Source organism: Cibotium barometz, chromosome 43 (assembly GCF_041138505.1).
Source record: "Cibotium barometz isolate CiBa-2024 chromosome 43, ASM4113850v1, whole genome shotgun sequence".
Lineage (NCBI taxonomy): Eukaryota > Viridiplantae > Streptophyta > Polypodiopsida > Cyatheales > Cibotiaceae > Cibotium > Cibotium barometz.
Window position 1 is genome coordinate 32,499,352 of NC_141088.1, and position 72,089 is coordinate 32,571,440.

General features: G+C 41.8%; 1 protein-coding gene across 1 annotated transcript; it reads right to left on the reverse strand.

The window, feature by feature from the left end:
- Positions 1-21,892: 21,892 nt before the first annotated feature.
- Positions 21,893-50,978, reverse strand: LOC147613831 (uncharacterized). Its single transcript, XM_086781800.1, has 3 exons — positions 50,673-50,978; positions 50,278-50,426; positions 21,893-22,462 (listed from the first exon to the last, which is right to left on the reverse strand). Exons 1-3 carry the CDS (start codon positions 50,880-50,882, stop codon positions 22,318-22,320), a joined length of 504 nt encoding a protein of 167 aa, XP_086637926.1. The 5' UTR covers positions 50,883-50,978; the 3' UTR covers positions 21,893-22,317.
- Between the last annotated feature and the right edge of the window lie 21,111 nt (positions 50,979-72,089).

Consider the following 72,089-nt stretch of genomic DNA (forward strand, 5'->3'; position numbering starts at 1 on the left):
CTCACTGTCAACCCGCCCCTCTTCTATCCCACCGACCCCCTTCTCTCACTCAACCAGCAGCTCACCCCTCCCTCTCTCTCTCCCCGCCACCCCCCCTTTCTCTCTCCCCGCCACCCTCCCCTCTCTCTCTCCCCGCCACCCCCCCTTTCTCTTACTCCCCGCCACCCCCCCTTTCTCTTACTCCCCACCACCGACTTCCCCCCCCCCCCCCCTATCTCTTACTCCCCACCGCCGACTTCCCCCCCCCTCTCTCTCACTCCTGCTCTCTCCCCGCCCTCTCGTCGCCAACCCCCCCTCTCTTTCTCCCACCGCTCCCCCTTTTTCTCTATCTCACCACCACCTTTCCTCTTTTTTTCTCTGTCACCGTCACACCCCCCCTTTCTCTCTCTCTCTCTCTCCCACCGCTCCCCTTGCTCTCTCTCATCGACAACCCCCTTTTTTTTCTCTATCTCACCAACCCCACCCCCCTTTTACCCCTCTCTCTCACTTTCTCACCCCACCCCCCTTTTACCCCTCTCTCTCACTTTCTCACCCCACCCCTACACAATAGCTGCCCGTCTGCCATCTATCCCTGCCGGCCAACCATCACCATGGAGGAGCACCCTATTCCAACCATCACCCCCCCACGACCTTGGCAACAACCAGCAGAGCAATAGTCAGGCCCGCACCCATGGGTTGACTTCCACCCTAGGAGTATTGCTCCTCGGTCGGCCCACCACCAACGGCCCACCACCAACTGTCACCTTGACTTCTCAGATCCCGCTCATGCCCACCTCTCTTGTGGCCTCCATCGTCATGTCTTGCACCACTTCCTCAACACAGTCACCACTACCACCACCGCATCATTGGCCTTGCCACTAGCTGAGTTATCATTTCCTTGCCACCCTCTGGGTCCTTCTTTATCTCGTGTTTTATTACCCGACAAGCTTGCTCTAGTAGGGTTGCCTCATTTCGATTCATTCAACTTCACCACCACCTCCGATGACTTATGTCGGTCCTTCCTGGTTAACCACGCCACCAAGCGCATCCCCACCCTCACCACCACACCTAAATAGCTGAGATCTTTCGTTTTCCCACCATTCTCAAGCCTATAGATGGGATGGGGTATTCTGGTATTCCAGAGGCTGACTGGCTCCTTAACCTCTAGGGGTCAGTCCTTGGCATGATTCCTCGATGGAAATCCCCTCATGACCCTACATCCCCCATCATCTCCCTAGACGCTAGCACCATGGTGTCTGCCAACTTGCTGCACCCCCCACATGCTTTCATTTCCTAGCACCTCACCCGACTCGACCCTTATTCCCAACCACGAGTACTCCACCTTCCCCTGTTTGATGCATTCCTCTCACTACTACACATCCATCCCTTTTATTGGGCTGCACTCATCTCCACTATTCTCCACTCTGCTTAGTCATTCACCTCACTTCTACATGCACACCAACCTTATGTTTTGCAGGTCCATTCTTCAAACACATTGCACAGTATTTTTACACACATTCGATGGCCCATCCTAATAAGCGCCATCGCTCGCCAGACCTTGGTTCCGCCTCTCCCAACCTCGCAACCAAGCCCGCGTCCTTAGGGAGTTTCCATCTTCACCCTCATTCATTTCCACCCCTCCCATCGATGACCATGCCACCTGTACCCTCGTCATCGACCATCTAGCACCCACCTGCCATTGCAACCGCTTCGTCAGGGGCACAACCTCCATCACTAGCAGCCTCTCCATCGCCATTGGCTTTGTATTCTGTTACCTCTCTAGTGAGACGGTCATTTCTAGGCCATCCCCTAAATCGACGTCCGTGCCACCACCACTCTCATCATCGAAACAGCTTCACCATCGACTACCTCCATGGCATCTTTGCCTCTGATTCTCCTTCCTTGGATCCCTTCTTCCCAGGTACCAACATCACACCATATTTCCTTATGCACCCCCATCCTCACCACCACAGTTATCCTTGTCACCCCCGCCTCCCTCACCTTTTGCAGCTATCCTGGAATCTCTTTCGATATAGATTCCTCCCACCATCGTCCACCCCTTAGTTTTTCCCACATCACCACCTCATCTTTGACTCCCCCCCACTCTCCCACAGATGTGAGTTACTTACTCCAGTCTCTACCACCCTCGTCATCCCCTCTGCCACACCCTCTCTCTGGACAACAGTGCCTGTTTGAGTAGCATCACCTCTACCATCTTCTCCACCCCCCATGTTGGTCTCTTTCCTAGCCTCCCACAGATAGTTCTGACCACTCCCTTCGACCTAGCGAGGCTCCCTTCTGACTGCTATCTCATGGCCGCCGACACGTTGATGGAGGCCTCCCATCGGATCACTATCATCAATTTCATCCACCAGCGCATCTTGGGTGCATTTATGCGATGCCAATTGGCACTTGCATCGGTCTATTTATCTAGCAGAGAGGGCCACTCAAGAGGCTACAGCTTGAGCAGAGGATGGCGAGGAGGCCCACTAGTAGTTGCAGTAGTAGTTGCAGGAGACCATCACATAGCAAGACAGAGAGCTCCAAGAGCTTCGCGAGGAGCTGTTTGAGATTTATTTATCTCCCATCCTCGATGAGGATGCCATGGTAGCCATTCGGGAACATGAGCACACCCTTTTGGCGGAGACCCAGCAGCAGCATGAGTTCAAGATGTAGGCGGTCTTGAGACAAAGCTCGCCACCTTGCAGGACGCGTATGCACGCACTCTGACAAAGCTCCGTCAGCAGCATGAGCTTCAGTTAGCCGATCTTTGCCAGTAGAGCAAGCTTCATCCGCTGTCACACAGAGGATGACCTTGTAGAGTTCCAACATCTCATCGAGCGGCATCATTCTTTTGGCCGCCCACACCCCACATCCACCACCGGTTCTGCAAGGCTTGGGGCAGAGACCTCGTCCCACACCACTCAAATTTGGTCTTTTAGTATTTTATATTTTTTCTTTTTGCCTACAGGCATGGACTGGCCATGGCCATATTCCTCTTTGTATATGCCTGGACTTCATGCCGAAAGTTTTGCCCAGAGGAAGAATGATTCTTGTTTAGTTGATTTTGTGCTTCTATTGGCGTATGAGTAACCTTCGTGCCAGATGCTTTGCTCAGGTGACGGCAAGTGTAATACAGACAAAGATAGCTTGTTGAATGCAGGTGATGGCAGTGGTACTACATATAGGTAATATAAACAGAGATAGCTTGCTGGAAGAAGTTGCCGAGGAGCTCAGTTCAATCATTTTTCTTATTCCAGCAATAGCTTGCTGGATGAAGTTGCCCAGGAGCTCAGTTGAATCATTTTTCTGATTTGCGTATCTCTTCAAAAGGTTTGGATAGGAAGATAGTTGTATGAGGTATGCGTGGGAGCCCACCCTACCCGATGTTTTGCCCAGGGTTTATCTTGCCAGAGAACCCCCTTTTTTCTATGGCATTCATTGGGATGGTGAATTGAGTACTAGTGGGTGACCTGTGGGGACAAGAAGCCAGTTCCTCCACACTCCACCAAGTGCAACTCCTCCCTTTATCACCTCCATGACCCACACTCCGACTACCATCACCATCGATGCCCCTCTGACATCCCCTCCGACCCATCGAGTCCTCCGACTACCAGATGCACTTACGACGTGCATGGCCAACTCCAAAGGTACTCATGTGAGTAGTGCACCCCTCCGAGAGATCTTCATCGAGTACTATCCACCTTTCCCGAGGGATGTACATGGCCATATCTTTGGCCAAGTATGCTCATGGAGGCAACACCCCAAGGCGGCAGGGCGAGATCCTCTTTGAGAACCATCTATCTTTTCCCGAGACGGAAGATCTTCACTCTACACAACATTGAAGGGTTGGGATTTCAAGGAGGAGGACACCCAAGGAGGAGATAAGGGGAGCACTCCCCCCGCAATGTATTAATCTCTCTTGTATCATTCTTTTCCCACATTTTGATATGCAGTGTTACTCTCTTGTGGTGTTTTGTCTATCTCTATGTGTGTGTGATGTGAGTGAGTGGTCAGTGGGTGTGGTGTGGTGTGAGTGAGTGGTCAGTGGTGGGTGTGGTGTGATGTGAGTGAGTGGTCAGTGTGGTGGGTGTGGTGTGAGTGTGGTCAGTGGGTGTGGTGTGTGATGTGAGTGAGTGGTCAGTGGGTTGTGGTGTGAGTGAGTGGTGCCGACCAATCCTTGGCAAGTATACTTCCTTGAGAGGATCCACACTCGCTTTCCCCCAACCATAGTGTTTGTGTAGGTAGTCCGCGAGTTTCCTCTACGAGGACCGATGGAGTCATCTACACAGATCTATGGCATTAACTATGAGGAGAACTTCAGCCCGGATGGAAACCATGAGTGATTTATAGGAGGAGGTTGGTGGGGCCCACCAAGATATGAGGACCATGCACACCCAGATTTTGTATTTAGGTAATGTAAAGCCTTGTACAGTTGAAGAAATAGGAACCTAGAGCATGGTCAGACAAGATAGGAGAGTATCTTATCACTATTGGATTTCAAAAATCTATGTGAAATAGACTGATAGGGGCCTTGTGCTAGTTGTCATCTATGTTGATGACTTGATTGTCGATGACATTAAAATTCATCATGAGGTGAAGATGCTCTTTAATTGGAAGTTTAAAATGGAAGATTTAGATGAGCTAGGATACTACTTCTGGGTATAGAGATGATTCGATCGTGTAGCAGGATCTAGCTTTTATAGAGGAAGTATGCCTTGGACATGTTGTCCAAAGTATGGAATAATAGGTTGTAAGCCAATATCAATGCCATTGGAGTAGCATAACACAAATTAGCTTTAGAAATAGGTGATCTTTTGGAGGACCGTACTATGTATATACATATTGTCGGGAGTTTGATATACATGACTATCACACCAGGCTAGATTTGAGCTATGTTGTTAGATCAGTGTGAGATAATTTATACAAGCCCCAAGGAAGCTACGAGTTGCCACCTCTTCAATGCCTAGTTGCAACCTATGACTCATCTAAAGAGCTAAGCGTCATATAATTCATTCCTAGAGCAAACTACCTTGAGTGCCATCTTGCTCCATTACAGATGCAATGCTGCTTAGAGAGTCCGTCACCTAGAAGAGTGGTTAGGGAAGGAGGAACCACCACCAAAAAGGGAGAGCCTCACTGGGAAGTCATCACATCATCAGGTATCATCACTTGCAAAACTTTGAGGTATTGGTTTCTTGTTTTGGGGGTTTTTTGGCAAAGATATCTTTTTGGATACTTTAGTGATTGCACCTCACATCCTGTCATATCCTGTGGCCTTGTGTGCACACTCCCATAGCTCTCTCCTTTCCTTACTATCCCAAGAGCTCACATGTATATCAAAAGATTGAACATGGGCCATCAAGCACGCATGGCTATGGTGTGCTTAATCCTAATTACTATGATTAAAGAACACTAATCTTAAAGTTAATCAAGCTTACCTCAAGCATAATTAGATTACAAGATGGAAACTTGTCCTCATAGAGAGGATTGAGAGCTGCTTGTCTTCAGTGATGATGAAAATGGCCCTTTTTATATGCGGAGGATACACTTCTTACAAATGTGGTCATGTGGGATAATTTCCAAGTGTGATGTGGTAGCATTCTCCTAATCTTGTTTCTTTACTCATACCTTGCCCTCAATGGCACCACAAATCTCAACACCCCCCCTTGGTGCCATGATGTATAGGCTACTGCAAGGTGGTTGGATGTTAGTTACAAAAGATCCATCACTTCCCCTTAGTGCAACATGCTACTCAAGGTGGTCAAATGTGGTATTACAAGATTTCATCACTCCCCTAGGTGCATAAATTGCCACTCTTAGGTGGTCAGATGTGATAAGAAAACACAATACAAAGGACTAGGTCTACTCATCAGTGACCTTTTACAATCATGGGATAAGGTGGTGAGAGGCTTGTCGATGTAGCTTTGGTTTAGAAGAGATGCTTCTCGTGAATTTCCTTTTTCTTGATAAAGCCTCCACGTAGTTGGCCTCCTGGTTCTTCAGCTTGCATTCTTCTTCCTTGTATATAAGTTTGTTGCAATGTCCACATTTGGGATTGTGTTTGAGCCTGCATTTGCTTTTGAAGTACCCTTCCTTCTGCAGTGATAGAATTCTTTTATGCCCTTGTCGGTGTAGAATGCTTGTTCCCTTGATGTACTTTGTGTTGCATTCTTTAGTAACTTCTCTTATTTAAGTAAGGATGAAATATAAATCTCAAATGTTGGTTCAAGTAAATTCTTTAGAGTGGTCACTAGTGCACCATATTCCTCTGGTATACTTTTTATAAGTATGACAAGTGCATCATTTTCACCTATATTTGCATCAATGTCATCCAACTGGGTCATGATACTTTTCATTTTGCTTATGAATTGTGCTAGTGACTCATGAAATTCCATCTTTAAGCTATAAATTTCTATTTTCAAATGGATTTCTTGATTTTTGGCCTTGGAACCAAATATTAAATTTAACTCATCCCATGCTTGTTTTACTGTGGTTTTGGAATCAAAGTGATGAATAAGGTTAGTGCCCAAGTGCAATCCAATTAATGACAGTGCATGTTCATCTTTTTCAGTACAATCCTCAGTTGGATTAAGGGTGCATTTTCCTTCATTAATTTCCATAGCTTCTTATGAATGAGAGGGTACTTCATTTGTGTGGCCCAGGTATGAAATCCTTCCCCAGAGAACTTCTCAACATTTGTGATGTTTGTTGTCATTTTTGCAAAGGTCTTACCAAACTGAGCTCACTATGCTTCAATTTGACAGTGTCTAATTGCATATAGTTTGGCAATGCAATAAGCTTTTTAAGTGCAAACACATGTGATGATGTGACTTGAATGGACGTGAGTGTTTGCATATGCCAGATGATAAGCCCACTTGTGATTTGTAACACCAATTTCTAATTAATCTTTAATCCTTCATTAGAGCCAGCTGAAATTGGTGTGTTCAATTAAGCTTGGAGAAGACCACATTGATGGGGCTTTTTGCATGAGGATGTTGCCCTCAATCTATGCAGAAATGCACTAAATCGATAGTAATTTGGTGATTGGTTTTTCCTTGCTAGCGACACTACCCGTGGATGGAATCGCTTAAAATTCAAGCTCTAGACTTTATTTGTCTTGGGCAACAAGCTCCTAATAAAAGGACGTGCCCCAATTTGAAGCATAGACCGTGTATGGTTTAGAAAACTAGTCGGTAGGGCGACGACCAATTCGTGCTACAAACATCGTTTTTCGCTAATTCCCTTGAGTGAGTGGGTGTCTATAGATGAAGATTGTTCTCCTAAATGCTCAATGCAAATGGTTGCTTGTGTGAGGATAGCAAGCTCTTGCAAAACTTGGCCACAAAGGGGGAAGAGTGGATAAGATATGATTAGTACACCTAATTGACTAATTAGTGAGGAGATCAAGCTAAATTGAGCTGAGAGAATGATTTGGAGAATCTTAAAGAGGAGAGAGAGGCTCTGATACCATGTCAAAATATTGAACATAGACCCTCAAGCATGCATGGCTATGGTGTGCTTAACCCTAATTACAAAGAACACTAATCCTAATGACTTAATCAAGCTTGACTTAAGCATAATTAGGTTACAAGATGGAAACTTGTACTCATAGAGGCTTGAGAGCTGCTTGTCTTCATTGCTTGAAAATGAACCTTTTTATATGAGGAGGGTACCTCTCTTACAAATGTGCTCATGTGGGATAATGTCCAAGTGTGATGTGGTTGCATTCTCCTGATCCTAGTCCTCTACTCATACCTTGCCCTTAAATAGCACCACAAATTTCAATAATCTAGGGGGAGATTTTCTATTCGTTGCATGCTATCCAACTTTGGGAAATCCCATACTATGAGGATGTTATAATAAAGAGTACCTGCTAAACTAATCTTTCTGGGTTTGGTGGATTCATGATAATTTAAGATCGGCTTGATTGTCCAAACTACTCACTATGGAGCTTCTTAATGAAGAGTTTTCTGATAGCCAAGAGGCTATGGGATAATATCATGGGGAAAGAGCCTCGCCCCACACACCACCAACTCCTAGCACCTCCACGGTAAGGGGGACTCAAAGCACAAGTGGTGTTATGCATTTCAGCACTATTACTTGGACCCACTAAAGATCAAAGACGGTGGGATGCTTGTGATACTCAAGAAATGGCCATGACTACTTTTTCAATCAAGCGATCCATTATTCCTCACATATGATCATGCAACTTTGCAACAAGGGCTGCCTCTAGGTGGTTGGTCCTTGAGACCATATTTTAGTCCCATAAGGCATGGGTTATGTACCTAATGTAGGAGGTCGAAAACTTGACCAAGAGTTTTAGATCACCTTACTAAGGTATCACACCTAAAATAATACGTGTTGAATATAGATAAGGTGGTTGATAATATGAAACTGGTCACCACCATTCTTAAATCCTTACTTGAGTCCTATCATAGTTTTCATAGTTCCATGAATCTCTCTATCAGAGGAGGAGACAATCCTATATCCTTTGATGAGCTAGTTGGGTTACTTCTCGATGAGGAGAAAACAACAAAGAACAGATCCACAAGTGATGCAAGCAGAGGAGAACAAGTGTTCTTCTATAGGGAAAAAGGCAAAGTGGGCTTGTCACATGGTGTCACCGAGAAGAATAAATGAAAGTGTCATTTACTGCCTCAAGATAGGGCCTTACATCAAGAGACTTACTACTAAAAGCCGATGAAGGCTCTGCAAACTTTGCTACTTCCTCTGATGATTAGAAGAAACAACCATATGCAAAAGAAAACCTAATCGAGGGATGATTAGGCTTTCTAGAAACATTATCATTGCGGGGGTGAACATTAAATATTAATAATGGTTATTGTGGGAATAAACAAGTGCTAGGTGGTTGTGTAAATTATCACTTTAGTGTGTGTAAGATTAGGCTTTAAATAAAGCGGTTCTAATGTGTGAATAGCCACTAATGTGGGGGGTATTTTTTGTGTAGGAACCACCTCTTAAGAGGATCTTATGTAAGCAATGATGCATGTAGGTGACACCGCCACTTTAAGTAAAGTGGTTCTAATGTGTGTGAATAGCCGCTAGTTTGTGGGGTCTTTTGTGTGTGGCAACAACCTCTTAAGAGGATCTTATGTAAGCAATGATGTATGTTGGTGTGACACCGCTTAGGGACAAATATGATCAGGGACACTTGGTATCATAGTTTAGCATATGTCTCATGTGGTGGCAGCATATGTATGCACCTTATAAAGGGGGGTATTTTAGAGACACTTGGTATCATAGTCTAGCATGTGGCATATGTGGTGGCAACATATGTAACATATGTATGCACCTTGTAATCTCTCCTATAAAAGAACCATATTCATAATGTTAAATTATGTCTAATCTCTTTACATTTATCTCACTCTCTCTTAATCACTCTTGTTAACCCTTGTGATTAAGCACTAGATCAACAATTGGTATTAGAGTTGTCACCTCTGCCAGCGCACAATCAAGCTGTTGCCAGAACCCAGAGCCAAGCATCACCTGTCTAAAGCCATCGCCCACCCAGAGCCAAGCATCACCCGTTCACCACCACTACTTCGTGGCGGAGCTACTAGACATTGTAGCACCATTTCTGCCCATAGCTAGTCGAAAAAATATTATAGCTACCCTGCCTTATGAGCTATATCATCTGCAAAGCACCAATTGATTTAGTCCCAAAGCAACTTGTCTTGAGTGCCATCTTGATCCATTAGGGTTGCAATGCCGCTTGAGAGAGAGGAACCACCACCGGAAAGAGAGGAGCCACTCATCACATCATCAACTATCATCACTTACAAAACTTTGGGGTCTTGGTTTCTTGTTTTGGAGCGTTCTATCATAAATATATTTTGGATTAGGAACATAGGTACTCCACTTCTTATGCACATATCTCAAAGCTTTTGTCCTGCTTACTCAAGTATACATCTTGTTTTTGGTATACTTTGGTGATCGCACATCATATCTCGGTGCCTTGTGCGCACTCTCTCATAGCTCTCTCCTTCCCTTACTTTCCCAAGAGCTCACATTTAGAGGGGGCTTTCCTATTCTTTACATCCTATCGAGATTTGGGAAATCATGTACTGTGAGGATGTCGTAAATGGTGGTGAGACCAATTTCCTCTTAGCAACTACCTCATTTATATTCACAACACCAATTCTTTTAGGTATGTTAAGTTGTTCACATATCCTTTGATGAGGTGGTTGGACTTCTCCTTGAGGGGCATACAAGGAAGAATAGATCCACGAGTGATGCAAGTAGAGGACACCAAGCCTTCTTCTCTATGGACAAAGGAAAAGTGGACTCATCAGAAGGTGACATCAAGAAGAAGAAAGGAAAGTTTCATTACTGCCACAAGCCATGGTGCACTACATCGAGAGTGTTAGAAGAGACTTGCAAACTTGAAAGATGATGAAGACTCTGCAAAATTTGCTACTTCTACCTCCAATGAGACAAGAAGTAGTACAGCCGTATGAAAAAGAAAACCTAGTCAAGAATGAGTCGTCTTTCTAGCCACATTATCACTGTGGCGGGATGTTAAATATTAATGGTGGTTAATGTGGGAATAAAAAAGTTCTAGGTGGTTTTGTAAACTAGCACTTTAGTGTGTGTGTGAGCTTAATAAATAGTTATAATGTGTGTGAACATTCACTAGTGTGTGGGGTCTTTTGTGTGTGTGGAAGCACCCTATTAAAAGGATCTTATGTAAGCAATGATGTATCTAGGTGACACCTCTTAGGGAAACTTGGCATATGCAGTGGCAGCATATGTATGCACCTTGTAAAGGGGGGTCTCTCCTATAAAAGGACCATTTTCATAATGTTAAAGTATGCCTAATCGCTTTAAGTTTATCTCGTGCCCTTTCTTAATCATGTTTGTTAACCGTTGTGATTAAACCCTAGGACCAACATGTATACATACAAATATACATTCATGTATGTATATACACACACACAAATGCATATATACACATGTGTGTATGTTTGTGTGTGTGTCACACATGATATATATACCTATGTGTGTTTGTGTGTGTGGCACATGTATATATACACATACATTTATATATATACATGTGTGTCTGTGTGTGTGTATACACACACACACACACACACACATGCACAAACATACAAACATATATATGTATATACATACACACACACACACACACAAACACACACACATATACACAATTATATATATTCATTTATATTTATATTTTTATATAGAGGTTTTTTCATATATGTGTGTGTGTGTGTGTGTATGGATGTACACACACACACATACACATACACACATATATATGTACATGTATGTATGCACACACAAGCACGCACGTGGATACATAGATATATATATATACACATGTATACATAGATATATATACATACACATATACATAGATATATATACATACACATATATATACACACACATACACACATATATATACATTCATGTATTTATGTATACACACACACATACATATACATATGTATATATAAACATACGTACATATATATTTATATATAGAGTTGTTTCTATGTGTGTGTGTGTGTGTGTGTGTGTGTGTGTGTGTGTGCACATAAACATATAAACACAGGCACATATTTATATACATGTATGTTTACATAGATATATATATACACACACACACACATATTTACATTAATGTATGTGTGTATGTATCATTAAATATTAATAGTGATTAATAAACAAGTGCTAGGTAGTTGTGTAAACCAGCACAGAGGAATGTGAGAATCTCCCACTGTAGTATCCTTAGAAAATCCAATTTTCTTCTCACAGTTTGTCACTAGAGAAATGACATTGCTAAGATAATGAGGATGGAACATGTTCACTTCTACTCTAATGAGACTGACTTTGAACTTCTACTTTTGGTCCTTCGATCGCACTCTCTTGATGGCCTGAAGTTGAATAAGTGTTTGCCAAAAGTTATCCACATATGAGCCGTTTGCTCAGCATCTCCTCATCCTCCTGAAGACGTTGTATCTATGCAGCCTTGTCAGTTGTACTCTGCTAATCTTGCTTTTCTTCTTCATTTCCTGTGAAGAGAGTACCTTATATTGTCTTGCGTATGCGATAACCCTCAAAATCTGAAGAATCAAATCCGAGAGATAACCTTCTTCTTTTCTTGTGTGAAATGCTTCTCTCAAGTTCTGGTCTTTGATTACACTCACTGGCTAGTTAAGCTTGAAGTGCATTTAATTGATCTTGGATAGTTGGTGGCAGAGGATAGGTTACCATTGTAGTACAACCAAGCAAAATAATATGGAAGTGCAGAAATAAAATAGAAAAAGTAACAAGGTTATCTGACTCCCGTGTATTCAAAAGAAGGCATGTTGAAGCACTCAAAGTCAATGGCATCCAGCAAACAATAAGAATAATATCCAATATAACGCCTTGATGTCGACAATAAACCCAAATAATAACTCGTTGATGAAGCCTTCGAATGAGTAGAAAACTTATCGAAGAAGAAATCCCCTTGTCCACTTACTGAAATTGTTTTTTCTTTTGTAAAACTCCCTTTCTTTCTTTTCTCTGTGAAGGTAGAGGACTTTAAGCTTGCGTAAATATAAGCTTTTTAAAGCTTATGGAATGAGTAAAACATAGACTTCTAAAGCTTATAGTATTTATAAGTTTTTAAAGCTTAGATTATTAAGCTACTTCTTCTTCTTCTTCTTTTAACCATAGAAAAGCTTAAAGGCTTTGGCTTTTAGCTAAGAAGGTAAATGATCATCAATTTTTTTTTAAAGCTTATATAATAATAAGCTTATAATGTTATAAAGCTCAAGAGCTTTATGACTTTAAAAGCTAAGCTTATAGCAAGCTTCTCAAAGTCAGGCAGCCAAAAGCGTGCAACGCACAAGTGATGGAAAAAAGAATGAACAAGAAGACCACCACCGTCGCTCGCTCTGCCACCAAGAAGAGGAGAAATCCGCCTGCGCTAAATGACCGCCATCGCTTGAATTGGAGGGAGAGGATTAAAAATTTTAACCTTTAACTCTTCTTTTAAAAGCTTGAAGATTTAGCTTGGATAATCAAAAGATTAATTGCCTGCAAGGAAATAAGAAAAATGCGATTTCACGAAATTGATTTTTGGGTAAATCTCCACCTTCCAATATGGATTTTGTGTAGAGACCAAGCTTAGCAATTTTAGCAATTGTGAAATTAGACCAATGATCTCCTAATGAGCTGATTTCATCCACACGCATGGATTATGAAGAGGATTAGAATAATGAAGATGGTGTTATTGAGAAGACGTGTGGTTTCACTTGAAGAAAAGTGGTTTTATGTATAAAGGTGGCTTAAAACCTCAACCTTTGATCCAAATCTTGATCTAAGAATCCAAAAAGTTTCCATAAACTATTGATCTTTTGCCCAAAGCTCTCTTTGCTTTTGCTTCCTTTGCCCTTTGGATTTTTGAATGAACCCATGTCTTTGTCCAAATCCCTTATATCTTTGTTGTAGGCTTTTTGCAGATTGTCCACTTTCCTTACAAGTATTTTGAATTTGTAAAAAAGCCTTCAAATTTTCTCCAAGCCAATAACCTTTGAGGAAAAATCAATTTCTTGATTTTTCTTCTTCAAGTCTCCACCATGACCCAAATTAAATACTTGAATTTGTCATGCTCTAATGCCACTGTTATTGGAGATTTGAATATTCTACAAATTAATTAATTAAAAAATAAACCATAGATACCATAGCATGACTCAAGAGCATAAAAATCAAAGAACACAAGATTGGGTGCAATCCTCTCTCCCGACGTGTGTGGCTCCTCTCCCACACACGATATTTGTACTTTCTTCTTTGTACTCGTCGCAGAGAGCTTCATCTCTCTCTCCTTTGAGCTAGCCACTCTCACACTTTACACCATTGTGTTATTGTCATTGAGCATTATGTATGAGTTTAGCTCCATTGTGAGGCTGTGAGCTAATAGTGGTATTAGAGCTATCATCAAGCTTTGGTGTTTTGCAAGCTTCCATTGAAGCTTTTCTTTATGGGCATCAAGCTTTTGGAGCTTCACTTTATAGACAGCTTCTTGTCCTACCATGAAGAAGGTAACTGTTGTGTGGCACCTTCTTGATTTTGCTTTTAATAGGAGGCGGCTTCTTGGTGTTGACCAACAATCAACATCTTCAAAAGCCTGACTCTGTTCAACTAATTAGAGTACTTCCCAAACTTAGGCAAACAGGTAGCTCAACGTGCCAACGTTGGCTTATCGCATTGGGCACATTTGCATTAGCCACTGTTCTTTAAGAGCCGACTAGGTCCTGAATATGAAAGTCTCTCTTATAAACATTATGGTCAAATGCTAGAGTGTATAGGGACTTGTCTAGCAATTATATACTATATCCCTAGTGACCATTTCTCAACTACAAGATGTGCTATTCATTTAGTTTTTCATGAGCACCCTTACAAAGAGGGTTCATCTAGGCAAAAAAAAAAGTATGGAGAAGAAGTTGCAATGCATGCACAATTCAATCCTTTCGCTACTCCAAAACAATAAGGGGTTACTGCCATTGTTATGGAAATGTTGTTGGGTGATGGGGTTATAAATATTACAGAGTTTGGAGACAGAGACCTTAAAGAGCTTCTGGATGTAGTGACTCCACTTTCTAATAAAACGAGGATTCAAAAGTGTGTAGAGAATGTAAAGAGGGCAAGTTCGGTTAGTGCAAAGGGATTGGATGCAGTGTTGGATCTAAAAAATAGATGAAGATATCAATTCCATAGCATTCTATTTCCTAATCAACAAGAGACCACACACCAATTGCATGTATTTAAAATGTCCACTATTGGACCAGGGAGTGGCTTGGACCTTGTGAATAGAATGTGTCCTAGTGGCAATCTGTGTAAGAGATATGGATTCACTTTAATCATGTGCATTAAGTTCAAGGCTGGTCTACAATGGGCACCCATGTGTATGACCCTTTCATCCATGAGTTGTTGTTGATAATAGCCACATGTGAGTTCAAGGTGGAGGATAGATATGTGCAGATTGAGTTTTGGAAAATGCTAAATGTTGTGGTTAAGAAGTGTGGCTTTGAAACTAGGTTCATGGCCAACGAGGCTAGTGCTAATTGGTTTCTTGGAAACTTGGCTAGCATGGTGGGATGTTAGGGCCTTCCATTTTGGGTCATGGGTTCTAACGCAAAATGAGGACGGCTTGTTTGTGCCGACAACAAATTTGGTCGAGGCAAAGCACTCTAGCATCATGAGAGCAAGTGTGGGATTCAAAAATCACATTTTCTTGTTTGAAGTTCATAGTGCAGACTTGTCCTCGACAGTTTTACAAAGCTTTAACTATAATGCATTTCTTACAAGAGAGAACTTGGGAACTAGTCCACAACTTGAGGGCATACGAGATACATTCTAGAGTGGGGAGGTTGCCACAACCTCCGGTAAAAAGATTATTGATTTGGCTAATTCAACAATGGAAGAGGTGGGCATTAACTCTCCTGAGATGCAACGTGTTCATAGGAAACAATGTAGTGTATGACATAAGCGCCCAGTGTTAAATACTCCCAGTGTTGTTCTTGAGAATGATAGTCACAGCAGGAGGCCAGAGTCCGGGACCATAACAATTTGGCAAACAAGAGTGGATCCACATGTGCCACAAAGACAATTTAGTATGGATGTTGTGGAGGCAGATGTCAACAAGAGCATGTGGGCTATTTGAAGAACTGAACCGCATAGCCTGGTCATGTATTTTGGATTATTGCCGAAGAGCAAGATGAGATGTGAAAAATTGATCAATCCTTATGGGAAGTCGGTAGATGAGGGTGTTCCTGCACCTTGTTTTTGGGGATGTTCGTTACCTCGGTGGTGCAGTGGAGACTTTTATATGGTTCTACAACTCCACCAACACACACTCATGGGCTATGGATATGCCCAAGATCTTGGAGCCACCTGGTTCAGCTCCTAGCATTTGGCCAGTTGTTGCCATTGAGACAAGTCTCACCATCATTGAGATTGACGATCTTCGTGCAAGTGGTTTTGTTTTACAAAGAGAGGAAGCTCAATCTCCAATCAACAGCAAAAGGAGATCACCACACGACTACAAGGTCATTCCAGCGATGTACGTCCTAAATATAGAGACGGCAAGGTAGTTCGATGGAGCGAGAAGTTGACTAAAGAGTTCAATGAAAAATTTGAAAAGGAAAAAATTCTCTTGACTAAAGTGGTTCGGGAAGTAATTGTCTTATACAATGAATCACACATATTTTATGTTAGCATGGAGGGATCACGCACCAAGGGTGTGAACTATTCAGTCACAATTTTGGAGCTCTCTCGTTGCACTTGTGAGGAATTTCAAAAGAGGGAGAGTAAACACATGTACTTTGTATTCTTGCAAGTGCTCAACTTAGAAGCACAGACTCATTCCTTCATGCATCAAGCTGCTCTATCTAAGGTGGAACTATTCCAAGCCCTATCAAAATGTAGGTCTCACATTGCACCTTGACAATATGTCTTGATGCTGGATGGGACATCATAATCCTTGTGAAAAAAGATAATTAGGATGAATGAGTCCAACTTTGTGGTATTGAACAAAAGCAAGTTTTGGGTTTGGGCTATTTCTTCATTTTTTGGTCATTTGAAACTATCGTAGACTACTTATGTGAAGAGTGTATTGAGGTAGAATGTACCTTGTTTTAAGGTGTTTTCACAGCAGTGAATTTTTAATTTTTGCAATGAATCTCTAGCTAATATGGAGCTATAAAAAATTTCTTCTATGAGGACTCGGGAGGAATATGAAGGCAAATGAGAGTTCCATTGTAGTGTTGGATATAGGTTTGTTTGTTTGATAGTGTAGTGTTCCATTGTTGACATGCTTCACATCTCTGTCTTTGCGACTGAGATATATTTCTAGCTTGCATAGGTTGAGTGACAATGAAACCAAAAAGATAATATTTTTAGATGCTTTCTTGATGAGAAAGTTGAACTCTATTGGCTTATTGTATTTAACACGAAAAATGTATGTTTTGATATCATCATTGGTGGCAAATTCATTTGCTAGATTTTTTGCACTCGCTCGAAAATGCTTCCTGCTCAGTTTCAGTAGCTCAAAGTGTGTTAATCCTCATGGAAAATATGCACATTTTAGAAGTTGCACATGCCTTGATGTCTAAAAAGAATATGCCATATTATTTTTGGACAAAAACAGCAACTGTTGTTTACATTATGAATAGGATCCCCATTGGCTATTCGTTGGTATGACACCTACACAACTTTACAGATATGAAACTAGATTTGTCTCACTTCAAATTGTTTAATTGTATTACATATGTGGATGCTCTCGATAAAGTGAGAACAAAGTTGGATCCAAAGGCAGAGAAATGCATCTTCATTAGTTATGTTTGAAGTAGAAAGATTATAGATGTTATAACCCTACCACTCGTAGAGATGTTATCTTTGTGATAAGATGAGTAGCTAGTATGCACTAGTGAAGGCAATAGAAGATGTAGAGAAGTAATCCACATGTAAAGCAACTAATTACAGGTGCTTTGTGGACTTGGAGAGTCCTCTAGCGATGGATCCAATGTTAGTCCATGGTCAGACCACATTGAGGATAGATGTAGGTACACATATGTTATACAAAGGAAAGAAAAAAGTACATCAACGTTTTATGCATGATCTGTCAGCAGATCACTCATATGTGGATGTTTACTAGTGGCTTTAAGCAGAGCCTTGATGATGATCTTGGCATCCATCAGTGGTTACTCCTGATACAAGGAGAACCAGGACTGTTTTGAGAATACCTGGCAGAGATCCAGATGTACGTAGATCTATGAAGATTAGATACCCTATTGACAAGCTGAGATATGATGAATATACAATCCATTATTATGCTTACATGGTGAAAGCAAGTATAAGGCAAGCTGAGATATGATGAATATACAACCCATTATTATGCTTACATGGATAAAGCAAGTATAAGGCAAGATTGGTTGATGCGCAGAACCTATGGCATTATAAGAAGATATTCAACTCAATTGTGAGAATGGAAAACCCTGAGAGCTGTCATCGCTATGATTGTTGAGAAGGGTTAATCTTTACATCAAATGAATATAAAGAATGTTATTTTGCATGGTGATTTGCAAGAAGAAGTATACACGATGTAGCCACTAAGTTATGAGTAATACATACCCAAATTTTGTGTAAAGATTATGCAAAGCCTTATATGGCTTGACGCACACCCAAAGCATGGTCAAAACAAGATCGAGGAGTATCTTATTACCATTGGATTTCAGACATCCCAATGTAGATTTTTCACTTTATGTTAAAAAAGACATAGAGAGATCATGTTGTTCGTCATTTATGTGGAGGACTTGATTATCATTGGTGATAGTGATGCTTACATACATAATGTCAAGATGTTTTTGAAGAAAAAGTTTGAGATAAAGGATTTGGATGAACTATGATATTTCTTAGGCATAAAGGTTACGAGATCATCTCATGAAATTTTGTTGTTATAGAGAGTATGGCTTGAACATATTATTCAAGTATGGTATAATAGGTTGTAAGCCTATTTCATTGCCATTAGAACAAAACACAAAGTTTTTTGTAAATACAAGTCAGCGTTTAGAGGAGCCCACTGTACATGTACATAGTGGATAGCTTGATCTACATGACCAGTACTATGCTAAATTTGAGCTATATTATTGAACTTGTAAGTCAGTTTAAGCAAGCTCCCAAGAAGTCACTTGGATGTGACTAGACAAATTCTCAGGTACATGAAGTCCACACTTACTCATGGAGTTTTCTATGAGGTTGACACATAGATACAGTTACATGGATACACAGATGTTGATTGAATTAATGGTGACATAAACGAGATCTACCAGCAACTTTGTCTTCTTTTAGAAGAAGTGTTGTGAGTTGGAGCAACAAGAAACAGTAGAACAATTATCTCGTCAAGTACAAAGGCAAAGTACAAGTACACTACTATGACATTTTATGAGATAGCAAAAACTACTTGGTGATATGGGTAAGCTTGTGCGGTGAATAAAACCATTATCATTTATTGTGACAACATGAGTAGTATACAGTTGACCAATAACCCAGAACAAAGCACATAAAGGTGCATTATCACTTTGTCAGATAGAAGGTTCTAGTAAGTAAGATAGATGTGGTATACATCAACAAAGAGCATCAAGTGGTTAACACCTTCACGAAAGTACTTGGTACAGATAAGCTCCACAAGTTTATGAGCTTGCTTGGAGTATAATATGTGGAGTTGGAGCTCGAGGAGTTATAACCCAATATACCATGCTAGAACAAAGCACATAAAGGTGCATTATCACTTTGTCAGATAGAAGATTCTAGTAAGTAAGATAGATGTGGTATACATCAACAAAGAGCATCAAGTGGTTAACACCTTCACGAAAGCACTTGGTACAAATAAGCTCCACAAGTTTATGAGCTTGCTTGGAGTACAATATGTGGAGTTGAAGCTCGAGGAGGAGTTATTGAGCTCAACTAGTGCTACGAACATTGATGACCCATCTAGATGATAGATTTCGCACTTATGCCATTGATATGATTAGTGAGATTATGATTGATATACCGCCAATGTACAACAAACTATGTAATTTACATTACTCCAATATAGCATAGTTATAAAACCTTTCCATATAGTCGAAATCACACTATGCATCAACCATTGTAAGTTACAACTAGAGAGTACTTTCCCTTATAGTATATATTCTTATCTCTTTATGTTAATGATTATAAAGATAAGAAAAAGATTTAAAAAAATTAAGCCATCCATCTCTCGTGTGTGTGTGTGTGTTTAAAGAACTCAAGCTCTCTCTCTGCCCCGCATTCTCTTTAGTTACATACATACACATACATATACATACATATATGTATGCATGTATGTATATATGTATATATATGTTTATTTATTTATTTGTGTATATATGTATGTAATTGTGTGTATACAATTACACATACAATTATATATATCTGTGTAGATGGATGTGTGTGTGTGTACATATATATATGTATATATATATATATATATATATATATATATATATATATATATATACATGCATTTATGTGTGTGTGTATATATATATGTACACATGTATAAATAAATATACATATATATTATACATTACATTTACGTATTTATATATATGTACATATGTATACAATGTGCATATATATACCTATGTATATATATATTTATACATACATACATACACACACACACATACGTATATATATATATATATTTTTATACATACATACATACATACATACACACACACACACACACACACACATATATATACTTCTGTACATATATATATATATACATATACACATCTATATATATATATACTTCTATACATGTGCATGGATGCATGTATACATGTATACATACATAAACATATATACGTGTGTGTGTGTGTGTGTGTGTGTGTGTGAATATGTATTTGTATATATATATATATATATGTATGTATTTGTATGTATATATCAACGTGTGCATATGTATGCACTCGTGTGTACACATTTGCATATAAATCAACACATCCAATCTGTCGAGCAATTTATATGCATTTAAGTTGTGAGTCATTTGCTTAAGAATTACAGTGGATAAATAAGCATACCCATTCGTATGCCATTATAAAGCTTTCCTTGATAAATCCTTTCCAAACTGGGACTTTAGATATTATGAACCGTATTTAGGTATGGCTTGGCAATAATGTGTGCGCGCGCGCGTGCGTGTGAGAGAGAGAGAGAGAGAGAGGAGGGGGGGAGCAAATCTACAAATAGCTTAAATGACCTATTTATGACCATGAACACGTACTCAAAAAAACACAGGAGGACAAGGTAAAGAGGAAAAAACCCTTCTAGCTAACTGGTGAGGCTAGGATGTCGAAGGTACAACATCAACGAAGGGAGAATCTATACACTTAGATTTGCCAAAATCATCAATGAAAGCTCTTCCATGACGAGACATTTGCCCTCTTTTCAACAGCCCATTCTACACCCTTCTACTTCATGTGCGCTCACAGCCCTGCTGTACCATCAATAGATCGCTTCACATCATATTGACTCTTGTATTGAGAGTGAGAACTTTTCACTAGCGTTAGTAAAGCTTGCATTCCACTAGTCTGTTGGTGTAGATCTGCTATTTCCTCATGTTTCAAAGACACATCATCCATGTACCATCCTTCACACAATTGACCCATGCAAACTTTGAAGGGCCAATGACTCAATTGGTTTTCTTCAACTTCAACATCTGACTTCACACACACACACACACACACAAAGAAGAGGGAGAGAGCATTCACAAATGCAGAAGGCTAGAATGGCCTATAATACTACAATCCATGACAAAAAAGAAGCAGCCTAATGCATATGCCTAAGAGCTGTCCTCAGACAAGATGCAGGGGAAACGTAGGGTGAGGAGCACATGCGAATCACATTATGGATCCCACCCTGGGAGAGTTGTGCTAATCCCTCGGTAGGCCTAAGCAGCAAGGTTTTAACCTATCTTTGGATCCATTGTGATTTCCTCTAGATGGTTATGGTTGCAAAATCCTTAATTTGGATGCTTTGGTCCAAGGGCCTTGAAAAGCAGCTAGCCGCTTATGGTGGAGCTCTCTTTTCAAATCTGTGTGGGTGGGGGAGAGAGCTTCCATTGTGCACTTGGAAAAGAAAGGGATAAGGAAGCTGTGCTTGAGAAAATCATAGTAATATTTCCATCTGTGGAAGAGGAAGTCTGACTAGGTAGGGATCTACCACTTACAGAGCACCAGGATGGACATAACAAGCCAAGAGAATGCCAAAAGAGGTTAACTACAGTAGAGTAAAACAAGAGGGAACCGACACTAGTAGGAGAGGGCCAGTTCCATGAGATAGCCAGCAATTTATCATAATGATGCCACATATATCAAGAGGCAATTACATAAAAGGAGCTCAAAATCACACCTTTAATACATACCACAATGGTTCCTTTGGTGCATCAAAACCAGATTGGTGCTAGTTTGAATCCTGAGCATTCATGTCTGGCCTGAACGTTTGCCACCTGGCTCCCGACTTTCCTCTCTACCACGTTACCAAAATCAAATTGTCATGGGCTCTCAACACATCTAAACTAAATCAATCTTGCCCGGCTTGCTGTATTGATAGAGTGCGTTTGGGAGAGTACAAAAAACCATGTAGGGAAGGATGCCACCTGCTTAATATTCTCATGCATCCTGCATCCCTCTATGAAGCAAAAAATATAGTGGAATACACTATCCAGCTACACAAACATGTGCGGAAATAGAAATAGTTGCTACAATAATCCACTTAAGTTGGATAATCAGCATTGATGCCAAAGATTCTGACTCTATGCATGATTGGAAACTTGGCAATCACCAGTACAACCACTGCCATTGTGTTAAGGATGAGCCAAGGGTTGCTATAATTTGTAGTATGGCAAGCAATCAAGTATCTGCACAAAAATTCAAAACGATTTTATTCAACTATGTAACTACTGGGCTAAAATTTGTGAGCCTTAAGTAGACCCCGAATTCCAATCAGACAGACACACATGAGAAGCAGTTCTGCTTGGACAAAACCCCAACCAGGCAAGTCTGATACCATTCACTTAGCAAAGCTGGAAAGATTTTACACCCCACCCCCCCACATGCCAAAAAATGCAAGTTTGGATTCCCCTCATGTCCGTTTCTGGATGAGGCCTTGAGACAGATCGGCAAACCTATCAGGCTTTGACATATCATGCCTTCATTGTCCATGGTGTACTCTTGCATACCTCAATAGTTTCCACCTATTTCTCAATTTCAATATACTTTGTTTAGCTTCCTATGCATTTCCCACCACATTACCCACATAATTTTTCATCATTGGTCTCACGGGCTGTTTTGGCCCCTGAAGTCACTAATAAACCCCTCTCTCTCTCTCTCTCTTGTGGTACACACACCTACATCAGGGTCCACCATACTTAAGAAAGCATTGACCCGTGCACCAGTTCTTACATTACCAGATTTTCAACGACCATTATTTGTTGTAGTTACTGATGCTAGTTGACCTTAAGTACTGGGAATAAAATTACTAATCTTCTCAAACAAATTTATAAATAGTAATCAATCAATGATCAATTAAAAAGATGCCAGCAGCGATCAAAGGATGTGCACAACTCCATGGGCTCCACTATCCATTTTTCCTCGGCAACTTTGTGTTTAGCGTATGTGTTGTTTTATTTTTTTGGAGGTGAAGGGGGGGGGGGGTGCTAGGAGAGATGCAAGATTGTTTTGTTTTATGAAGTCATAAGGGGAAAACTCTCTTTACAAATTAGACTTCAAATTAAATCTTGATCTAGATAATAATCTTGATAATGACGACCTAGCAAGGCGATGATATCAAGACTCAAAATTTGAAGTATTAGGGTCGTCCTAATCATAGTAGTTAATGCCATCCATACCCGCACTCCAGCTCCGCGCCCTCGAGGAGTTCTTAGCGAGAGCTCAATCTGTCACGACCCTGTGTTTTTCTCTGGACAAGATGCAGGTGTGCACGGGGACATGGTGGACAGTGTGAATGGCATCAGGTGGGAGTGAAGATGGAGGCCCATGTGTGGATAACCCCATGTGTGAAAGGGGGCAAAGGAATTTTAACTTAAAAGGTTTTAAAAACCTTTAAAGTAATTTTTAATGCCATTTATGAAGAAAACGTGGCCCATAAGCTATTTTGGGGCCACGTGTGCTTTTTGGGAAAGAGGAGGGGCTGGCAGGCAAGTAGGCGCCTAACTCTTGAGGAAACGTGTGCTTTTTGGAAGAGGTGGGCTGCAAGGAAGCATGGGGATGAACAGCACGTTGGCTTTTCTCTCTCTCTTGCTAAGAGTCGACTGCAGCATGCACATGTGTTTTTCTCTTGGAAAGGGTGGGCGGCTGGACTGCAGCTTCACGCAGGAGATTTAGTTCATGGGAAAGCTGGCGACTGGTTGGGCTGCACGCTGAAGCTTTTCCCTCTTTGCCACCACAGGCTTGTGTACTGGTCGGGCAGCACTCAGTTTCTCTCTCTCTTGATTTAGGAAGGCTGGCGGGCTGGGCTATTAAGGCACAGAAGCTACAGGCGCAGACTGAACCTCTCTTTCTCTCGTGGCTTTTGGAAGGAGGTTGTCTGGCTGCTGCGCAACAGTACACACAGGCGCCTATTGAATCCCTCTTTCTCCTTTGCTTTTGGCATGAAGTTGGCTGGCTGCGCTGCTGTCCAAACAGGCAGAGTTGGACACAAAGGCGTGGACTGCAGGACAAGAAGGCAGGACACAACGAGGCTTTTCCTCGTGTCTTTCCCTCTCTTGTGGAAAGCGACATAAAGACTGTAAGTCTCTCTTTCTTTGTGAGCAAGTGGGACTGCAGGTGATGTCTTTCGGAGTCTCTCTTTCCACTGGCTCAAGACTGTTCCAGAGTGGTTCTCTCTAGCCCTTTGTGAGAGGAAGGGTTTGACAGTTCAGAGGGTGGAAACAGGACAATTTATGGGCTGTTTTTGTTTGGCTGCAAATTCAGCTATGTGCTTGGGTTTTTGACTGCAAGTACAGGTCTTGTGGTTATGTTTCTTGGCATGGGAGTGATGCAAGCTCGCATGGCTGCGTGCTCATGGAGCAGATTGTTTTCTTCCTGCTAGAAAGGAACAGTGGGACCTACAGTATGGGAATCTCTATGTTGCAACTTGCCAGATGTTTCATGTGGGAACAGGTAACTAGATGTATGGAAACAGGACATAAGTTTCAAAGGGAAACAGGCCTAAGGGTTTCATGTGGAAACAGGTCGTAGGTTTCTCGATGAGGAAACATGTTTTTGGGTTTCTCCAGGAGACAGGTCACATGCAGGCAGAAGGTACAGGAGTGGACACATGTATGGTACAGCCTTGCTACTGATAGGACAGGGGACAGGAAGTCCATGACAGAGATGGATAGTACCCTTGGAAGGTAGAGAGGGTTTGTACATGTGTGTCGACTGTATGGTATGCTGTGCTGTGATACTCTTTTGAGAGACAGTTTGGGAGTCTGTGTTGTGATACAGGAGCACTGGTTGGTCGGGGTGTGATGCTGTTCATAGTGTGAGAGGCTATGGATGGTTGTGGCAGCCTTGATCATGGGAGAAAGCTTCTGTATGCAGACTCAATGTGTGAGAGTCTTTCGATGCGAACAATGGCTGGACTTGTTTGTGGATGCCGTGTGGATTAGAAGCCAGATGATGCAGGTTCTTTGCAGGCTTCAGGAGTTCTACTTGGTCGGCTGAATTACCAGCTTTATATTGTAATCAAAGCTCTTATAATCAATTAAAGAAATACCGCAAGGGGCGCCACTGCGATTTGGGGCCAATCGGTGTCCGTGTACTATTTGCAGGAGCACTCTAGCTTCCCCTGTTTGTTTTCCTTTTCTAGGTCCTCAATGGTGTTGAAGTGTTTTATGTGCAAATGTTTGTTCCACCGCCCTTTGGTTTATCAGAGGCCGGTTTACACAATCCATACCACAAGCCAGAGCATCAGGACCCTCCACCACACACAAACATACGCTTTTGGTGCGTTGTTGACCTGCTGCTGCTGATCACCGTTAAAAAACTGCAGCCCTTATGCTGCTGGAAACCCTCTGGACAGCCCTTCAAAGCTGTTTCCGCCACTCTTCTCTCCCGTTGTACAGAAACTGGTGCACCATTTGAAGCTGCCGTACAGCTTCTTGCCCATGCTGTTCCATCAGCAACTGTTGTACAGTACCTGGCCATACCTGAAATCCCAAAGGGGCATCAGCCCTTTCCCGCCCCGTGTGGTGTCGACTCGAGAGCATTTTGCGATTCTTGTTTTGTGGTATTGTGCTTGTGCCCTTTTAATCATTGCTTTAATTGCATTGATAATATTTTAGAAGTTATCCAGAGACCCCATGGGTTACAGTGGTACTTCTCCAGCATCACCAAGCTATGTACATGATCCGTTGTTAATTCCCTTGCAGAGCTGCTCCATCGTCAAGGGAAACTCGCTGGTTACATAGTATGTTGGCTCTGTGTGTGTGTGTGTGTGTGTGTGTGAGAGAGAGAGAGAGAGAGAGAGAGAGAGAGAGGTTAATTTCTACAAAAGACCTTAAAGATATATGAGACTAAAAGTTGCTACATACGATCCATGAGTAAACTCGATGTCAGGATATCATGTAAAGAAAACCAAGCCATGTCGAGGACCAGTAAGGATAGAGCTTCTAGGGCTCTCTCTCTCTCTCTCTCTCTGCACCTTCTTGTCATGTGCAAGACATGCGCTGTCACATGCACTCTGCACTGTAGTGCATGGTGACAAGATGGCTCATCATCAGTGCAACACTGTCCAACAGTAAAACCCTTTAGGATTTGATATTTGTCATACACCATGACCCCATTGTAAGGATATGTCAAGCACAAGCTACGTAAGCCATTCCTCAGCCTTAGAGAGACAGTCGGTCAGCCGAAGTCCCTTAACCCACTTGGAGAGAATCATTCATGCATATAGATGTCATAGAAGCCTTAGAGTTTGCATCAAGAAATGTTTGCATTTCTGCATAGTATTCATCCCGTATGCATTTAGGCCACCTAGACCATTGCAAAAGCCTCGGAATATTATCTTATATTTTTCCCATATTTTATGGTATTTATTTAGCATTTTTCCACATTATTATCATCACTATGCATTTATTGGCAGGACATGAAGCAGTTGGCCAGTGTCAGCCAACCGACTTGCTCATGTAGTGCATATAAATAGCACAGCCCTTCATTCATTCTGTTACGAGACTGTGTTTTTCCCTCTGGACAACAAGCAGGTGGGCACCGGCACCGGCACGGGACACACAATGTGGAAAGGCATCAGTTGATGTAAAAAGGAAACCCATGTCGGTGGCCAGCCCAAGTGTGAAAGGGGACAAAAAGATTATTGAAGTTATAAGGTTTTTAAACCTTTGATGACAAAAATCATATTATTATTATTTAAGCATGCCTTTTGTCTAAACCTTTGCTTTTGGAGTTTTGAAAAAAAAAAAGCACATCGCTTCTATTTAATTCGAAGGGTGGCGAGTTGAGGAGATCGCCGTGTGCTGGTCGCCGGACGGCTTACGCTGAGCGCATGAGGTGCTGCCACTCTACTGTTGCTGCCGCCACTGCTAAGGTGCTGTTGCAGGCGGGTACTGCTGCCACCGCAACCGCAACCGCAACCGCAACCGCCAGGAACTGCCGCCACCAGGAATGCTGCTGACCGCCAGGTGCTACTGCTACGCATGGTGGTGGTGCTGCTACTGTACATGGGCGCTGCTACAAGTGCTGCTGTTGCTGCTGCCGCTGCTGCCAGGTGATGCTGCCGTTGCTGCTGCTGCCAGGTGATGCTACTACCGATGCTGCTGTTGCTGATGCTGCCGGCTGATGCTGCTACTGCTACGATGGTTACTGCTGGGCGTTCTCAGGTGGGCTGTGTAGAGCTCTAGACGCCAGATGAGTTGCTGCCAGCACATGGATACCAAGAGTGCTATTTGCAAGGGCTGCCAGCAACCAACAACCAGACAGATGGGCAACTAGGCAAGAGTCAGTTTAGGCAGATAGCCAATTAAGCAGTCAGATGGACGCCAGGTGTGGGAAAGAGGTGCAGAGCATGGGCACACAGCAATGAATTTGACCAGGTACTGGTGGTCGAGGAGCAGGTTACTTGCATGTGTGGAAGCAACCAGGCAAGCGAACTTTGGTATCGTGGATTGCAGGCTTTGTTTACGAGATTAGGATACAGAGGATCAAGCTACATATGCACAGGATGATGTTCTTGGAAGAGATGTGTGTTGCTCTTCATCTTGGAATTATGTGTATTCAGGGATTGCTTTACGCATCCTCTATCTTTCTCTCTCTGAGTTTTTGGCATCGTAATTGGATGATGCATATGAGGATTTATCTGTTATGGAAACAAGACATTGGTCTTTCGTGAGGAGACAGGACTTTGGTATCAAGGATACAAGCCTATGGTTTATGGATACAGGTCTATGGTTTATCAGATACAGGTCTTTGGTTTCGTGTGGAAAGCATGCCTCTGGATTCATGTGAACAGGTTCTAGTTTTTCTGGAGATTACATGCAAGCTGTGACTATAGGAAGGACATATGGTTTGGTATAGCCCTACTGCTGTTTGGGAAAGGGTTGTGAGATCCATGGTTGAAATGGAGAAGACCTTTTCAAGCAGGGTGGTGTCGTACAGGTGTGCCTTCTCTATGGAATGCTTTGCTGTAATAGCGAGAGTTCTTATTTGGAAAATCCTGGGTGAAAAGCTAAAAGGTATCCTATCGGTAAAGAATTCGACAAGTTGTACTATGTACTCATTTTTTATCAAGTAAAGAAATACCGCAAGGGGCGCCACTGTGTTTTGGGGCCAATCGGTGTCCTTGTACTATTTGCAGGAGCATTCTAGCTCCCCTGTTTGTTTTCCTTTTCCAGGTTCTCATGGGTGATGAAGTGTTTTGTGTGCGAGTGTTTGTTCCACCGCCCGTCAAGTTTCTGAAGGCCGGTTTCATGGCTCCATTGCCGGGATATCGTCGACATTCTCAAGGAGGCGAGCCCGTGGTTGTCACATCAAAAGCTTCAACATGTGGAAAGTGAAGAGGAAGTGCAGGAGACAGTGTAAGATTGTGTGTCTTTGCCTATATGAGGTGAAGAGCAAAAGCTAAAGATGAAGCTAAGGAGAAAAGACACCAAGGACAGGAATAGTCAGCCAGGAACAAGGCAGCTGAAGAGTTATGGTGCAAGAGAGGGGTTGAAGGCTATGGCTTTCGACACTTTGTCACCAGTGGAATCTTCACGGAGACTTCATGGGGTTCAGAAGGCAGCTTCTTTCTATGTTTAGCAATGGTGGTCTACTATGCTTCATTAGGGACTTGTGCTTACCACTTGGGTGGAGTGCAAGCAGGTTTTGGGTGCCTGTGGATGTATCAAATGAGGCTCAGATGGAAGCGGAGGAACTTGATGAGGTTCTTATTCCCGAGCAGATACTCGCACATAAGAAAAGAAAGGTACAAGGTAAAGTTTCCCGTCGCTATCTTGTGAAGTTTAAAGAACTATTCACTGATGGATGTGAAGTGGATGGAGGAGGGTGACTTAGCAGATTCACCTCAGGTATTGCAGCTTTATCTTGATGCCTTTGAGTTGGAGCCAACTCTTGCTACGGTCCATTCAGGTTCAGCAGAGCATGGGTATGGAGCATTGCCTAATGCTCAAGAGGGGGGTAGCACCTCCACTCCCTTGTTACAGATAGGCTTAGTTTTTCATCTAGGAGTCGCTTGGTGACATCTTTGTATTCACCCGAGGTACTGAGGCTAACAGTACATCTGCTTATGGGACTTCTATGATATTGTGTACTAGTCACATGAGATGGTAAAGTTAGGTATGGTTCACAGTCGGCCGCACCATGAACTATAACTGCAACTATGGATAACTCTGCCTACATCTATGGATAACAGAGATGGTTCTTGCCTTTGGAATGGCATGGTTTGGTTTAGCTCAAAGTCTGCAGCAACCTGAGTTAACACTTCAAGACTCTATGAGGAGCATAAGTGTTGCGAGCAGTCCTAGAGTTGGTTTGGTTCATTGATATATGGATTGAACTCTATCTGTGCATATATTTATACACTTTCCGAGGTATTATGGTATTCTGGTGCCATTGGATCCTGGTACCCTTGGGAATACATGGGTAATACTCTAGATGTGTCAGGATGAGATGCATGTATATTGGTATGATACATCAGGTACTTTACCATGTTCATGGTGTATCACTGAGTGTGGCCCCTGCGGGATGGCCATGTACAGAGTGGGTAAAGCATCAAGAGGGACATATTAGGAAGTACTTCGTGGATGTACTGTTTGGATGCATTGAGTGCTTTCATATGCTCATGTTGTACCATCAGTCGTGGGTCCTACGGGATATACATGGGTGTAAGGCTTGCGAGCAACCTTGAGACGGTTAATCTGGAGTAGGTAGAGCACCTTGAGGAGCATATTGTTTGCCAATGCATATATGTGTCATGCATATGTGTGTCATATGTAGAATGATGCATGGTTTTGTTTTTGGCTAACACTAGTTACATGTTTCCACTTGGTTTTAGACTTTTGCTGCAGGTTCTGAAGGAACAAGCAAGAGTTGTTTGTCACTCTAACGTGACAGTTTGGCCTTATTGTTCAGGATGATTGTTTCATCACCCAAATGCACTGGTGTCACGACCCTGTGTTTTTCTCTGGACAGTATGCAGGAGTGCACGGGGACATGGTGGACAGTGTGAATGGCATCAGATTGGAGTCAAAAAGTAAACCCATGTGTGGACAACCCCATGTGTGAAGGGGACAGAGATTTAAAATTTAAAAAGGTTTTATAACCTTTGGTGGCCAAAAATTAAAGTTATAAAGGTTTTAAAACCTTGGGAGACCCCTAGGTAATTTTTAGAGGTTACTCTGTTATTGGAGGGAGGCTTTTCGTGTGAGAAGGCAGTCGGGCGATGGTCGGCTGCAGCTACACGTAGAGGAGCTTTCACCCATGAGAAGGCTGGTGAGCAAGGGCTGAACAGTGCGTGGGTCTCTCCCTCTCTTTGGTGAAAAGCTGCGCAGGTCTGCAGGAGGACAGGAGGTGGGCTGGATTGGCAGCAACATGTGCTCTCTCTCTCTGTCTGGCGACTGTTGGGCTGCAGGACAGGAGGTGGGCTGGACTGCAGGTGTGCTTCAGGGCTGCACAGCAGAGGAGGATGTGCGCTTTCTCTCTCTGGAAAGAGACAGCGCTGCAGTACATACAGGGCCAACTGAATCTCTCTCTCTCTCTGTGGCGACTGTCAGCTTGGATTGCACGTGGCTGGATTGCACGTGCACTGAACAGAGGGTCGAACATCAAGTTGTCGAGCTGTTTGCAGGTGGCGCACAAAAGCTGAACTGCACGTGGTGTCATGTGCACAATGTGTATCTACCGTGTGCTACACGCACGCAAGACTAGTTTCGAGGCTTGGGGAAGCTTGGAACTAGGCAAGCTGATTGACGAGCTGAGTTACGGAAATACTAACGGGCGGGCACCCAAGTATGGACGAGCAGGCACCCAAGTGTGGATGCCCGATGACCGGCCAAGAGCCTATAAAAGGGTGGCCAAGGTTAGTTATTGGGATATAGAGAGTCTCGCGAGTTTGTGAGAGCTCTATGGTCTTGGAGCTTGGATCTAGTGCAGACATGCACCTGCTTTACGCAGCCGAGGCCGGCAACAGTCTCGAGGCCCGCGAGGGCAGCTTCGTGGCGGTATGGGAGATTGGTCGATACGTCATCCTAGTTAGTTCAGCTCGTGGCTCGGTGCGGACAGCCAAGACTGTGGGCTCGCCCACGGCTTATTGAAAGGTCGTGGACGTAAGTCAAATCAGCCTATCACTTGGAATAACGATTTGGATATGGCCTTCAGACTTTTGAAAGATAATGTCAAGGAAGCACCTATCTTAGCATTGCCTGATCCTAGTCGGCCTTATGTTCTTGAAACTGATGCCAGTGACTATGCTATCGGGGCTGTTCTATTTCAAGATGGTAGACCGGTTGCTTTTGAAAGTAAAAAGCTAGACGACACTCAATCTGTTTGGCCAACCCTTGAGAAGGAGCTTTATGTTGTGATTCATGCTCTCAAGGTTTGGAGACATTATTTATATGGCTCCAAGTTTGTGGTATTGATTGATCATAAGTCAATCAAGTATGTGTGTGATGCGGATGATTTGAGAGGAAGGAAAGCTCGTTGGGCGGAGTTAATGCAAGATTTTGATTTTGAGATCCGTTATCGGAAAGGGTCCATGAATAGTATTGCAGATGCGCTTAGTCGGATTAGAGAGGTGAATACTTTGTCGTTCACCGAGATTTCTATTGACTTAGTTCAGTCATTGAGAGAGCTTTGCAGGACTGATAGTTATTTTGGTCCATTTTGGCAAAAGATCCAAGACAGGAGCTCATTGATTGACCAAGACTCGATGACTGAGCAGTCTACTATTCAGGCTGCAGGAGGCAAGTGCATGATTCGGAATGGTTTACTATTCCGTAATGACAAAATTTGTGTACCACAGATCCTGGACATTAGGTCCAAGATTCTTAAGGAGTGTCACGACGCCCCTTCTGCTGGACACCCTGGGATACACAGGACACTATCATTAGTGAAACACACTTTTTATTGGCCAAAGATGAAAGGGTATGTAGAAGATTATGTTCTCAAGTGTCAGATTTGTCAGGCAAATAAAGCTGAACGCTTTAGACAGGCTGGGTTGTTGCATCCTTTGCAAATCCCAGGTAATAAATGGGAAAGTATTTCCATGGATTTTATTACCGGATTGCCAAGAACACATCAAGGCTACGATTCTATTTGGATTGTGGTAGATCGCTTGACAAAAATGGCCAGATTTTTACCGACCTGGAAGACTATTATAGCTACGCAATTAGCACGGCAGTTTATCGAGCAATTGTTTAGACTGTACGGGTTACCGCAAGACATAGTCAGTGATAGGGACTCTAAGTTTACGAGTGATTTTTGGAAACTTGTTTTTGAGAAGTTGGAAACAACTTTGAATTTGAGTTCCTCAGATCATCCTCAATCTGATGGCCAGACTGAAAGAGTGAATCAGATTTTGGAGGATATGCTTCGAGCATATGTATCCAAAAGACAGAGTTCATGGGAGGATTATCTTCCTATGTTAGAATTTGCATATAGCAGTACTAAGCATACGAGTACAGGGTTTAGTCCTTTCATGCTTATGTATGGTTTTCAACCTAGATCACCTGTTACAGTAGGATTCTCAGGACTTCGGCATGATGCAGCACGTAATTTTTTGCAAGATATGCAAGAAATGTTACAAGTTGCGAAGGAATCTATTAGAAGTGCTCAAGACCGAGACAGGTTTTATTCTAATAGACATCGTTCACCCAGAGAGTTCTCTTAAGGAACGATGGTGTATTTGCGAGTTCCGAAAGATTCCGAGACTTTACGGACAGGTAGATCTCTGAAATTATCCCCTAGATACTGTGGACCATTTCGTGTTACACGACAGATTGGTTCAGTTGCATATGAATTGTATTTGCCTTCTCATGTGAAAGTTCATCCTGTATTTCATGTCAGTAGACTTACTGTTACTCCTCAAGAAATTATAGATGTCGAGAACATGACATTTGTTCCGCACGAACCTGAAAAGATTCTTGGATTTCGTGAACGAAGATTGCGTAATACGCTTATCACGAAATACAAGATCAAGTGGAAGGATCGTGTTGAGGAGGACGCTACATGGGAGACATTGACTACTCTTTAGAGAGATTACCCTGGCCTTTTTAGTGAGCTCAGGAGTGAGCTCTTAGAGGAAGGGGAGTATGTCATGTGCACAGTGTGTATCTACCGTGTGCTACACGCACGCAAGACTAGTTTCGAGGCTTGGGGAAGCTTGGAACTAGGCAGGCTGATTGACGAGCTGAGTTAGGAAAATACTAACGGGCGGGCACCCAAGTGTGGACGCCCGAAGACCGACCAAGAGCCTATAAAAGGGTGTCCAAGGATAGTTATTGGGATATAGAGAGTCTTGCGAGTTTGTGAGAGCTCTATGGTCTTGGAGCCTGGATCTAGTGCAGACTTGCACCTGCTTTACGCAGCCGAGGCCGGCAGCAGTCTTGAGGCCCGTGAGGGCAGCCTCGTGGCGGTATAGGACGTCGCGAGGAGGAGATTGGTCAGTACGTCATCCTAGTTAGCTCAGCTCGTGGCTCGGGGGGGGAGGGGGGGGGCAGCCAAGACTGTGGGCTCGCCCACGGCTGTCATGGTTGGGAGGTGAGTCAGGCCTGCACCCCCTTGTTGTTTGTTTGTTCGTTTGTTTGCAGGATTCGAGCCTCGTACCAAGAACGATCACGAGGAGATCCGTGTGATTTGACAGGTGGGGGCTCTCCCTTACCTGCTACAAGTTGGGCTACGTGCTAACACATGCTTATGGAGGGGCTGGCAGCTGAAAAGACAGGCCACCTTCTGAACAGCACATGGGGATTCTTCGCTTGCCAAAGTAAGCTGTACGCTGGGGGCCTCCACACACCTTTGGAAGACTGGTCGAGGAGTTTATTGGTGGCTAGGACTGCTGAGGTACACGCAGCAGGGATTGCTTGCGCAGATGGTCATAGGGCTGGTCCGAAGGAGGATAACACTGCAGAAGACCATGCACGCCTTTGGCAGCGCATAGGAGACTCCAGTTGGACTGTAGTGTACAGGTCCTTTCATCCATAGGTGGCTGTTGGACAGAGGTGCACAAGTGCTCTTAAAATCAATTAAAGAAATACCGCAAGGGGCGCCACTGCGATTTGGGGCCAATCGGTGTCCGTGTACTGTTTGCAGGAGCACTCTAGCTCCCCTTGTTTGTTTTCCTTTCTAGATCCTCAATGGCATTGAAGTGTTTTATGTGCGAGTGTTTGTTTCACCGCCCGTCAGATTTTTCTGAAGGCCGGTTCCAAGGTTCCGTTGCCGGGACATCGTCGACTTTCTCAAGGAGGCGAACCCGTGGTTGTCACATCAAAAGCTTCAACATGAGGAAAGTGAAAAGGAAGTGCAGGAGACAGTGCAGGGTTGTGTGTCTTTGCCTATATGAGGTGAAGAGTAAGAGCTGAAGATGAAGCTCAATAGAAAAGACACCAAGGACAAGAAGTAGTCGGCCAGGAACATGAAGTAGTTGAAGTGTTATGGTGCAAAACATGGGTTGAAGGCTATGGTTTTCGACAGTTTGTCACCGGTCGTATCTTCATAGAGGCTTCATGGGTTCGGAAGACAGTTTCTTTCTATGTTTAGCAGTGGTGATCTACTATGCTTCATCGAGGACTTGTGCTTACCACTTGGGTGGAGTGCAAGCAGGTTTTGGGAGCCTGAGGATGTATCAGATGAGGCTCAGACGGAAGTGGAGGAACTTGATGAGGTTCTTATTCCCGAGCAGATACTGGCACATAAGGAAAGAAAGGAACAAGGTAAAGTTTCCCGTCGCTATCTTGTGAAGTTCAAGAACTGTTCACTGATGGATGCGAAGTGGATGGAGGAGGGTGACTTAGCAGATTCACCTCAGGATTTGCAGCTTTATCTTGATGCCTTTAAGTTGGAGTCGACTCTTGTTACGGCTCATTCAAGTTCAGCAGAGCATAGGTCTGGAGCATTGCCTGATGCTCAAGAGGGGGGTAGCACCTCCGCTTCCTTGTTACAGGCAGGCTCAGTTGTTATCTAGGAGTCGCTTGGTGACATCTTTGTATTCACCCGAAGGTACTGGAGGCTGACAGTACATCTGCTTATGGGACTTCTATGATCTTGTGTTCTAGACACATGAGATGATGGTTGAGTATGGTTCACAGTCGCGCGCACCTTGAACTATAACTGCAACTATGGATAACTCTATGGAGGGCATAAGTCTTGCAAGCAGTCCTAGAGTTGGTTTGGTTCATATATGGATTGAACTCTATTTGTGCATGTATGCATACACTTTTTGTGGTATTATTGTATTCTGGTGCCATTGGATCCTGGTACCATTGAGAATACATTGGGTAATACTTTGGATTGTGTCGTGTGCTGCATGTATATTGGTATGATACATCAAGTGCTTTATTATGTTCATGGAAGCACCACTGGGTGCGACTCCTGCGGGATGGCCATGAGACATATGTGGGAAGTACTTAGTGGATGTAGTGTTTGGATGCATTGAGTGCTTTCATATGCTCATGTTGTACCATCAGTCTCGTGGGTCCTGCAGGATGCCCATGGACGTAAGGCTTGCGAGCAGCCCTTAGACTGTTACTTTAGAGTAGGTAGAGCATCTTGAGGAGCATATTGTTTGCGAATGCATATATGTATCATGCATATGTGTGACATATGTAGAATGATGCATGGTTTTGTTTTTTGGCTAACACAGTTAACGTGTTTCCACTTGGTTTTAGACTTTTGCTATAGGTTCTGAAGGAACAAGCAAGAGTTGTTTGTCACTTTGACGTGACGGTGTGGCCATATTGTGCAGGATGATTGTTTCATCACCTAGATGCACTTGAGAGCCATTGCTTTTGTCATATGGGGAGTCTTTGGTCATAAGATGCCTTACTGTGCCATTGAGTGCAATCGAGGACGCTTGCTATTTTTCAAGAGGGGGGTATGTCACGACCCTGTGTTTTTCTCTAGACAGTATGCAGGTGTGCACGGGGACATGGTGGACAGTGTGAATGGCATCAGATTGGAGTCAAAAAGTAAACCCATGTGTGGACAACCCCAAGTGTGAAGGGGACAAAGATTTAAAATTTAAAAAGGTTTTATAACCTTTGGTGGCCAAAAATTAAAGTTATAAAGGTTTTAAAACCTTGGGAGGCCCCTAGGTAATTTTTAGAGGTTACTCTATTATTGGAGGGAGGCTTTTCGTGTGAGAAGGCAGTCGGGCGATGGTCGGCTGCAGCTACACGTAGAGGACCTTTCACCCATGAGAAGGCTGGTGCGCAGGGGCTGAACAGTGCGTGGGTCTCTCCCTCTCTTTGGTGAAAAGCTGCGCAGGTCTGCAGGAGGACAGGAGGTGGGCTGGATTGGCAGCAACATGTGCTCTCTCTCTCTCTCTCTGTCTGGCGACTGTTGGGCTGCAGGACAGGAGGTGGGCTGGACTGCAAGTGTGCTTCAGGGCTGCAGCAGAGGAGGGTGTGCGCTTTCTCTCTCTGGAAAGAGGCAGCGCTGCAGTACATACAGGGCCGACTGAATCTCTCTCTCTCTCTCTGTGGCGACTGTCAGCTTGGATTGCACATGGCTGGATTGCACGTGGACCGAACAGAGGGTCGAACATCAGGTTGTCGGGCTGTTTGCAGTGGCGCACAGAAGCTGAACTGCACGTGGGGGCTCTCCCTTACATGCTACAAGTTGGGCTGCGTGCTGGAGGGGCACACATGCTTATGGAGGGGCTGGCAGCTGAAAAGACAGGCCACCTTCTGAACAGCACATGGGCTTTCTTCGCTTGCCAAAGTCAGCTGTACGCTGGGGGCCTCCACACACCTTTGGAAGACTGGTCGGGGAGTTTATTGGTGGCTAGGACTGCTGAGGTACACGCAGCAGGGATTGCTTGCGCAGATGGTCATAGGGCTGGTCCGCAGGAGGATAACACTGCAGAAGACCATGCAGGCCTTTGGCAGCACATAGGAGACTCCAGTTGGACGGTAGTGTACAGGTCCTTTCATCCATAGGTGGCTGTTGGACAGAGGTGCACAAGTGTGCTGGTCCTCCTTGCAACAGGGTTGTTTTGAGACCCGTTGAGGACTGTTTTGAGACTGTTTATGGGCTGTTTTTGTTTGGCTGCAAATTCAGCTATGTACTTGGGTTTCCGGCTGCAAGTACAGGTCACTTGAATGTGTTTCTTGGCATGGGAGTGAAGCAAGCTCGCATGGCTGCGTGCTCATGGAGCAGATTGTTTTCTTCCTGCTAGAAAGGAACAGAGGGACCTACAGTTATGGGCATCTCTATGTTTCCAGATGTTTCATGAGGGAACAGGTAACTAGATGTATGCCGTTGTTGGCACTGTTGTTGAATGGTTCTATATGGAAACAGGACAGAAGTTTCAAAAGGAAACAGGCCTAAGGGTTTCATGTGGAAACAGGTCGTAGGTTTCTCGAGGAAACATGTTTTTGGGTTTCTCCAGGAGATAGGTCACATGCAGGCAGAATGTACAAGAATGGACACATGTTTGGTACAGCCTTGCTACTGATTGGGCAGGGGACAGGGAATCCATAACAGAGATGGATAGTACCCTTGGAAGGTAGAGAGGGTTGGTACAGGTGTGTCGGCTGTATGGTATGCTGTGCTGTGATACGAGTTCTCTTTTGAGAGACAGTTTGGGAGTCTGTGTTGTGATCCAGAAGCACTGGATGTGTCAAGGTGTGATGTTGTTCATAGGGTGAGAGGCTATGGATGGTTGTGGCAGTCCTGATCATGGGAGAAGGCTTCTGTATGCAGGACTCAATGTGTGAGTCTTTTGATGTGAACAATGGCTGGACTTGTTTGTGGATGCCGAGTGGACATGAAGCCATGATGCAGGTTCTTTGCAGGCTTCAGGGGTTCTACTGTGACAACGAAGTTTCCAGCCTTATTGTAATCAAAGCTCTTAAAATCAATTAAAGAAATACCGCAAGGGACGCCACTGCGATTTGGGGCCAATCGGTGTCCGTGTACTGTTTGCAGGAGCACTCTAGCTCCCCTTGTTTGTTTTCCTTTTCTAGGTCCTCAATGGCATTGAAGTGTTTTGTGTGCGAGTGTTTGTTTCACCGCCCGTCAGATTTTTCTGAAGGCCGGTTTCACACTGGAGAGGCATTGCTTTGGTCACATGGGGACTCTTTCTTCATTGGATGCCTTACTGTGTTATTGAGTGCAATCGAGGACGCTTGCTATTTTTCAAGAGGGGGGTATGTTACGAGACTGTGTTTTTCCCTCTGGACAACAAGCAGGTGGGCACGGGCGTCTTTCGTGAGGAGACAAGACTTTGGTATCGAGGATAGAGGCCTATGGTTTATGGATACAGGTCTATGGTTTATCAGATACAGGTCTTTGGTTTCGTGTGGTAAGCATGCCTCTGGAATCTGGATTCATGTGAACAAGTTCTAGTTCTTCTCGAGGTTACATGCAAGCTGTGACTATAGGAAGGACATATGGTTTGGTGCAGCCCTTCTGCTGTTTGGAAAAGGGTTGTGAGATCCATGGTTGAGATAGAGAAGACCTTTTCAAGCAGGGTGGTGTCGTACAGGTGTGCCTTCTCTATGGAATGCTTTGCTGTAATAGCGAGAGTTCTTATTTGGAAAATCCTGGGTGAAAAGCTAAAAGTGATCCTATTGGTAAAGGATTCGACAAGTTGTACTATGTACTCATTTTTGATCAAGTAAAGAAATACCGCAAGGGACGCCACTGCGTTTTGGGGCCAATCGGTGTCCTTGTACTATTTGCAGGAGCATTCTAGCTCCCCTGTTTGTTTTCCTTTTCTAGGTTCTCATGGGTGATGAAGTGTTTTGTGTGCGAGTGATTGTTCCACCGCCCATCAAGTTTCCAAAGGCCGGTTTCACATTCAATCATCTCATATAATTCAGCATCAAAGCCTTCAAGCGTTTCATCCTTCAGCACACGGAGCATCATCGCTTGAGCATTCAGTCCTCCATCAGCAAAACGCTGCAGCATGCAGCATTCAACCCACATAGAACCTTGCATTTTCAGCACCTACTCAGTTTTCAGCATTCATATCATCATCTTTTTGCTACAGCCATCCGGTGACGGTAAAACGCACGCATTCATTCATTTTCAGCATTCATACACAGCCTAGAAACAGTCCCAAACAGCCCATATCTCAACCTTAGATTTGCAGCCTTCCTACATTCCATTGCGAAGAGTGCGTAGACTTGAGATCAGTCATCATTGGTGTTTCTACAGCCGTGTAGAGTTCAGCTCAACTCTTGGTCTTTCAGAGATGTTGCGTTTGGCTTATCTACAGTCCAAAGTCAGTCCTCAATCATTCTCTTCAAAAGCAAATACTACTACCAATAGGAGGGGGGCCTTCAAGGGGTAATTTGGGACCCCATACAGTGTACAGTTCTCTCTCTCTCTCTCTCTCTCTCTCTCTTTAATCTCTTAAAGTTTCAAGTGCTAAAAGTGGATTGTTAAAGACTCGCGAAACTCAAGATAAAGAAGACGCTGTGAGACTTGTGTGACAGGATCCCTAATTACACATAATTCTGCTGCATGTTACATTGGTATCAAATTCAGCTTGTCCCCACACACCGCATCCTAGCGTGAGCGCATCCTTGGATGGTCAAACTTCGCTCCGGCGCACGACCATCGACTTTAGTAATATGACTACAGAGGAGAGAGCACATCAACAAGAAGATGTCTCCGCCGCAGGAGATCTAGCTCTTTCATATACCATAGCTCTACTCCGAGCTCAGAACCAACTTCTTATGGAGCATCTCCAACTCTTGGAGGCAAGAGCACCAAAACCCACTCCTTCAAATACCCTCGACTTCGTCACCCTCTTCTCTCAAATGGAACAACAAAGACGAGAGAATGAAGCTAGACGGTGGGAAGAAAAAGCAGACAAATGGGACTACGAGGAAGCCCAACTCAGGATCGATGAAGACCGGCGTCAGGCTAAACTCGCCACTCAGGAGCACCAACGAGATCTCGATCAAGAGCACATGTTCCTCGAACACCAACGGGAAAAGAAGGCCATACATCTGAAGTAAAGTGTGATCATTATTTAGCAATTAATCAATTTATTCATCAATTTAATGCTCATTTTTCTTTAGCTAGGATCACAGACCCTCAGGATAGAGTCCACGTAGCGGCTCCCCACCTTACAAGTGAGGCAATCACTTGATGGCAGCATTGGTCTAGTCTTCATATAGACCCGACCTTACAAGTGAGGCAATCACTTGATGACAGCATTGGTCTAGTCTTCATATAGACCCAACCAAAGGTGGCACAGCTTTTAGCTAGGATACATTTGTCCATGACCTAAAGACTAGATTTCTCCCTCCCCAATATTTGACCAACTTGGCAAATGAGTTCTATGGACTCAGACAGAATGGATCACCCGTGCTTCAGTTTTCCAGAAAGGTTATAACTTTAGCACAACAGTTAGGGTCAGGCCAAGATAGATCAATTCATTCGTGGATTAGATCCTAACATCCAGTTCACAGTTCGTAACTTCGTAACTTTGAACCCAACACATATGATTGGGCTTTGACTCTGGCTCAAAATGAAGAAATGAAGATGAACGGAGGCAAGCCTAAGCTATTGCAATCTAGTACCAAACCCCAGCAACAGCAATGTGCTTCACAATCGAGGAAAGGTAATGCATCTTCTAAAGATGCTAAGAAGGACAGCAGTTCTAGCTCTAGTCTAGGGGGTAGGAAGGATAAGGAATCCAGACCTAAGAAAACCCCCGAGGACAAGGATAAAGCAAGCATCACTGGAGGCTATCTTCCTCCGGAGGAGCAAAGGATTACCAATCAAAGAACATATGTTTTTTCTATCATACCATTGAGCATAGTACGAAGGATTGCCAAAAATGGCAAACGAAGCAAGCCTCCAAAGCACCTTCTTCCACAATTGCCACAGCATCTCTTGCTCCTCTAGCCCCGCCTACTACCACAAACGCAGTTCAGCTTTTACCTTCTATGCATCCTATGCCATCCGTGGTATTTGATGCTACACAGAAGGGTGAGAGCGATGCTGCACAAAAAAGCTTCATCCAAGCTTATGGCTCTACCAAGGGCCGCTAGTTTGTAGTCCTATTTAACATGGGCAATTCTGAGAACACCATCTCTCCCCAGTTGGCTAACAAAATGAGCTGCACATTAGTGCCATATCATTTGGATGTGGACAGGTTCACACCTAGTCTCCGCACACACATATCTCAAAAGGCACAGCAATTTGCCTTTGTAGTTTAAAAGGCATCATTCCAAGGAGATTTCATTCTCTTGCCTCTTTTGGGGGGTGACATGATCTTAGGAATCCAGTGGTTTCGTCAGTATGAGCCTATTCCCGATTGGGGGCATGAAACTTTTACTATCTGTAAAGGTTTTCTTGAGCCCGTCATGATTCGTGGGGATAGAAGCATTCTTGGCATTCCATTGATCTCTCATCTCCAAGCCCAACGAGCTATCCGTGTAACTCGCGGCGGTGCTCGGGAGACTAGGACCTTTGACACACTTATTGATACCATCAATGCATATTAAAATATTTAAACATGGCCACAGCCTTAACATATCCATCATCACTTTGCATAAAACATAAAAGCTGGACAAAACATCCACAAATGCTGAAAATGGAGCTTGCACGTGTGACACCGCATAGAGACCGGAATGGGCCGACCCTCCTCCTGGAGTATTTTATTACCCAAGGAGAATAATATTATGTACAAGCTTTGAGGGCCTTACTCTCTCCACGGGAGATGCCGAATTATCCATATACAAATGCCATAACACAACCCAACACAAGGCAACCAAGCCAGAACACAAGCTGTAGAAATGCCGAGCCAACAACATAATCCATATACCTCCGTGTGGGTACTGATTCTTTCCCAAAAACCACGGGTCTTCATGCAATAGAGTTGGTACAGCAAGTACAACTCTCCATTCAGCCGGTACAGTAGGTACAATGGCTGGTACAATCAGTACGATGGCTAGTACGATAGGTACAAGTACAAATGTTGATATAGCATGTACAATGACTAGTACAACAGGTACAATGGCTGGTACAACAAGTACAAAAGCTGGTACAATCGGTACAATGGATGGTACAGCAAGTACAAAAGCTGGTACAACCGGTACAACAAGTACAATGGCTAAAAATCATAATAAATGATTAGATACCCTTGCCTTCAGTATTTCTTCGCGATGGAAGCCTCTAAAACAGTCCCCAACAGCCGGTATTCTTCATGGGCAGCCTTCAAGAGAGAGAAAGAGAGTAGCCATCATTAGGGCAGCCTGTAACGGTGGTAGAGGCTAGTGTGCAACAAGAGAGCCTCTATTAATGAAGAGAGAGGGCTCCAATTTATAGATTTGGGCCTCCCATGAGCTAAAATGGCAAGAGAAGGCTACAATGACAAGTGGAGAGCCAGACAATAGCTGAAGTGACAAGTGTGAGGCCACTTGTCTCACTTTGATCCACTTTCTAACAAGTGTCAGGCCACTTGTCTCACTTTGGTCCACTTTCTTGCCACGTGTGCCAAGAGATGGGTCCTTCCATAAACTTTCTCTCTAAAAATATCCCAACTGGTAGACATTCTGTCATAGGCACTTTGCCAACTCTTGGTATCTCCTCAATTCCAGATGTAATGACGCGAACAGAATTTCCATCGGAGTCGGGCCAAAAATAGCAACTCTCCTAAATTTTAGGAGTGTGGTCCTTTGTATTCTAGGATAATCCCCCATTCCCAAAGCTTGTACTTTCCAAATATTTAAACATCCCGGAGTCCACCAGACCCCTTTCATACTGGGAAATGTCCAAACTGGTGACAATCTGCAAGGGAGCGTAAGGAGCATTGATTTATATTCGTGCTCAAACAGCCTCTATCTCATCGATAGCGACCATCTCATCTTCATCTCCAATCCACAGTTAGCAGACCTATTGTCTAGACATCAGGACATTATGCTTAGGGACAATCTCCCGCCCGGTCTCCCCCCATCCCGTCCTGAGAACCATCATATCGATTTGGTCCATGGATCAGAACCTCCTAGCAGGTTCCCCTATCGTCTTTCCAAGACTTTAGAGGGCGAGCTAGAAAAGCAATTATCTGAGCTTCTCCGAGCTGGATTCGTTCGGCCATCTTCCTCACCATTTGCTGCACCCATCCTATTTGTCCAAAAGAAGAACAAGTCTGCACGCCTTTGTGTAGACTACAGGGCATTGAACAAACTCACCATTAAGAATAAGTTTCCTATGCCAAGGATTGAGTACGTTTTGGAGCATTTAGACGGTGCCAAATTTTTCACTAAGTTCGACCTCAAGAGTGGTTGCCATCAGAACCACATTTTTTAAGCTGACGTTTCAAAAACAGCTTTCCGGACATAGCGTGGTCACTACGAGTTCGTAGTCATGCCGTTTGGGCTTACCAATGCACCTGCAACCTTCAATAAAATGATGTCCACAATTTTCGCAATCCTCATTGGTAAGTGTTTTCATATTTCTCATTGGTAAGTGTGTTTTCATATTTCTTACTTATATTCTCAACCACTGTGGAGCAGCATGAGAAAGATCTAGAGAAAGTCTTGCAACTTTTGCAAGATAATGGGCTCTACATAAACGCCAAAAAGTCTATCTTCGGCGTTACAAAGGTTCAATACTTGGGCTATATCGTCGGTTTCGCTAGGATTCGATTGGACCCCTCAGGTTCAAGAGATCTTGGATTGGGACATCCTTTAGACAGCCCAAGAGATCTATTCTTTCGTAGGTCTTTGCCAAGCCTACAGCATTCATGTTCACCAGTTTTCCAACCTTGCAGCACCTCTCACCAACTTGCTCAAGGGGGTGAAAACTCCTAGACAATAAGTCATTGTCACAAGCAAGGCGCTTGATGCATTCCGTGCACTCCAAAAAGCAGCCTCAGAAGTGCCTATTTTGAAGTTAGCATCTTGGGATAAACCTTCCGAGGTCATTACTGATGCCAGCAATGTAGCCATAGATGCAGTTCTCCAACAAGACAATAGATGTCACACACGAAAGCTCTGGGAGTCTTCTTTCAGCCCTAAACACCACTGGAAACATGCTGATGCAAAACGCAAACATAAAGGAGAGTAGAGAGAGAGAGAGAGAGAGAGAGAGAGAGAGAGAGAGAGATATGGCTCGAAATTCAGTATATTCATATGGTACAAAAAGGTACCCTTCTACAACCCTAGGCTGCCTTCATACAAAAGGTGATAAACACCAAAATCTAGTCCTACTCTAAGCACCCCTAAGGACCCATCCCATAAAGGAATGAATGAATTACAATGATGAGCAAACTTGCTATTTATAAGCACTTGGGAACATTGGGATGCTGGTCGGCCAGCCAACTGGCCTCTTTTTATCCATAAATCAGCACCGTCTGGTCCTCATGCAGCCGACAGCAATTCTCTGCTCCCAACAACCTCCAACGCAGTCGACAATCTCTTGTCTCAGCCTCTCCAAGTCCAACACTATCAAATAGCACTCTGTGCTCCATGTCCTAGTTCTAATGCTCTTTTTCTTCGCTGCCCCTTCTGGATTAGCTCTGAGAATGTACATGGGCAAGCATGCACATAACATCCCTCTTTGCTAAACTTGATGACGGGATTCCAACCTGTTCTTGGATGACTGTCATCATCCCACTCTATTCCCGGAGTCCCTCTGTCATCCATACAACTCTGGCAACCCTTTTCACTCTGAAAACCCGGCCCGGACTCCAAAACCACTCTGACTCTGAATAAAACCTATGCATTTGTTCCCTCCAGTCCCCAATCCATTCCTGCCCTGACTCTGAACACTGTCTTCATTCCTGAGAAATGAGTCTGGCACTCACATCACCCCTTGGAGGATAGTCCTCCCTTGGGACCGTTGCCCGAGAACCTAATTGGCTCACAGGACTGCCATCCCCTATGGCTTTGTGGAACACCCCCAACAAACCTCCTAGGAGCTCTTCCCGTTCCTGTGTTCCTTGCCTTGGGCTTCGTATCCGTGTACTTTCCTGTATCTTGGACCTGTACACCATCATATGGGACTGAAACAGTGTTTAGCTTTGCTGAGCTTGATGCTCTGATACCAATGTCACACGCGGAGGCTCTGGGAGTCTTCTTTCAGCCCTAAACACCACTGGAAACATGCTGATGCAAAACGCCGACATAAAGGAGAGTATAGAGAGAGAGAGAGAGAGAGAGAGAGAGAGATATGGCTAGAAATTCAGTATATTCATATGGTACAAAAAGATATCCTTCTACAGCCCTAGGTTGCCTTCATACAAAAGGTGATGAACACCAAAATCTAGTCCTACTCTAGGAGCCCCTAAGGACCCATCCCATAAAGGAATGAATGAATTACAATGATGAGCAAACTTGCTATTTATAGGCACTTTGGAACATTGGGATGCTGGGCGACTAGCCTCTTTTTATCCATAAATCAGCATCGTCTGGTCCTCATGCAGCCGACAGCAATTCTATGCTCCTGACAGCCTCCAACGCAACCGACAGTCTCTTGTTTTAGCCTCTCCAAGTCCAACACTGTCAAATAGCACTCTGTGCTCCATGTCCTAGTTCTAATGCTCTTTTTCTTGGCTGCCCCTTCTCGATTTGCTCTGAGAATGTACATGGGCAAGCATGCACATGACAATAGACCCATAGCCTACTACAGTAGAAAGTTCGATATCGCTGAAAAGAATTATTCACTTTATGACAAAGAGCTTTTGGATGTGCTCACAGCACTCAGACATTGGAAGCCGTTTCTTTATGGACAAGTTTTCACAATCAAAACAGACCACAAAGCACTTAAGTGACTTCAAACCATGCCAAGTACCCAATGGAGTGATCGGCAAGCCAAATGGAGTCAGATCTTCCAACATTTTGGAGGAATGATCGGGTAAGCATAACCCAATCGCAGACGCTCTAAGTCGAAAGACCAGCATCCAGACCATGCAAGAGTCTATCATTCTCAAAATCGCTGGGAAAGACTTAGATAGCATGAAAGATCACTATGTCGACTCCCCTGAGTTTAGTACTCAACACAATTTGACCCTCACATCTGAGCCTGGCAATTACTCAGTTCAGAACGGTTGGTTATTCTATAAGAAACCTTTGTGTCATTCGGAAAAAGCGAGCAGCTCTTCTCCATGATGTCCATCACTCCTTACTTGAAGGACATAGAGATATCAACAGTACCCTCGAGAAATTGGAACGCTCCTTTTATTGGCAAAAATGAGGCGTGATGTTTTATTCACATGTTCAAGCCTGTAAGATTTATAAAAAAAGTTAAGGTTTCACATACAAAAAAGACTAGGTTACTTCAACCTTTACCCATCCCCGGTGAACCCTTAATCGACATTTCTATAGACTTTGTAGGACCTCTACCAACATCCACCGGATCTCGTAACACTCAGTGTTTTACCATTTCAATAAGTTTAACATGCTCATCCCATGCAAGCATACGGCCACAGCTGAGGACGTAGCCCACCTTTTTCTCAAGCATTGATATCCCATTTATGGTTTGCCTAGCACCATTACATCAACAAGGATTCCAAGTTCACCTTGCATTTTTGGAGAACATTATTCGAGAACTTTGAAACCAAGTTACAATTGTCTAGTGCATTCCATCCACGACAGACGACCAGACAGAAGTCTATAACCAGTTGGCCTTTGATATTCTCAAGTCATATTGTTATAACCAACAGTCCAAATGGGAACATTATCTTTCATTTGTCCAAGCCATCTTAAACGATACTCATTCATCCAGTGTCGAACGGACTCCGTATGAGGTAGCCTTTGATCATCGTTTTTCTTCTCTTTTGACAAGAATGGTGTCTCCATCTCTTGAGGCTGACAAAACGATAGAAGCAAAATTTGAAATCATTGAGTCAGTTAAAGACTGCTTAACCAAAGCCCAGGAAGCTTATAGCAGACAGGCAAATAAGTCTAGACCAGATGTCCACTTCAAGGAAGGAGATTGGGTCTATTTACATATCACGAAACAAAGATTAAAACAAGTGAACAAACATTGTCCCAAGCTTTCTTTCCGTAGTTTTGGACCCTTTCCTATAGTTAAAAAGATAAGTGATGTCTCCATGAAGTTAAAGTTGCCTAACAGTTAGACAACGTATGATGTTTTCCATGTTTCTTGGCTAAAACCATATGTTGGACCAGAAGTGTTTGATGTTTCAGATAAACAGCAACAAGACGTGGTAGACGAATCAAAAGTCATTGAGCTTGCGTAAATCCTTATTCATCGTTGGAAGCATGGTTCTGATCAAAGACTCTGTCAATTCTATACGAAGTTCCGAGATCGAGACTAGACGAAGAGTTCTTTCAAGAGTACCCCCAGTTGTTGGCGGACTACTTGAAAGCCATGAACTTGCCGCCAAGCTACGCAAGAGGGAATGTCACATGCACTCTGCACTCTAGTGCATGGTGACAAGATGGCTCATCATCAATGCAACATTGTACAGCAGTGAAACCCTTTAGGATTTGATACTTGTCGTACGCCGAGACCCCATTGTAATCCTCAATCCAGGATATGTCAAGCATGAGCTATGTAGGTCATTCCTTAGCCTTAAAGAGTCAGTCAATCAGTCGAAGTCCCTTGACCCACTTGGAGAGAATCATTCATGCATATAGATGTCATTGCATCAAGACATGTTTACATTTTTGCATAGCATTCATCCCATATGCATTTAGGTCACCTAGACCATTGGAGAAGCCTCAAAATATTATCCTATATTTATTTCATATTTATTGTATTTATTTAGCATTTTTTCACATTATTATCATCATTATACATTTATTGGCAGGACATGAAGAAGTCGGTCAGTTTCAGCCAGCCGACTTGCTCATGTAGTACATATAAATAGCACAGCCCTTCATTCATTCAATCATCTCATATAGTTCAGCATCAAAGCCTTCAAGCGTTTCATCCTTTAGCACAAGGAGCATCATCACTTGAGCATTCAATCCTCCATCAGCAAAACGCAGCATCATACAACATACAACATTCAACCCACATAGAATCTTGCGTTTGTAGCTCCTACTCAATTAACAACATTCATATCATCATCGTTTTGCTACAACCATCTAGTGAAGGTAAAACGCACGCATTCATACACAGCCTAGAAACAGTTCCAAACAGCCCGTATCTCAGCCTTAGATTTGTAGCCTTCCTACATTCCATTGCGAAGAGTGCATAGGCTTGAGATCGGTCATCATTAGTGCTTCTACAACCGTGTACAGTTCAGCCCGACTCTTGGTCTTTCACAGATCTTGCGTTTGGCCTACATTCGGCTTATCTAGAGTCCAAAGTCAATCCTTAGTCATTCCCTTCAAAGATAATAAAGCAAATACCACTAGCAATAGGGGGGGGGATTTCAGTGGGTAATTTGGGACCCCATTCAATGTACAATTCTATCTCTCTCTCTAATCTCTTAAAGTTTGACATGCTAAAAGTGAATTGCTAAAGACTCGCGAAACTCAAGATAAAGAAGGCAGTGTGAGACTTGTGTGACATGATCCCTAATTACACATAATTCCGCTGCATGTTACATGCGCTAGCTAATCCCAAGCCTAATCCTAAAGAGGCAACAAGATAAAGACAAATCAGGACCTAAGTTTGGAGCATATGTGGCTGGTGTAGGCTGGGAAAGACTGGAGGAGGACAAGGGATGGCTGTCGGCCAACACCTGAGAGAGAAAAGGTTCAATCGGTTGCAGCATATCCACGTGGATTTGATCGAGACCTAGCCGACAGTAGTCGGCCAGTCCACTAGGCTTTTCCCAAGACCTATTTAAAGCAAGGTAGCTCTTCATTGTGATTCATTCAACTCTTTATGAGTTGGGTCATAGACTAGGTGTAGTTAGGTGAACTTCTACCTTTTCCAAAACAGCCAGCCTATGGCTGTGGGATTTGTACTTCCTTTTTGTACATTATAATATTCTAAATACTCAGCTATCTCTCTCTCTCTCCTCTCTTCTGTATGCGTTTTGCATCAAGCTTGTTCAAGGATGGTCTTTAGGGCTGAAAGAAAACTCCCAGAGCTTCCGTATGTGACACATTCTTCTCTTTCTTGGGCTAACCCATGCCTTTCTCTCTTCATGAACCTTTGCAACCTTTTCTGGACTTGGTCTATAATTTGTCGGCTCATTACCCTTCCTTACCTCACATCATCTTCCTGCCCTAACTAGATACTTGTCTAAATCCTCTACCAGGCAGGTTCTTCTTCTTCCCAATGCTTGTAAATGTCCTCTGACGGACAAGCTGTTTGGAACAGTCATGGAATTCAAGTTGAGTACATAAACTGATACAAACTATAAGCATGCAAAGGGGCAAGCTTATTTTCAACAAAACCTAATACTGCTGAACATTTGATGACTCTTCAAGAAGATTTGAGGGAAAAGGTTTGTGGTGTTTTTTTTTTCGTACACACCCGGGGCCCACTCAAGTGGGTGGAGCCGATTTCCCCTTACAACAATTAGCCAATTATCATGGCGGGCAAGGCCCACGTATCATCGGGCAAGAGCCACGAATTAGGCACCCCCCATGACCACCGCGATGAGTCGAGCGCTGGAACAGCGAAGGGGTCTCGTATGGATCCTCCTATCTCGGGTGATCCACCACCCGAGGAGGAGGAGTCACTCGAGTGTTCAAGGGGCAAGAGCCCGAGCAACCAAACACGTCAAGCGAGCATAGTTGTCCCTTTATAACATGAGAGAGCCTAGACATGAAATGCTGACACCTCACACAGCACCTGTTTTCCGAAGTGTGATGTTGACAAGCAATTGCGTCATCTTATGATTATCTGAATTAATGTGTACGAGATGTATGGTGCATTATTGCATCTTCTGCCAGTCCGACCGTGATGTGCATGTATAGCACCTACTTCTAGCTTACAAGGCAATCAACTCAACAGCATTTAATAAAGTGTAATCACTGCAGGTTGATCTAGTATTGGCTTGATGATCAGGGAAATAAATAACTTCAAGTCTCCCAAAAAACCAAAATTTTATCCTTCCAGCAAAGGACAGCATACATGAAATCAAACAAGCGCAAGGAAATATACTTACAGGACCACAGGCACAACCATCAAGAATTTTCTGTTGCGAGTCAACTGCCTTCCATTATCCATTTGTTCCCACCATGTCAGTTTATTGTATACCCCTTGATCTTCAGCAAAAGGTGTGCCCTTTTTCCAATGAAACGACCAGTATGTTATCTACACATGCCAAAGCACCAGTCACAGTAGAGGTGAATGTGAAAGGCTTTACTTAATCAAACACACTTAACTGTGCAAAATCAAGCAGCAAGAGCCGTTTTACAAATCTCCTATGGACGTGGACGATCAAATTATCATCAAATGCACGTATTGACTAATATATATACAGGTATACATTAAGTAAAACAAAACACACATCTAAGAGAGCGACAGCATGAAATCAGCATTCAAGAAAAGGTCGCTCACCGCGAAATGAGTCAAGTGGACGATGGACCAGGCGGAGCCGGCGCTGCAAGCGAAAAGAGTGAGAGCGATGAGCCACGCGAAGAAGAGCAGGAGGATGTAGGACGCCCAGACGCCCGGGTACTGAAACCACGAGGTGTTCTTGTTCAAATCAGGCGGAGACTCCGCCTTCACATACAGGCTTCCCGGGGGCGGCGAGCCTGGATCCGCCATGGCTATAATGTGGGCAGAAAATTAGGGTTTCGTAGTGGTGTATAGACAGGAGTGAAGATCAAGGCTAGAGCAGGAAACTAGGGTTTTGCAGGAGTAGAATACCTTGAGACAACGTTGAAATATGCTTGGATCCCTAAGTTTCAACGTTGTCCATGACGACCATCTGCCCCTCTTTGAACATGTCCCTAACGTTTCGTCATTACTTTAATAAATTAATTACGTAGATTAAAGTCGAGAGTGAGGAATGTTTGATCGACCATAACATGCAGGATTTTCTGGGGGGATGATGGGCAACCATATTTTGGAGAATTTGAAGCCTCGTTGCTTTTTGTCCCACAGCAGGATCCACTTGTTATTAAGTTTGCAATGCAGAGGAGGATCTGTAGAAGGGAGAGGAGGAAGTGGAAGAAGGTTCCGTTTGGACTTCCGAGAGAAAGCCTTGGGTGACAAAGGTCCTGCCGTTAGAGTATTGGAGGCACTACAATTCCTGTACCATACATCATCCCAAGTTTGAATAATTATAGAGATCTACATAGATGTAGAGAACCATATGTAGGATGTGTGCATATCTCTTTGTTTTTGTGCAACTTGATCCATTTTACATCTATTCCACGCCAGAGGACGGCCCTGAGGCTTGATTTTAATTGTCCTGAAGAACAGCATCAACTCTGGAAGTTTCTTCCATTGAGGGAAGTCTGTAATACTGAAGTTTTCCAGATTTCTCTTGATTGCCCAGTCATCTTGGGGTGCTAAGATGCTCCTAATGATCCACTTGGCAGCCATGCAATCTGCAAAGCTTTTGGGAATTTTAGACTCATCTGTATTCCTTGACCATAAATAAAATCTATATATCTTCTCTAACTATTTTAAATCATAATTTGAGGGGCGCTAGCAGGAAAAGTATATGTTTAAGCACCAGAATTTTGCCAGCAAAGCTATGTTGCATACAAGACCACCATTTGAATTTAATATGCACTTTATCAAGAATCCATTGCTAGCATTGATGCATTTACTCCAAAACCCATCGGGATTCCTAGGAGTATGAAGATTTGTCCCTCCTTCTGAATTTTGTATCCTTGGTTAAGAAGCCATTGCGGTGGTTCTGCAAGCATTGTTCTGATCCCCGTCTTGGAGTGATTTATAATAAATCCTGATGCCAAACAAAACAAGTGAAGGCAATCCCAGAAAGTACTGATTGAGCCAGGGTCATTGCGTATATAAGGCCATTAGTGTCATCTGCAAACTGTTGAAGACAGGTTTGGCCCTTGTTATTAGGTAGTTGAATCCCCTGCATATGTCCCTTATCCATGGCGTTTTGGACCAACTATCCTAGTGCATCAGTCGCAATAGCGAATAGCAGAGGAGCTAAAGGGCATCCCTAACGAATAGAATGAGATAGCTCAAAGGATTAAAGTTAGATTGTTGTTAATTGAGAATCTGACCATAGCATTGCGAAATAGCACCTGCACCATTTTTCTGAAGTTGGGACCCAATCCCATGTCTTTGAGCAATTGTAGAATAAAGTCCCATTCCAGCCTATCATAGGCTTTATCAAAGTCTAGTTTGAAGAAAATAAAATCTTGTTGGGCATGTCCTATACCCTCCCATAAAGCAATGATAGCATCAAGAATATATCTTCCTTTGACAAATCCTTTTTGCTCTGGTCTTATCCAGTCTTTTAAGTGACCCAAGAGCCTTCTAGCTAGAGCTTTGGCATATATTTTATATGTTGTGGAGAGCATGGTGAAAGTTTTAAAGAATTCTGCTAGGAGGTCATCCAGGCAAGGGCTCTTACCACTTTTCATAGACATAATGGTTTCCTCAAGTTCTCCACAGGTTAGATCAGATTCCAGGTGCCTGCAATGCTCTAAGGCCATCTAGGCAAGGGCTCTTACCACTTTTCATAGACATAATGGCTTCCTCAAGTTCTCCATAGGTTAGTTCAAATTCCAGAGTGCCTACAATGCTCTGAGATACTGTTTTATGTCTGCATTCTGAAATTTTGTTCATCATATTTCTTCTTCGTTCTGATGTGTCTTTGTTTGTATTAAAGATGGCACAAAAGTGGTCCTTAACAATTTCTAAATTCTCTGAGATTGACTCTGCATAGATACCATTTTTATTGTTTAGCATGCGGATGTGGTCCGCTGCTACCTTTTCTTTTTTGAATGGCGAACATCTCTTTTGACGGTATGTCTATTTTGCCAGCCCTAAAGAAAAGACGGATGTGTTGACATTATATCTCATCCTCTTTCTTTAGGTTCTCTCTTACTTTGCTCAGAGTATCTTGAAGATGAATCTGTCCTTGATTAATCCTTTTGTTCAAGATTCTGTAGTTCTAAGTATTTATGAGCCTTTTTCTCTGTCTTAATTCTGGTCACTTCCTTTTTTATGTCGATAAGCAGTTTTTGAGAATCCCTTACCGTGCGTAGCTCCAGGCCTTGGTGGGGGATCTATAGTTTCTAAAGCGCATTGACCATATTTCTTCTAAGTTGGCTCTTACAGTTGGGAGTTGAAATAGTTTGGGGTCCATGTGGAACCATCCTGCTCTAACTCTTTAAGTTCCTTGCTTGCAATAAGGAGTGGAGTATAGGATAATGGTTTGACAAATCTATATTGACCTGGACCATCACTTTGGTGTTTAGATACCTATTACTGATGGCTGCAGATGAGTAACATCTATCTAATCTAGCTCTACTCAGCTGATTGCATTGCCTTCCATTCCCCCACGTGAATTCATGGTCATAGGCCATATCTTATAGGGCATGTAGACCTTTCAAATCCATCCACCTGTCTCTGAATGTATGACCCATATTTAGGAATCTATCCTGAGGGGATTTGACCATGTTGAAATCCCCTATGAGTATGATAGGATCTACAACGTGCAGTAGAAAATCCCATAGTTCAACTTTGGATGTTGACAGTCCAGTTGCATATACCGAGACCAAAATAAACTTGAACTCCAAGAGTTCCACATGGAGAGCAACCCATCAATTTTGTTGGTCTATCTCATGACGTTTAAGGAAAGGCATCCAATAGTGGTGAAGGCCTACAGAGGTGCCACCAGCTCCCTAAACAATCTGAACCAGTTGTGATGCTTGGAAATAGTTTCTAGTTTTTGTTGAAGAGGGTTACTGGCAGCTTTTACTTTTGGAAGACAAATTATGCCAGCTTGGATATTGGTTTGATACAACCATTTTTTAATTATTCTAGCTCTGCTTCCATCTGATAGCCCTTTGGTGTTGTAAGACAAAATCTTGAAATCTGTCATAATTTTTGATTTTTTTTTTGGGGGGGGGGGTTGGTTGACTCCTGGGTTCTTTTTTATGTAGGGAGAGGGGAAGCCATCCCTTCAACTTGGGATTGTCTTCTTTTTTGAGCTAACAAATCAGTCTTGGTTTGTCCAGCATTTCTGATGGATTGTTTAACCACCACCAGAGAAACTGATTTTGTAGTTCCCCCTGGAAGGGATTCTTCCTCAGCTTGAGAGGAAACAAGGTCAAGGTTAACTTTAGACGCATCTTGAAATTCCATAATTTCTACCTCTTTTTCTAGGTCACTATCCTGGCTCTGAGTGTTTGGGACCTCTTAGCTTGAGAGGAAACAAGGTCAAGGTTAACTTTAGAATCTTGAAAGTCCATAATTTCTACCTCTTTTTCTAGGTCACTATCCTGGCTCTGAGTGTTTGGGACCTCCTCATCTTGAGAGGAAACAATGTCAAGGTTAACTTTAGATGCATCTTGAAAGTCCATAATTTCTACCTCTTTTTCTAGGTCACTATCCTGGCTCTGAGTGTTCGGGACCTCCTCGTCCTCCTCATCACTAGAAGATTCTGTGATGGTTTAGGGTCCGACATATCAACTAGGAGAGGGGAGAACCTATTAGGGTTGTTTTTACTTGGCTGATTTCTAGAGGGTTGGGGGCGACCTTGCATTTTGCCTCTCCTTCCCACCTATGAACCCTTGGTTGTCCTCTTTGGGAGCTGCTTGATTGATAGGGTCTTGGGATGGAGGTGGAAATTTAATTGGGCAATTTCTAATGAAGTGATCTTTTGATCCACAATGGAAACAAGTGTTGGGCACGTTTTTGAAGATGAGTGGTTGCTATAAGATGACATTTGAGCCAACATCAATGACAATGGACTTTGGGAGCTCCTTGCTAAGGTCTAATTCTATAAGGGCTTGGGGGTGCCATCTAGGATTGAGTTCTACATTAGCCCTAACTCCCAAGAGTCTCCCTACTGGTTCAAGAAGCAGTTTAATTAGGGGATGCAGGTGCAGAGGCAGGTTAGGGAGCTCGACCCAAATGGGGCAGAGTGTGGGTTTGGGCCAACTAGAGAAAAACCAGGAAACCATTGGAAGAGGGAGAGAGGGGAGTTCCTGATGACCAATTGGCCAGCCCCTAATGCATTAAGCGCTATAGCTTCTTCCTTAAACAGAAAATAGAAATAATTATTTGGGAGATATTGAGTATGTTTGACAATTAGTCCACGGGTGGACAAGTTATTTCTAATCCAAGATTTCAAGGTCTCTGAAGGGGGTCTTGGTTCATAACATAGCCCAATTAGTGCCCAAGTCTGGTAAATTCGTTGCCACTCTTAAACTAAAGTTGTAGGAAGAGAGATAGAAAGCTTACCGTTTCTACGCTATGTAGCTTCTCCTCCAACAGCTCCATTTCCTTTGTATGGGTGATGTTAGGGTCCACCTCTGCTTGGGCTCCTCCAGGCTTATTCAACAGAGCCGCCTTCAGTAGTCTTTCTCTGTGAGATAGAAGAAACGAGCCTTGTCTTCGTCCAGGGGCCAGACTAGGGCCATCCTGCTGCTCCATCGGTGCGCCGAGCTTCCACTGGAGATGGCACTTGATTGTGACCTAATGCACGTGCACGCAGTTTTGGTTTTGGCAATGGATTATGTCCTAGATGCAAAAAGGAGCCAAAAATAATGTTGAGGCACTATAATTTTTGAATCAATGTATCTCCCCGGCCCCCCAACAGCGGGATTTGACTTGGCCATAAATTCTTCTCGGTCATCATCAAATCAAATGCTCTGTAGAGTTATGGAATATTATTAGAGCTAAATATTTATGGGCTATGTGGATAAGCAGAAACAATTGTGTGTTTAATCATATTAATACCCATGTGTTGCCTAGTATGAGAGATGGCTTGCATTTGGATATGAAAGTTTTACACAAAGCCAGCATGAAAGCTTGCACAGCTCAGTATACAAAGAATGCTATGGAGGAGATGCTTCAAATGGACAGAGCCAAGGATGACTTCCAAGAAAAAATTAACCAAACCCATGAAGAGCACCTGGAAGAAGACAGCCAAGTGGCAACTCAGGAAGTGGATCTCCTGATAAAATATTCAGAATTACAAAAATACCTCCTTAACCTCATGGATGTGAGAAACGTTTTAGCACGCTAAAGTTCGAGTTATGCTTTTTCATAAAAAAGCTGTAATGTAGCCTGTGATGACTTTCTTTTCTTTTTTTATAATATAGTTCGCACTTTTCTTTTTAGGAAACATTTAGAAATGAATTTAATATGAAGGTTTTAGAAAAAATCTAATCGATAATTAATATGGGAGGTGGGAGAATAAGAACCCCAAAAAAAATCCTTAAGTGAAAGGTGGGAGACATGGCATCCTTCTATGCAGAGGCGTGTGCTACATCTCTCTCTCTCTCTCGCTCTCTCTCGTAATAGAAGATATATTACAAAAATTTTCTTTGCAAATGGGCACATGGCCGCCATGTGATGTACTAGCTTTCCCTCACTAATTACTATGAACCACATCTTTCCCTCACTAATTACTATGAACCACATGTTCAGCTCGGAGTACCCTCATCCAATATATGGCCGTGCCATTCTCCACCAAATGAGTTGACCGCAAGGAAGAGACTTGCCATAATAGTAGCCATTTTATACGACCTATGTGAGCTGTAATACCAACTTTTGCATCAAATATGAAGACATTCCTAGTTAACCAGATATGCCACAAACCTCTCCACCTGAAAAAATGAAAGAAAACTGAATGTTCTGGGTTATCCGGCCCATTTGGAATCTGGCCAAAAATCTAGTCTTTAACCTTTACGGGCCTATTTGCAACGGAATCCATATGTAAGAAAGGAAATCCAACACCTTCTTTGCCACCGAACATCGAATCAAAAGATGTGGGCATGTTTCCAAGCATATAGTACAAAACACACAATTATCAGAAGCAATCTGCCATTTTCGCAAAATTGGTCCCCCAATGGTAGGCCTCCAACTAGCATGCGCCATAGGAACACTTTCCCTTGATATGGAATCTTAGACCACCAGCCCTATAAGATTACTTCCTTTCACCAGGCCCTACTTTTCCTGATGCTCCATACCTTATTAGTCTTCTTAGTGATCCAACGCTTATCTTCCACCATCATATGGTACACTTGATTTGTTGTACGACGCTGGACAATGTCATGAGGCTTTCCAAATGCCTAACCTAACCAAGGTTGCTAATCCTCCAACTGAGGAATATCACCAAATGGTGTAAGTCCTACCCTCACCTTCCCCCATAAATGTACATATCCACGTGGAACCTAAAAATATTGACAGATTTTTAAAAAAAGACAATAAGCGGCCTCTATGTGGCAACAAAGCATCCATCATCTCACTAGTCCCAATTAAGCCATTCTATTGAATTTTGGACGCTCAACAAGTTCGTGAGGCCACTCCAAAAGTCGTGAAGTAGATAACACCTCCCCTACCATAGAATTCAATTGCAATTGCTGATCTGAAGGCTTCCATTTAGTGTGTGCCAACACCTCCTCTCATGAGACCATCAAATGAGAAAGGAGAGGTGAAGCCACCTCTCGAACTTGTTGGGAACCATTCACTACATCCCATTATGTACCATCAATCCTTATATTACCATGCACAAGTGCAACCTCCTCTATGAGGGCCTTAGCCATTACCACCCATGGCTCTTGAGATACACATATATCTTGCAATAAAGGCCATCTCCTAGCGACCATATGTAATCTGAGGTCTAACAGAGCTACCTCTCCACTCCTCTTCGGAGTAGTAACATGTTCCCAATAAATCTACGTCTGCCATGGCTTATTTCCTGCTCTTTTCCATAGCATAAATCTAATTGTTGTATATGATGTAAATCTTTGCCCGTCCATGTCAATAAAGGCAAGAAAAAAGATATCATGCTAATCATAATGGATTATGCCACTTTGAGTCGAACATACATAGGCCAACGCTGAGATTTCCAATACACAAACTTATCATTTATCCTTGCAGAAATCCATGCCAACAAAGCATGTGAATCAACATCAACTCCAATCGGATAACCCAAGTGGCATGTGATGCATCCCCTTTGTATGACCTACCCATTCCATCCTAAACCAAGTAAATCGCTCTCGGTATAGCTTATCAGAGCAATTTTTTTGCATATTAATGTATAACCCTGAAGCAAGACTGAAAGTATCCCAAACAGCCATAGCCTTCCGAATATTATATCTTTGAGCCTTAAGGAACATGAAAGAATCATCTGCCAAATGCATGGCGAACCACCTGCTCTTCGCTTGGAAGAGAAAGCTCTACAACTTCATTGTCCTCCACTAGCTTATCCAGTTGAGATAAGATACAAACAAGAGAGGGCTAAGTGGGCATGCCTGCTTGACCGATCTCATCAAATGAATGGGCTTAGTTACCCACCATTAATCATAAGCCTAGCCACTACATGTTGGCTAATAGTATAAATCAAAGAAGACATGCGAGGGCCAAATCCCATAGCCTGCATAAGCTATGAAAAGACCAACTAATGTGATCATAATCCTTTTCAATATCCAGTTGAATCATAACCACCTCTTACCTCGAAGCCCTTGTATAATAAATTCCAATTTGTACATTTAGTATATTATGCAAAATATTCCGGCGTTTAATAAATCCAAATTGTCCATGAATCAAAGTAGAAAGAAATCGTTGCAACCTATTATCTAAGACCTTTGCAAATATCTTATATATGGTTCCCATCAATGTGATTGGTCTCCATTGACGTAGATTAAATGGGGATGGAACTTTAGGCAATAAACGTACAAGCCCAATCTTCCAACTCGCAGGCATGATACCTGTATTCCACACCTCCTGAAAAATAGAAGCAAGAGGGACATTCAACTCATCAACATACTTCGTGAAAAGCTCTTTAGGGAGCCCATCCCATCCTAGACTTTTTCCTTAAGGCAAATGCTTCAACACATCTTCCACCTCATCCGCATAAATATCTCTTTCCAATTCATTTGTAGAAACATATGATACCTGGTGACAAACCAAGTGAAACAAAGACTCTTTAGCTACAATGACATCAGGAGATATGACCTCTTGTGGACCTAAAAAATGGAAATAAAAGTCCATACACGTATCTAGAACACAAGTAGGATCAGTAATCAATACTCCCCTTGCCTATCTTGTATCCTGACAATATTCTCACATGCATGCTTTTGCTACAAACGAGCAAAGAACGTATGTGATTGACAATTAGAATCCATTAGGGCATCCATTTGAGCTATAAGCTTATATCTCACATATTGATTCTCATGCAATGTTGCAACTGGATGGGGACTATCTCAATCTCAGGGCAAGAACCATCCTCTTGAACCACTGGTTCAAATCAACCAACAACAATTCTAGGTTTTGCAACTTCTCCCTAAAATATGATACATTATGAATCCCATATTGTCGAGCAAGATTTTGAATATTGAACATATAACACCCCCAAGCTAGCACCCCACATGGTCTCGAAAGTTTTGTAACACCGGCAACAAAAACTGATGGAAAATAGTATGCTCCAAAAAGTCTTAAGAGGAAGCTTCCCAATAATGGCCTATAAGCATCCACAAAATGGCTATGCATCTCCAATACCAAAGGGAAATGATCTGACAAAATATGATTATATTCCACCTTCATGGACAATATCTCTGGTAGAAACAAATCATGTTGGCAAATATACATTCGCTCTAGATGAGCTCTTGTACCCACATACTATTGAGAGGCATATGTAGATCCTCTATCATGCGGGTGAAGCCATAACCACATATCTTGTTTCAAAACTTGATTGGCAAAACACATTCGAGCTGAGCCTCTCCGGCCCATCCATTATAGAGTGAGGTTTAGAAGCATGCTCCGGCAATTCACATACATTAAAATCGCCCAACACAAAGCCATGCTTAGCATTGCATAAACACAATAAATAATCCCATAACTGACGACATTGTGCAACACCATTAGGTGCATACAACCCCACAAGCATAATGTTTCGTCCATAAACTCCACTTCCACAACAATGAACTGCCCCCGGACATCCTGCATAACTAATGATGGCTTAAACTCAGATTTCACTACAATTATGACCCTTGATTGTGTAGTGGGATGCCCACTATAAAACACACAAAATTCCTTGTGATCATACACTTGTCCAGCCATGGAATGTTGTTTATACTCCACAACACAAAACATATCCCATTGACCTTGAAACACAGTACGCAACATGTGATAATTCTTGGATGATGAACACACATCTTTTACATTCCAAATAGCAATCTTCATAATCTATCAAAACATAAAGCCAATCAATGAGAGGTACCACCATCTATCTCTCTTTCCTTAAAATATTGCACTTGATCCTCAATGCCTTCTCTCTCCATCTGTTCCCATACTCTTTGCAGCAAAACATCCACCCGTTCCTTCTCACCTAAAGTACGGTCATCACTAGGTGATGTATGCTTGATGTTCGGATACTTCTTGTCCCAGACTAAGATCATAGCCCCTTTTTTATCAAATAGAAGAGGAAAATTTACATGATTTCCTTTTGTAACTTGAGGTCTCAGATTATACCAAGAGTGTGATACCCTGCCTTGGTTATCTTTCTCTCGAGTCCATCTTGTGGCACCATGACAAAATGATGAAGAGGCACCATGATTAGCACCCACATTTTGATTACCACTAGAAGCAGCTATCTAGCGAGCGCCTCTCTTCCCCACCACAAGCCAAATTCTATCTTCCATATCTACCAAAACTTGTTTACCTTTATATGCCAAAACTTGTTTACCTTTATATGCCAAAACTTGTTTACCTTTATCTACCACTTGCTCACTTTGTTTTGCTACTTGTTTGCCCTTCTCTATATTCAAACCAGATGGTAAAACAGGAGCTCATGTATCCTTATGAATTGGACCCCAAGACACATTCGGTTGTGGCTGAGCGTTCACCTCCTCTAGACACTCTGAAATGAAGTGACCCATCTCCCCACAACAGAAGCAATGGCCTGCAAATGATCCCTACTTTAATTCAAAATACAAAGGGTTAAATCCATCCACGCATAACCTCAATTGTCAAGGTCGGGGCTTCCCAGTATCCCACAGCATGCAATCCCTGTTTTTTAATTCTTGGACGACATCCTGGGCGCTCCACCAACACCTCCCTAATAACAATTCCCACATAGTTGATGGAAAGTCTACAACCTCAACCTAAATAGTGCATGTCGGGTGCAACATATCTCTATACTCTGCCATTGGGCGCCAGGGTACAACATGCACCAACTTTCCATCTAAAAATAATGGGACTTTCTGCATTACCAAATCTCGAACTTCTTGATGAGAATAGGACCTCATAGAATCCTCTAGCACCGTCAAAGATCTTATCCACAAAATTACCATCTAATAAATCATGTAGCCAGTCTATAATCCTATTGAAGAATGGAATTGTCCAATTAAAAAAAAATATAGCCTTGTTTTGAAAGGATTCCACTTGTGCCACAACTGGCATGTTTCCACTATGGCATCTACCACTTTCTCTATTGGAACCTTGGTAGCCCTCACATGATTTGCTATCGCATATGGCTGCAAAATCTAATTTGCTTGTGCAACTCGAAAGTCAAAAGCCACCTCATGGTTCTCTTCTTGAGGTGCATCAAGAAGCAAAGCATCCTGAAGCACTCGACCAGCCTCCTTCCCTCCATATTCACCTCCGATCAATGTCTGCCTTTTAGCCTGATCTTCAAGCTCTGGCTCTAGCCCTCCACCCTCAAACTTCTCTGCATCTTCTGTTGAGATATGTGCCTCTACAAAATCCATATCTATGGTTCCCTGACTCATTTCCACTCTAATGAATGAATCATTGATTCAGAAGCCCCCTTTCCGTGCTAAAAACGTAGAGAATGAACCTCCCTTCCTTGGCTGAAAACATAGCCAAGGTGCCTTTAGGGTTGAAAAACGTAGATGAATGACCTCTCAGTTGGCTGAGAAAAAAATGCAGGTACAAGGGGGTATTCAAGGCTGAAAACGCAGCCAAATACTCCTCCTATTGTTGCATATGAAAAATCTCCCTCTTTAAATGTATGCACTTTTATATGGTGATCATGCCATGCTTCTCAACGCTTTTGCATAGCCTTTGAAATTTGGAGAGGCATTAGTCTTTCCTCATCTAATTTTACCATTTTTAACAAGCGATTTTGGTCATGTAACCGCATCACTAATGCCACCCTCAAAGTTGGGATTTCATGTCCAAAGACTCTCGGTCACCTAACTGCATTGCTAATGCCACCCTTAAAGTTGGGATTTCATGTTCAATAGGGAATATCACATTGGTCCTGTAAACTAAATAAAAAGGTGTATATTGCATGGTTATTTTATAAGCTATAATGCTTTATATAGTCGCTCGTCCCAATCTCATCTATTCTCCATAACCGTTTTAGTTAATATCTCACATAAAATCCTATTGGTCGCCTCGACTTGACCATTTTCTCTTGGATAATATGGCATAGACTTTCTATGTCTAATTTTGTAAATCTTTGTTAACTCCTTAATTGTATCATTCAAAAAATAAACCTCGATCACTCACAAGCTCTAATGGGTTCAATTAAAGTGAGTAGTTATATTCTCATAAATAACTTTTGCCATGTCAACTACTCGATTTATCTTTAGAGGTTTTGCCTTGACCAACTTTGTCACATTGACAATACAAACTAATATATATCTATTCGAGCGAAATCGAGAAGGAGAATCAATAAGACCCATAAAATCAATACCCCACTGCTCAAAAGGACTCATAGCTAAGATTGGTGTGTCAATGGAGTAGCAAATTGTTTTGCTATGGTCGACTAACTCACAGACATTTATCACATTTCTAACAATAATGATAGCCATCCTTAAATAAGGTTAGCCACCAATACCCTATAAGGAGTACCTTTTATGCTGTCATCTCACTTGTAAAATATCCTCCACATGATTCATCATGTAAGGATTTTAAAATAATAGGAACTTCATCTTCTCTCATGAACCATTGGTATATACCCTTCCTCGTAAAATACTTATCTAGATAACTATCAAATAATCTATACAAATGGGATTGTAACAAAATCTTTTTTTCTCTCTCTTATCAGCTTCTATAGGGTACTAAGTTGTACTTAAGAAATTAGTAATATCTATGTACCATGGCACCTTTATTTCCATTACAAACAATGTAGCATCCGGTAAATCATCATCTACTCCTACCTCTTGATTTAAGGTTAATAACCTAAACAAATGATTTGCCAACACGTGCGATTTCCCTATTTTAGACACCACTTAGAAATTAAATTCCTAGAATAAGAGCATCCATCGAATTACTAGTCCAGAAAGTTCTAACTTGTTCAATAGATATTTTAATGCTTCATGATCCACATAAAAAATAAATTTATTGCCAAGTAAGTAATGTCAAAACTTCTCAATGGAAAATACAATTGATAGACACTCCTTCTCAGTGGTGGTATAATTTCTTTCAGTGTCATGGAGATTTTTACTAACATAGAAGATAGGATGATCCACTATATTATCATCGGATTGACATAATATTGCACCAACCGCCGCCGCAATCATTAAAGCATCAACATGGATATGAAACTCTACACTCTAGTCCAAAGGAGATAGAATCTCTTAAGAAGCTCAAAAGCCTCTAGGCATTTCTTACTATAAATAAATGGTACATTCTTTCTTAATAATGCAGCTAAAGGACTAGCTACAACTACAAATTTTTAAATAAACCAGTGATAATAACTCGCATGGCCTAGAAATCCTCGCAATTGCTTAAGGTTTGTAGGTGGAGGGACTTCTCTTAGCTTTTTAATCTTATTTTGATCCATGGCTATTCCATCCTTCGATACTACATGGTCTAAAAGAGTACCTTTTATCACACCAAAACATACTTTTCTAGATTTGGAGATATACCCATTGCAATACTTCTATCAAACACCTGAGCTAACCTATCCATCATATTTGTAGCTATACCACAAACCCCAAAATCTTCAAGAAAGATCTCCATCCATCGCCTTAAGAAGTTTGGATAATAAGCGGCAATCATTACACACTGAAAAGTTATAGGAGAATTACATAATCCAAAAGGCATAACTTTTAAGGCAAATGTTCCCCACTCATAATAGTGAAAGTAGTCTTTGGTTGATCTTTAGGATGGATTTGGAAACCATCCATGAAAGAATATAGCTCATGTCTTGCAACCTTATCTAGAACCTAATCAATAAATGGTAAAGAAAATTATTCTTCCTCATGTGATTATTTAGCTTATGATAATCCATAGAAATGCATATTTTCTTGCTAATTTACTAGATTTATTCACCTCTAAAACATATGGGTCTAGCCTCAAGTTCTAGGTCAAAACAATGTTGACATAGTTTGGGATTTATCCCTTTCAAATCCCCATAACCCCATGCAAAAATCTCCAAATATTGTTTTAAAACATCCTTCAACCATTCCAAATCATGGCCTTTTAACTCAAGACTAATGGTTAAAACTTTACCCTCTGCTACTACCCATCAATTCAACTCCACACTTGCATTTTGCACATAAAGTTTATGTATATATTCTGAGGAACTATGAGAGGTGCCTCACCTATAGATTTGAATGAAAAATCCTCTATATAAATAGCCCATGATAATTTTTCCTCTCATCATCCTCTCGGATATCTATAGAAGTATTTGGCACATATGGTACTATTGCTAAGCATTCCAAAGAACACCCCATTCCTTAAAAAATCTCCAACATTGTGGTTTCCTATAAAGATCACTCTCAGCTATGCAAGGGTTACTCTTGAAGAGCAAGAAGTTTTCCTTTCCCTAACCATATCCCTCATGTGACTTTCCATAAGAGGATGTTGTGTATACCTCCACGGAAGTTATTCGTCCCTTTCACTTAAAGCTTCTTCTAATAATATTATTTCCTCTCTAAAGCATTCCTTTAATCACTTAACTAAGTCCTTAGTTTGTCAAGCTTCAAATAAAGCCTTCCCTTTATCTATTTCTAATTGTGCTATTTTAGAAAGTGACTCCCTCGTAGTCATTTTAGCTAAGAACCTCTCTTGTTCTAATTGATCATCATAAAGTTCCCTAAACATTTTGGTAGAATATCCCCTCTTAGAAACCATCTTAGATAATGTGCTTTTTTATCCCTACGGAGTTGACTTGTGTCGTAAATCCTGCTCGAGGATGACGACTGATAAATGGACTCCTAACTCTCTTCACGCTTCCTACTGACTCTTTTCTTTGAACGCTAGATCTCCGTACTAATCTATTCCTTCTAACTTCTACCATCCCTATTCTCCTTTCACTTCCAATCTCACTCACCATCAATAAGCAATCAGTAGTCCATCCTGCAAGATGTCGACATCCAATTAATGATGTCACTATCAGAATCATTTCCTAAAGAATAATGCACTTCATATTCACCTATTCCATTCTATTTCACATAGTTATGCTAGTGTACTACATTTCATTACATCTTGTCCCTTGAAGGAGACATAACACGTTGTCGATCCCTGAACAATCAAGAATATGCTTGTCATATCTTCCTTTGACTTATCGACTTCATAATTTATAGTGCTCTATTTAATAAACTCTTTCAACCATTCCCTAGGCACCACGCTTAACTTGACTCTATCTTTACGTGGGACTATTGTAATCACCCCTTTATGCCAACTTTGATTATAACAAGCTTGAAGAAGCCATTGCCATCCCAGTAGGATAGGAAAAGTTGTGAGGTCCATGGTAGGATGCACTACCACAAAAGCTAATATAATATTTTAGCCTCGCAACTCTTATCTTTATAGTTCATAACACCCCTAATGGTTTAACTTTACATTGATCAACCACTCATAAAACTATTATGGGTGCTTCTATGTCTTTTATTCCTAGCTCCATTGTTTGTTCTATCATTAGATTCATGTCCATTCCACTCTAATAACACTCAGGCTAACCAATATCTACATCTATCAAAGGTGCTCCTGGATCTAAAAAGATCAACTACATGCACAAACTTTGCTTCACACATTCTAGGCTTAGGTCTCTCAACCACCACTCTAACCTTTCGTGTTCTTCTTCTAGGCTTAGGTCTCTCAACCACCACTCTAACCTTTCATGTTCTTCTTCTAGCCAATTTTTGATAAAGTTTCCTCCTACAACTCGGGGAAATTTCTAATAATTACCTTAAGTTTATAGTGAGTGAAACATTCTCTAATTATGTCCATAAGTCAAGTATTATATTCTTTATTGGTATTCTTAATTCTCCCCTCTTCTCTTCTTTGTGCACTAATCTCCAAAAAAGGTGATATCCCACTATTCAAGATTTGAGGATTTCATGGAATAGTTAGAATAGGTGATATCCCACTATTCAAGATTTGAGGATTTCATGGAATAGGTAGAATAGGTGATATCCCACTATTCAAGATTTGAGGATTTCATGGAATAGGTAGAATAGGATGATCCAAGGATTGCCCATGAAATTTTGACTCTACTAGTTCAAGGTTATGTGATTAACGTTCTCCCCTACACTTACTCTGCTAGGTATTGTCAATTCTTTAGTTGGATGAGGTGTCTCGCCTTCCAATGCTCCTTGTTTATGATGGGAATGAGACTACACTAATCATAGGCTCCATTGCAAAAGTCACTCTCCTAGAAATTTTTTTTTTTTGTTTAAGTGGTTCTATATCTACAAGATTAGCTGAAGCTACCACTTGCTTACCTTTAACATCACTCAAAGACTTACTCTTTTGAGGACAATCTTGTTCATACTGACCCTCTTCACTACAATTTCTACATAATGGAGTGTACTCTTTATGCTTCATCTCATTAGGATAATAAGCAACCATATGTCCTTCTTGCTGACAACAGAAGTATATGATTGGTCCTTGTAGCCTAAAATGATTTCCACTCATAGGATTGTTTCTAAAACCTCCAAAATTTATCCTAAAGGGAGATCCTCTTCAAATATTTCCAGTATTGTTAGGATCTGAGGTTCAAGGTAATGGAGGTTGTCCTTACGCAGGTAATCCTCTTTGCATAAAAGGTTGAGGTGGAGGTCCTATCTCATGAGTTACATTCAACCTATCCATAAAATTGTAGTTGGTTTGCAAGCCTTGCACGCTACCATGGTTGTGCTTAATAAAGCATCGATCCCTTCTGTATGATTGTTTCTCAAACAGTAGTTACAAAAGAGATTCCAGGGTTTGTTTGGAACAACTCAAGAAATTGTTGGACACTCTCTAGCAAATGGCCATAACCATGACATTTTTCACACCAAATATTTGATCTAGGTGGGTTTTGAGTATTAACAGCATTTTGCGGTGCTATAGCATATACGTCTTACTCTTATGGGCATTACCACATTGAGAATGTCTTCCTTAAACTTCCCTAATAAGTTTTCCACTATTTTAGTGACCTTAACCTCACTCAAGGGTACTTGAGGAGTGCCTATTTGAATCATATACATTGGTGAGGTTAGTGGCTCTTATGGCTTCACTTGTGTAGCCTTTTTAATAGTTGTGAAGATCTAGGATCTTGTAGCAACTCTCATCGTCTCATTGTTAACCTAATTACATTTCTTCCTAATATCTCGCTTCCTGTTTTGCATCCGCTAACGTTGCAGGGTGCCTAAGGCTTACATGCATTTGAGCCTCTACATTTCAAAGGCCATTAATGAACCAACATTTTTTTGTCTCTTCATTTTGAAGGCCATTGATGAACCAATGTTTTTGTGTCTCTTCATTTGGACCTTTAGTTCCTATCTTTCTCACAATCATTTCCATTTGTTCAATGTAAAATGATTAATACTCTTATTTATGCCTTGAGACAAGTATTCTAGTTGATGTACTCAGTGGTCTTGGAAACCTTGCCTTCTAAATTTGGTGAGAAAAGCTTGTGATTGATCACTATAAGTTGCTTTTAACACAACATCTAGATTCTCGTACCAACTAGTAGCCTCATCCTTTAGAGTTACTGGGAAGATCATCGTCTACAATTTCATTAGCCATATATGTGACCTTAAATCGTTGTTTATGGACATCAAGATCTTCATCCCAAAGTCCCCCAAACTGGGTAAATTCCATTAACGAAACTATAGCTCTAGGTGCTAGAACAATCATTGTTTCAAAGAAAAGCTCGCTTAAGCTAAAAGTTTCTTCTTCAAATAAATTTAATGCTTTCCCTTTAGGTATATAAAAATATCCTTCAAAGGCCTAAATCTTCATAGTTTTCAAAACCACTAGATGCTTGGTTTAGATTATTGATTTCCCCTTCCTCAATTTTTTGTGTACTACTTTCTACTTCCTCTTTGATTGGGCTTATGTCAGGTTGGTAGTAGCCAACATCATTACTATCAGGACTTGAAACGATTTGATCCTAATGATGTGGATTATTCTCACTTATGCGGGAGAGAGTACTCCCTGTAATATGTCCTTCATTTAAGTTTACACTAGCTGAGGGATCTCCTCTAAATCCTTCCTCTAGTAATTTATTCAACCTCTCCAAACCGCTTTCCTATACGCTTGCTATGCCTCTTGTCTCTCCATCTTTGCCGCTCATCTCTCTCTCTTCCTCTAACTTCTCTACCTTCACCACTCATCCATCTAATCTCTAGATAATTTCCCTCTCAACTCCACTCTATCCCTTTATCTAAGTATCTGATCACTTCTTCTATGGTTAGTAGTAGAGACGTAAAGGCTTCACTCACTAATGGTTGTTACAAAGGTCTCACTATACTATAAAATATCTTTATAAACCCTCTATAGTATGCTATCCTCCCTATAACTCCATGTAGTTCAAGCTGTGTAATGGGTAAATCCATCCCTTCCTAATGATTTTCTAAATATTATACCCATCCATAATTTCTCTCTCCTCTTCCCAATAACTCTTCAACTATAGTCTTATTGTCTTAACAAATAAAAAATTGACAACTAATTTCATATAGCTAACCATGGCCTAATGTCTTCAACATCTAAGAGTAATACGGTCCTAATAGTCTCATCCCACTCCCAATCATAATGATAAGATATTTGTACAGCATTGTTAAGCACTCTCTTTGCTAAATTGAAGTATGTAACTAAAAAAGTATAAACCTAGCTAGGCTCCATTACAAAGGGTTCCCAATGCTCTAAATACTCTAAATTTACTTCTAATTGTAGGTCATTAGGGAGATGCTAAAAATAGTTGGTCAGAAAACTCTCATTATAATCACTAATACTAAACTAACCCTTGTTATAGCATTATCAGGACTCATGGGAAGATGTACCAAAAATGGCCCATGAATACTCTACTCTAAAATCTCTCTCTTAACAGGATTCTAGTTAGCCAAGTATTAGCTATTACACTACGTAAGGGTTAAGTAGGTGATAATTACCATTTATTCATGCATTAATATAACACTTCTTTGTAGTCCTTAAATACAATTTTGCATTCGTAGATACTTTATAACGCTAACATTATCATTTGAGCAATGAGGAGGATAACCCCATGCTACTCAAATAATATACATTCTACTCTTATATAATGTACAATCTTCCTTTTAATAGCAGTTACCCAAGAAAACCACTTTTCTTTTACTTTACCCCGGATAACCACTTTCCTTTCATAAAAACCACTTAATTTAACAAAAAAAACACGAACAAATAAATCCCATCACATTTCATACTTCATACACTCCTTCCTCATAACAAAATATTAACTTTTTTATTTTAATGATTATGACATAATTCCTTTTAATTAGTGATTTATTGACCTTATAAAGATTCATCATTTAAACCATTTAACAAGGAAACTATTCCCTAATAAAAAGAATTCATACTCAGATTTTGCAAGCTTATAGAAAACATAAAAAAACAATATTTCATCTTCATAAAGTACTCACAAATTCTTCCCAAACTTTATTTATTAATCCCTAATAAACTGCTAAATAATGCCATTTAACACTACAAATATAAATTAAACTTGACCACTATAAATTCCTTTTACATAAGGAAATTTCATTTAAAAACATGAGTTTTAATTCAAAGTATTCTCTAATTCCTTAACCATATAGAGATATTAATTTTTTAAATTTTAACCAAAATATTAAGAAAATTCATTAATTACTAATCAAAATTTAATTTCCATGGTTTAACACTTGACAAGATTTCTATTTCATCAAAGAAACCTTCTCTTAATTTTTGGTAAATAGGAAAATTTATTTAGTAATTATTATTAACTATTTAAATAAATTATAAACCATTAAAAACATGTAAATCACTAATTATAATAATAATCCAAAAATCATAAATGAAACAATATTAAAGCTATCTCTGATAAACCACATTGATTATCATTTTCTTACTTTCTTTGAATACTCTTTAAAATAGAATATATTTTAAAAATTAATCTTTTATTAGTAAACATACTTCAATAATTATGAAAAATACAAATTAAGCTTCTCTAAACATATTATAACTCTATTTTAGACCAAGTTTTAAATATCATTAATAAAAGTAACACTTACTTTGTAAATTACTAAACTGATAGAATTAGTAAAAGAGATTAAATTAATGATCATTGTAATGCTTTAAATATGTTTATTAGACTTTATTGCACCATTGACATTGAGGGTTTTATTAATTCATCATTAAAATGCTTAATATTCCTTATTTATACATTGATTTAAGGACAAAACAAGAACAATACCTCAAAGCACTAGAATTTTGATCAGTTTAAGTTGTTGTTTGGATTGTTGCTACACTAGGAACTCCAAAGAAAGTATATCTTCAAGCTCCACCCATTTTCTCCAAACAAACTACTAATTGCTCCAAATATTGACTAATAATAGTCCCTAATCACTACACTAATCCACCCTCTTGTTGCAAGATAATGAAAACACATAGGAAATGGAGAGAAGAAAGGTAGAAATGCAATAGGCAATGGGTAGAATACATAACTAATGGCCCAAATCCATCACCAATGCTCAAGGATTTCTTAGCCTATGCTCTACATGCTCCCAAGAAGTAAACGGCCTTTTTCATACTCCCAAACCACCATTTCATTTGAAAAACAAGGGCTCCTTCACAATAAATTGACACCTTTTCATGTCCAACATGTCCAAGCGGCCCAAAGTTTTGTCCTTCTATCCACTAAAACACTACCAACCTCACACTAATGCACACATCTACATCCTAGTCCCACTAGATTTCTAGAGTATCCCAGTGTGTAACACAAACAATAGCTTTCATCAATTTTATGACTAAAATAATAATAATTTTCATAATACATCAAAATTTAATAAAAATGACTGGCAAACCTAAAAATAGGTATGAAAACCTATTGAAACCCACAAACAAGTAACGGTCTAATTTTCTTAAAATTTTAATTTAAATGCTATAAATAGCCTAATTAATTACTAAAAATTGGTTAAAATGGTAAAATGCCAAAATGAGGCTAAAATGGCCATTTTAAGCATGAAAATTAGAGTTATGTACCTTGGATGTATTTCAACAAATAATATCGTGCCTAATGTAAATCACAATATTTAGTCACAAAGAATTCCCCATAGTGTAGGTAATATTGTACCCAAGTGTACGTTGAATGTATTTCAACACCCGCATCCATGCCTTTCAATGGTTCTCCCAGGGCTAATTTGAGAACCTTCTCAATACACCAACTACAAAGCTGATGTTTGGTCATGTATTACATATAAGAAGATCAAACTCCCCACTAACCTCCAGTACTCCTTCATATCCCTAAATAGAGAAGTATCTTCTACAAATATAACTTTGCATCAACCTCCATAGGGGTGCCAATTGACTTTCTTGATCATAAATGCCTTCAATATTTCTCCTGCATATGCAGACCCCAAAAAAAATGCATAAGCCCAAGATCAATTATTTCAA

Bases quoted from the DNA above. Each gene is read 5' to 3' on its own strand.
- LOC147613831 (XM_086781800.1), bottom strand. From the start codon at position 50,882: ATGGCGGATCCAGGCTCGCCGCCCCCGGGAAGCCTGTATGTGAAGGCG. The intron at 50,427-50,672 runs GTGAGCGACCTT...TGGCATGTGTAG, and splicing joins TCCACTTGACTCATTTCGCG to ATAACATACTGGTCGTTTCA. The intron at 22,463-50,277 runs GTAAGTATATTT...ATTTTTGTGCAG, and splicing joins ATGGTTGTGCCTGTGGTCCT to ATACTTGATTGCTTGCCATA.